Source organism: Helianthus annuus, chromosome 17, assembly GCF_002127325.2.
Source record: "Helianthus annuus cultivar XRQ/B chromosome 17, HanXRQr2.0-SUNRISE, whole genome shotgun sequence".
NCBI lineage: Eukaryota > Viridiplantae > Streptophyta > Magnoliopsida > Asterales > Asteraceae > Helianthus > Helianthus annuus.
Genome location: NC_035449.2, coordinates 137836053 through 137908141, shown reverse-complemented (window position 1 = coordinate 137908141; position 72089 = coordinate 137836053). Strand labels below are relative to the sequence as shown.

At 38.9% G+C, this 72089-nt stretch overlaps 3 protein-coding genes and 1 non-coding gene across 4 annotated transcripts in view; 2 read left to right on the top strand and 2 right to left on the bottom strand.

Annotated features, from left to right (window-relative positions):
• The first annotated feature begins 13957 nt into the window (after positions 1–13957).
• LOC110924609 (papilin-like) lies at positions 13958–14962 on the top strand. The gene has a single exon (XM_022168601.1). The coding sequence runs from the start codon at positions 13958–13960 to the stop codon at positions 14960–14962; it is 1005 nt and encodes a 334-aa protein (XP_022024293.1).
• A 20803-nt stretch (positions 14963–35765) lies between these two features.
• Positions 35766–43100, top strand: LOC110925918 (protein STICHEL-like 3). The gene is made up of 7 exons (XM_022169713.2): positions 35766–36081; positions 36795–38564; positions 39462–39681; positions 39761–40198; positions 40821–41235; positions 41376–41439; positions 42818–43100. The coding sequence occupies exons 2-7, from the start codon at positions 36804–36806 to the stop codon at positions 42908–42910; spliced, it is 2991 nt and encodes a 996-aa protein (XP_022025405.1). The 5' UTR covers positions 35766–36081; positions 36795–36803; the 3' UTR covers positions 42911–43100.
• A 27369-nt stretch (positions 43101–70469) lies between these two features.
• TRNAI-AAU lies at positions 70470–70543 on the bottom strand. Its single transcript has one exon. It is a non-coding gene; the product is annotated as a tRNA-Ile (tRNA).
• Positions 70544–71217: 674 nt separating this feature from the next.
• Positions 71218–72089, bottom strand: part of LOC110922943 (seipin-2) — a 2189-nt gene continuing 1317 nt past the window's right edge. Inside the window, exon 2 of the mRNA XM_022167133.2 lies at positions 71218–71842. Within this exon, the coding sequence (XP_022022825.1) occupies positions 71399–71842 (444 nt within the window). The 3' untranslated portion in view covers positions 71218–71398. The remainder of the gene's footprint in view (positions 71843–72089) is intronic.

Here is a 72089-nt window from a genome sequence, read left to right as displayed (position 1 = left end):
TAAGGCGGAAGAAGTCACAGACTCAAAGGAATCTGAGACAGGGTGTAAACTGGTGTCAGGGGAAATCTCGACGCCAGGGATCTCAAAAAGTGGGATAGTAACAGTGTCCTCATCTAGCCTTTCAGCACCATGGGCGTCATCAAAAGGACCATCAACAAGCAAATCAACGTCAACATCAATCAAATCGTCAAAAGGCAAATCCTCGAGAGGAATGGCCACCAAAGGAACGGGTGCGAGGATCGGTGCCACGTCATGCTCATCATTGGGACGATCGACGATAAGATGATCATGGACGGGAATGGAAATAGCAAATGGATCCTCGTCTGGAATGCCATCAGTAGTGGGTGTATCATCTCCTAAGTTGGGTAGCGCAAACGGCTGGAAATCGTCATTGTCGTCGGTCATCATCCCTGAGTCACTCTCTGTATCTGAAGTAAAGATCTCTGGCTCACTCATCCCTGAGCCGGTAGCCATAGGGTCGTCAGCGTCGGGCAATCCACTCTCGGATGATGACATAGTATCTGTTACAAACAATTACAATATATGCACATATATTAACCACTATCATTAAGTATGCAATCAAGGTTAATGTTAGGCCCTGTAGGTTTATGGATTAGTAGGAATTATAGGCTAATGGACCATGTTTCTAGAAGGTGGGTATTGGAGTGGGCTTAGGGATAATGGGCCTAGGGTTTTGGGGGAAACCCCTTACTATAAATAGGAAATGATAATTAGGGGCTTAAGGTTGGTTCATTTGTTTTAGAAACTTGTATTAGATAATTAGAGATTGTATGCAAGTTTAAGCATTGAATCTATAATCATTTGAATCTTCGAATCTTCATCATCGTGTTCTTGATTTCTTGATCATCATCATGTTTGGATTCTGCCCATCCTTGGTGATTGTTTGATATCGTTGTTTTATCCGGATTTTCGGGACTTACAATTGGTATCAGAGCCATTTAGATATCAAACTTTCAAGAAATTCTGCATTTTTGGTTGAAGATCTTCATCGTGTTCTTCGTGATCTTCATCGCGTTCTTCGTGTTATTCATAGTGTTCATCAGTTTTTACCAAAATTATTATATTTTGCTTTTTTGATTTTTTAAAAAGCTGTTAAAAGTTCAAAATTAAAATTTTTGTTTTGAATTCTGACAACTTTTTCATCTTTCATCTATTATCATCAGCAGCAGATAACAACATTCATACATCATACATCATCAACAGTCATCATCGTTTATATTCTTCATCATATCATACACCTTTTGATCCGACATCATCCGAAATACATTGTGTTGTCATCCAAGATCCTTAATACTCTTCATCATCAATTAGCATCATCTTACATCATTCCATCCGAAATCACCCGACATCTTCATCTTTCATCCGTAATCATCCGAAACACATTTCAGTTTTATCCGAGATCATCCACAATCAAACATTATCATCATTCGACATCGTTCACTTCATTTGATTGATCATCCGTGATAACATCTCTCATCCGAGATCATCAGCTGTAATCATTGGAGATTCGTCATCATTCATCATTCATCAGAACTTCATCGACCCCGTTGATCTTTGGTTTCCGTCATCCACCCAACACCACCGTGCACCTTCGACGACCTCCGACACCGACCCAACACCCATAACCATCGTTCCTTTGAAACCCAACTTCCGTTCATCTACGTTCACCTTCGTCTCCGTCATCTTCTTCTGCTCACCTTCTCCGATCACCACTCTAACACATCTCCGTCACCTCCGGCGTCCATCCTGTAACTCCGAAACATCACATCCGTTCTCACACCTCTGTTCATCACCGTCTGTCTCCGGTTGCAGACTGCCTCCGACACCCTCCGCCACCTAAGCTACATCATCTTCACAGTTATCATCGTCTCTCATCTCCGACGACTTCCGATCATCTTCTCTGACCCGGTCACTTGAACTTCATCTCTGTTCATCACCTCCTCCATCGTCACTATCATCGCATCCTTTACGTTCAATCATCTCCGGTCACCGCTGATAGCCAACTTATTCTCTGGTCATACTTGGCGGCGGCATTTAGCAATTAGGGTTTTGGGACTTGAAACGAAGAAGACAGAAACAACAAAACGACATTTCAGTTGTCGTTTAGTTTTTTAATTATATAATAATTATAATATGATAGTAATCATTAGGTAATCATTACATAATTATTACTATAATATAATTATAATATAAATTAGTTTTCTTTTAATATATATCTTAAAAATTTTTAAAAAGGGTTTATATATATTATATTAAAAATTTAAAAAAATATATATATAATATATAACATATTTTAGTAAAAAATAAATTAAAAAATCAGTTTAATAATAAAAAAAGGATTTGTTTGTTTTGGGGCGAAAAATTTTTACAGGTTTTTGACGAGCATTACGGGAAGCGGGTTCATAAGTTTTTGACGTGTTTGAGTTAGCAAGTTTACGGGTTATTGCTTGATTAAACGATGAACTCTCCAAGCAGTGTTTCTCAACGTGGGTTGGTCTAAAAACAACTCGATAGTTTCGGATATATCGAGGGTGAAACCGTAGAAGACGTAATCAGAAGATTTACGCAACTGCTTTCTGAAATCGAGAAGAGCGGATTAAAGGTGACACTTGGTAGGATTAACAGGGCTTTTCTGTATGGTTTGCCACGAAGCAAGACATGGGACTATCGTGTTGCAGTTATCATGGGGGCATACAATTATGCTACAACAGAAACAAAAGATGTGATCTCCTTGGTCAATAAATATGTCCAGGATGACAAGCAGAGGAATCAGAATCACGCAAACACATCGCCTTCTATGTCTAACTGTCAGAAGGCCATTGGTATTTCGCCACTTGCTACTAATCTCAACGCTGCTTAGAATCCCTCATCTTCACCCGTGGCTGCTACATCATTTGATGAGAAGGCCCCACAATCGACAGGATCTCATCCCGATGAAGTGGCTCAAACTGAAGAACCGAAATCACTTTCTGAAACGCTAAATTCTCGTTTATGTTCCGAGCACTGTAGAAAGAAAGTTGCATTTCTGAGATCACAAAACTCAGCATTCATCACTGATTACAACAATGTGATAGGAAAGTACATCGGTCTTCGAGAGCCTAATAAGATTCTCTATGAAAAGATTGAAGCACTTAAGAAGGACATAGCTCAACTTCACAAAGATGTGAATCAACAGCAATGTTGGGTTCACGACTACAAACATAGACTCACAGTTAAAACTCTTGAATGTGACTCTGTGAAGGGTGAGCTAGAGCTCCTCACTTGAAAGTATAAACAAAACGAGTTAAACATCAAAAAGTTTGAAACTTCCAGTGTTGGATCGTCGTGTGACCCTAACGAGTCAATATGAAGAGTTCAACATCAAAAACAAAGGCGGAATCAATGTAATTGACGTGACACATCTTGTTTTCCTTCTAATTAACTTCTTTTATTGATTTCCAGAGCTTTTACAATTCAGATAACAATCCGGCAACACCTCGGCTCTGAAACACAACTTCTAATTCCGTTTTAAATGACACATGCACATCAGTATTTATAGGCGTCTCAAACAGAATTAGTTAATTCCGTGTGGAATTACCTAATTTCGCATGAGACCTTAATTCCGTTTGAAATGATATATGCACATTTCAAGCGGAATTACCCTTTAACTCTATTTTCTCGATTTTCGTGCCCTGTACTTATCTAATACAATACAAGACTTGATAAAGACGAAGTTAACAGACATCAGTGCATCAACAGACTCCCCCTTGGATGTTGACGAAGTCTTTAGCATCCTGTCTTCAGTCTTTAGTCTTGATTTATCGCTCTCTATCCTAAATTGTCTTTGACATTGAAAAGCATCCTTCAATCTTCTATCTTCAAACTCCCCTTTGAATGTTGTTCCAGAATTCTGACTCCCCCTTTCGCAGACTCCCCCTCACAATAAGCTGGGACTTGAATTCTGGTTCAAACTTTGACATTTTCATTACCATGGAGATCTTGATTCCTGTTTCCTGTTTCTCAAACATATAACATTATAATCTATTCAATCTTTAAAAATTTATTAAATGTTCATCAGTTTTAGAAATCCACTTAAGTATTTAGGTCCAAGTTAATGACCCTGATTACTCAATTTATCTACCATGTCCAACTTAATGACCTTGGTTGATCTGTGACAAAAAACAAACTGATTTTTGTTCAACATTTTCAAATTTTCTGAAATTTACAAGTTTCAATTTAATGAACTTGTTTTGACTTTCCATTTTCTCATTTAACATTATTAAGCTCCCAACTCATCATCCAGCTTAGAATCTTTCTGCATCTGCTCCAACCTTCTGAATCTGAAGATCAACTCCCCACTTTGGTTTGTCGGAAAATAAAGTAGAAATGAAAAATCTTTTTGGATCTTTAATAAAGTTTCTAAACCAGAAAATGAATTACAGAAATTAAAATGCAGAATGTAAGTAAACTATTTACAAACATATTTTTGGTGAGCGTGTTAGGGAATCATATCAGCTGACGACAAGTTACTAGCACCGTTAAGCTTGATAACATACTAAGTCTTAAACAATTCACTTAGAATGTCGATATGCTGATCCTCTTAAATTTTCATACAAACTTCAATCTGTTCAGGATACGATTTAGGTGTATTAAAGACTTAAACTTATATCTGTGTCCCACCTCTTGAATATACTCCCGTATCCAGATCTCAATATTCAGTCTTACAGGTGAGTATACCACAGATGATATCTGTAAAGGGTTAAATGCGAAACCGTGAGAGCTCAGGTCAGAACTTCCGTTCAACAAAGAGATGACGGTTCGACTTAAGGTGTGTTCCCTTTTTGGGAATCTTTTCTTCAACAGCACATGATTAGCATTTTGCAATGTTTAATCATTTTTATGCTGGGGGTGATGCTATATGTCAAGCAATGCAGAAAGTATTATACGGGGACTAGGCCATTGCTTCCGCAAAATCAGAAGTCCCGGGATAATACCCCAGATATCACTGAGTATAAAGACCTAGTATCTCAGAAAAAGGGACCTTTCAAACAAGATTTCATGGGTTACCTATATATCCAAGATTTGTTCCCCACAAAATAAGCAAGTTTGAATTTTAAGTTTATATCCCAAACAAGATTTACTGAATGTATAAAAACCTATCGACACATCATCAGCGAGACTGTTTAAAAACTTCAAAAACTTTACATTTCTTTAGCGTATTGTAACTGTCAAGCCAATGTACTATCATTTTCCCTTTTTACACAAGCTCTTTCTCAGTTTTCTGTTGTTTTTGGATTTTTGAAATTTTCTCATGTTTTTGGATTTTTGAATTTTGTACTGTTTTTGTATTTTCTGAAAATATAATACTCCCCCTAAATACCAAAACAAGTAAAAAATCGACAAACCATTGCAGATTGTTTCTCAACATCATCATCTACAATGTTATCCTCATCAACGCCAATAAACCCATCCGACACTCATAAAAGCTTCATACCATTTAGTTTTAAAAGATATTTAAAATGATTTTTTGTCAAATGCTTTGGTATGTGAATCAGCTTTCTGTTCGTCAGTGTGGATTTTCTCAATTCGTATCAACTTCTTCTCGAAGCAATCTCGGATGAAGTGATGACGAATTTCGATATGTTTCGTTTTAGCGTGATGAACAGGATTTTTCGTGATATTTATTGCTGCCTCATTATCAACAAAGATAGGGGTGTTAAGAAATTGCAAACCGTAGTCGCGCATCTGTTGCTGGATCCACAAGATCTGAGAACAGCAACTGCTAGCAGATACATACTCAGCTTCACATGTGGATAGAGCCACAGAGGTTTGCTTCATACATTGCCAGGTGACCAGACGTGGTCCGAAAAACTGACAACCCGCTGTTGTTGATTTAGCATTAACTTTGCAGCTTCCGTAGTCGGAATCAGAATACCCTTCGAGCATGAAATCGCCTGTTTTTGGATACCACAACCCCAATGATGGAGTTCCTTTCAGGTAGCGTAATATCCATTTTACAATCACCATATGCGAAGCTCTGGGACTTGACTGAAACCGTGCTGCGAGGCACGTTGGATACATGGTATCGGGTCTTGAAGCAGTTAAGTACATCAGCGAACCGATCATGGAACGATACATCGTTTCATCTACCTTGTCTCCGGTGAGATCTGGGTTTATCCCATGGTTTGTCGCTAAAGGGGTTGAAGCTGGAGTAGATCCTGACATCCCAAATTTCTCTAAGATATCATGAACATACTTCGTCTGGTGTATGAAAATTCCCTCAGGTAGTTGATCAACTTGAAGTCCCAAGAAGAATTTCATTTCCCCCATCGATGACATTTCAAATTTTTGCTTCATAACTTTCTCAAAGTCTTTGCACAAATTTTCATTCGTTGACCCAAATATGATGTCATCCACGTATATCTGAACTATCAGAAGATGTCCGTCGACCTCTTTGGTGAAGAGATCCACTTTTCCACGGATGAAGCTGTTGGCTAGCAGATGTTGAGACAATGTCTCATACCAAGCTCTCAGGGCCTGGTGTAAACCATACAGCGCTTTATCCAGTAAGTAAACCTTGTCTTTGTGGATTGGGTCGGTGAAGCCCGGTGGCTGTCCGACATATACCTCCTCTTTTACCTTCCCGTAGAGAAACGCCGATTTAACATCTAACTGAAAAACTTTAAATCCCTTCCACGATGCAAATGCCAGAAAGATTCTAATCGCTTCTAGTCGAGCCACAGGAGCATATACTTCGGTGAAATCTATACCCTCCTGCTGACTAAAACCCTGGACTACGAGTCGAGCTTTGTTTCGAATAATAACCCCTCGATCATCCCTCTTGCATTTAAACACCCATTTTGTGTTAATTTTCCTGTGACCATCAGGCAAATCTACCAATTTCCACACTCCTAACTTCTCAAACTGACTCAACTCTTCTTGCATAGCAATGACCCAAGAATCTTCAGTGGCGCCTCCTTATAAGTCCTTGGTTCAATCTGCGAAATAAAACAACTAAGTGAAAACTCAGTTTGTAACGGAGCAACTGTAGTATAAAAACAAGTAAGCCATTGATCAATTTGTCGTCTAGTGCGGACGCTTGATTGCAATTCTCCAATAATCAACTCCTCTGGATGGTGTGAAAGAGTTCTTGGCATCGCCTCGCCTGGAACATCTACCTCGCCTTCCAAATTAGTGATATTCTGGTTTACATCTTGGATCTGCTCCCCCTCAGAATCTGAATCACCACGATCAAATACTGGCATGTTATCAGATTCTAAATTCTCATTGACTGCCATCTGATTATCAGGAGCATGTTCTTGTTCTGAATATTGTTCATTATCATCATGTTCACCAGCATTGCTTGGACCGGCTTCATCATCATTTGAAGTTTGCCGTGGTCTTCTAAAATACTCAGCTGGAAACCTTTCTCCTGGTGACTCATACTCTCTCAGAATATCTAACTCATCAAAGAACTCTGTTTCTTCCACTGTTTCTTCTTCCATGTCAGACGAATCCCACAAAGTATCGTAATTAAATCGCCATGAGTCTCCTGGATTCTGCGGTGGCATTGAGTAACCTTGACATTCAACATTCGATGCTTCGATGATCCGCTTTAAGCTTGGAACAAAGACACGTCTTAGTGGACTTGAATAACCTACAAATATCCCTTCAATGCTCTTTGGACTAAATTCACCAAAAGGCTCTAGAACTGTGTAGGGAGACCCAAACGGTTTTAAATACTTTAGGTTCGGTTTGCGGTTGTTGATCCGCTCGAAACACGTCTTGTTGAATTTCTTGACAGTGAGAACCCGGTTGAGTGTATAGCAAGCGGCTGACACTGCTTCTGCCCAAAAAATGATTGGTAGCTTTGAATCAGCAAGCATCGTCCAGGCCGTTTCGATTAGCGTGCTATTCTTTCTTTCAGCTACTCCATTCTGTTGTGGAGTGAAAGGAGCACTAAATTCTTGCAATATACCTCTTTCATCACAGTATTCTTCCATCTTGTTATTCTTGAACTCAGTACCATTGTCACTCTTGATTCTTCTGATTCGTGCTTGGTACAAGTTTTCAATCTTTCTGAACAATGCCATCAAACTTTCAAACGTCTCATCTTTAGACTTCAGAAATGATACCCACAAAAATCTAGAATAATCATCAGTTACTACAAGACAATAGAGATCACCAGTTATACTTTTGATGTTTACTGGACCAAAAAGATCCATATGAAGTCTCTCTAAAGGTCTTGAGACTGAATTGACTTTCTTTTGAGGATGTGATTTCTTCTTCTGGTTGCCTTTGACGCAGCTAATGCACTCCCCTTCCAGATGGAAACTTTTCAAATGAACACCAATTACTAAATCATTGTGCGCCAGGTGATTCATTTTGCGTAGGTGAATATGAGCCATCTTTCGGTGCCACAACTTCGATTCTTTTTCCGTTGCTCTTGACATGAAGCAATGAGCTTGACCCGTGGTAGTAGTAGCAACACTCATGTCCAACACGTACAGATCATTGACTCTAGGTGCTCTCATGATAACCCACTCTTCGGGAACAACAAATCCTGGTTTCAAGATCAAACATTCTTTGTCTGTGAAGTGCGTTGTATACATCCTATCACAGATCTGAGAAATACTCAGTAGATTATTCTCTAGCTCGGCGATGTAATTCACTCTTTCAAATGTAACAATTCCATTCGATAAAGTTCCTTCATCGATAATTCTACCTCCTTGATTTCCTGCAAAACCCACGTAACCTCCATTAAACCCTCTAACATCGTACAGCAGGGTCTTCTTCCCCGTCATGTGCCGAGAAGCTCCACTATCCATAATCCATCGTGAAACGGATCTTGGAAGCTCCTGCACAATTCACAAACGCTTAGTTAGATTTTGATGCCACCCAAGCCTCTTTTGACTCAGGTAGCTGGAAATTAAGAACAGTTCTTTTGGTGATCAATGGTGGAAAATTCTTGTCATTAATTTTTAAGCTCTCTTCAGATCCAACCTCAACCTCTTTGTATAAGAAAAACTCATCTTTAGGAGGTTGACCAGATGGTTGGTCTTTCTTTTGAACATTTTTCTTTTCAGAAATGAGCATTTGTTCTTCAAGTTTCTCATAATAATCCAAAGGAACATTCATCTTTACCGGTGTAGTAGAAGATGATTGTTTTTCTGACTCTGAAACCTTTGGTTTTGGAGAACTTGTTTTCTTTTCAACAACTTTTGGCTTCCATGTTTGTTGAGATGATGCAACCCGTTTGTAAAACTTATCATTTTTAGTTACCACATTTTTAACACGTTCAGTTTTGACTTTGGTGTTGTCATTTTTCAAAACCTTTTTCTCAACAACCAATGGAGCTTTTCCTTTCACATCAACTTTCTTCTTTTGATTCTTGACCACTTCAGTCTTAGGCTTCAAGTTGGTACACTTTCGTGCAATATGTCCAACTTGGTTGCATTTGAAACATATTCGGGTGTCAACTACCCGACTTGTGCCTTTAGACTGAGGCTGTGAGGCCTTCTTCTCAAAGAACTCTTTGTTTGATTTTGAAAAAATTTTGACTCTTCGTCAGAAAGTGAACTCGAACTTGAACTTTTCACAAACACCTTTTTCTCAGTAAACCTTCTGATTTTGGTTTCGGAATGTATTTGTCCAGGAAACATTCATCATCCTCAGTAGTGTCACTTTCAGACTTTAAAACATTTTCAGCCATGCTTTTAGCGATTTCAGATTGAACACTATCCTCATCGAACGATGAAGTGAATGTGACATCAATTGTGTCCGGAAGTTTCACCTCATTTTCTTCATCAATTACCAACCCTGATTGTTTCTTTGAAAAATTGTTTAGAACTGGTGGTGGAACTTGATGATAGCCCACCCCCGTTCCATCAGAATATACATCTTCGCCTGCTTTGTTCTTTCCAATTGGTTTGGGGACGATATGTTGGAGAACAAAGCTTGCGGAGTTGTAACTTCTCAGTTTCAACTGGATGCGTTCATTTTCAATTTTAGCTTCTTGAAACTGAAGCTTCAACTTAGCAATTTCATCTAGTTGCTGGTTGATTAACTCTTCTTTCACCCTAAGAACTCCTGACAGTTGAAGATTTTCTTTTGTTGTTTTACCATTTTTTTCATCAGAATCTTTAACCGTACGTTTTAGCTTCTCAAACTTTTCTGAAAAATCTGACGATTTTCAAGAATTAGTTTTTCATTTTCTTTCCTAATTCTTTCTTTGTCATTTTTATCATTTTCGATTTTGTCAGTTAACTCTTTTAATCTGTCATTCGAAGCTTTCAACAATTTATCACGGTTTAAGATTTGATCTTCAACACTTCTGACTCTACCATTCAGTTCTTCAACTTTCTTACCACTGAGGTAAGTGATTGTACTACAAATTTGCACTCTTTCATGCAATTTTTGCAGTCGTTCTCAGATTTAACTTTCTTACCTGACTCATGTGTATCATTTGAACTGACCTTGTCTTTGGACTCAGTTCCAGAACCAGAAACGACCTCTAGTTCTTTTGCTGCAAGAACTTTGTCAGCCATCTTTTTCAAGTTTTCAGCAGTGAACTCTTGTGATGTATCAATAATTCCATCATCAATCTTCTTTGTCTGCTGCTCTTCTTCATTCTCTTTTTCTTTCTCATCAGCTTCTCCTCCTCCCCACCATAATTTTTGCTAACCTTCTTCTTCTTCAGCAATTTGTTGAATCATAGTATCAAGACTAATGGACTTTGGATCAACAGCAATGTTTCCTATGGGATGAAGATAACATTCTCTATCAGCATCCCATCTCTTCGCCTTTTTAGCTTCATTGAATGTAGAAGACATTCTGATCATCCTGGTTTGAGCTTTCATCTTTCTGTTGACGAACTTCTCTTTTTCTGTTCTGCTGTCTTTGAATGGAACAGGCTTTGCCACAAACGCATATCCTACCGCATCCTCCTCTGGTAGCAATTCGCTCCAGTCAAAACCTTCATCGTCATGAATAACAGTAAGAGCTCTAGATTTTTCTTTGGGGGTATCTTCAAGCTGCTTCATTCTGGGTGGTTCTGATTTGTTCTGATGATAAATCGCTCTTTTGTAGTAATCTTCACGAAATGGATTTGCAGTATCATCAGCTGATGCGTTACGACATTCTCTTTTGAAATGTCCTTTTTGTTTACACCTGAAGCACGTGACTTTTGATTTGTCAAAGCCAAGTTTTGTGGACGGCCCTCCGATAGAATGTCTACCAGTAATCTCCATGAACCGTTGTGCTCGTCGGACTGCACTAGCCAAACACCACCTGATGTCGATCAACTCCATCTCTTCTGGGTCGATCTGATCGTAATCCTCCTTGGTGAGGTTAGCGTTTCCAATCTTTCCTGCCACAAGGCTCTCATATGACTCTAGCACAAAAGCTAAGAACACCATCTGCTGCTTTGCGGATTCTTCACTGAAATTTTGAGCATTCTTTAAATCCACAGCAATGTTACATTAAAACAACTTCTTTGAGGCTGATTGGCTTGAAGTTGATGAAGAACCACTATGAAAACCACTGCTTGAACTCTCTTTACTTGATGCGTTAGAATTTTCAGCAGAGAAAGCTGTCTTAGGAGACACATTCTTGGGAATCATACTTTTTGGATAGTACAGCTCCACATTCTGCTGATATGAGGAGTGATTGACTTTATTTGATTTCTTGATCTCTAGCTCATGAGTCTCCAGTTTTTCAATCAACAGATCAACCGTCAAATTCTCTGACTTGATTGTATTCTTCAACATCAAGGCAAAGTATTGCCAATCCATCTCATCCGGCAACGAGTCAAATAATTGTCAACTAATTCTTCTCGAGAATACACAACTCCGTGTCTTGCCAGCTCCAACTTCAAGTGCCCAAATCTCTCAATCATCTTAGAAACAGATTCGTGTTTCAAACAGCCAAATAAATCAAACTCTTTTCTTAACAGTTTCTTTTTGTTTTTTACTATCTCAGCACTACCCACACATTTCATTCTTAATTTTTCCCAAAGATCTTGAGCATTTTTGTACTCAATCAAAGATATTATATCGTCTCTGACAGACTGATGAAGCAATGCAATGCACTTTTGTTCAGCAACAAAATTTTCTATATCTTCAGTTTGTGTCAGATTTTCACCATCTTGTCCTCCATTATTGAATCCATTCTTTAAACTTTTCCAGCTTGGATACGCAAACGCTTTCAACCACTCTTCAAATCTTTTGGCCCACCTATTGTACTCTTCAATCGCCATCAACTTTGGAGGTTTGTTATACGTACCATATGCACTCTCCACACTTAAAGCATCGGACAAAGTTTTCTTCGCACTCGGAGTGTTCTCATTGGTGTTGTTTGAAGTATCATCTCCGGTGTTTCCCGCGAAAGCAAACATGTCACTGAAAGGATTCATAAACTTGTCCATCTTTACGTACCTGAAATAATCAACAAACACTTAGACAAATTTTTGAAATTTTGAAAAGTCGGTTTCAAACGGAATTAGTTCGAGCGGAATAGCTCAAACGAAATTCCCACTCAAACGGAATTAAGCTTCTCAAACGAAATAACCAAACAATATCTAATTCCGTGCGAAATTAGATCAATTTCAAACGAAATTAAGCTAATTGAAGCGGAATTAAGTACTTTGAAGCGGAATTAGTAATTCCGTTTGAATGATTCAAGCGAAATTAAATCCCGTGTGAAATTATCTGCACTTTTCAAGCGAAATTAGATACCAAGCATAATTCCGTGCGGAATTACAGTGAAATTCTCAAACGAAATTAGGATGACATCAGCATTTTCGAATCTGTTTTCAAGCGTAATTAACAATTTGACTAGTTTTAGATCGATTTTAAGTCCAATACTTTCAAGGATTAGTTAAAACTGTGTTCTACGTGATATATGTGAGTTTTAATCCATTTCAACCGTTAAATCTCGTTCAATTTAGAAAAGAAAGAGTAGAAGTGTGAGAATCCGATGAAATCAAGCTGAATTAGTGTGAACTCCTCGTCCTGAGCTCAGATACCACTTGTTGGATCGTCGTGTGACCCTAACGAGTCAATATGAAGAGTTCAACATCAAAAACAAAGGCGGAATCAATGTAATTGACGTGACACAGCTTGTTTTCCTTCTAATTAACTTCTTTTATTGATTTCCAGAGCTTTTACAATTCAGATAACAATCCGGCAGCACCTCGGCTCTGAAACACAACTTCTAATTCTGTTTTAAATGACACATGCACATCAGTATTTATAGGCATCTTAATTCCGCTTGAAACTGTCTCATGCGGAATTACGAGTTCAAACGGAATTAGTTAATTCCGTGCGGAATTAGCTAATTTCGCATGAGACCTTAATTCCGTTTGAAATGCTATATGCACATTTCAAGCGGAATTACCCTTTAACTCTGTTTTGTCGATTTCCGTGCCCTGAACTTATCTAATACAATACAAGACTTGATAAAGACGAAGTTAACAGACATCAGTGCATCAACATCCAGTAACACTGTTCGTAATTTGTGCGATGTGCAACTTGCGTATAAAGAAAATAAGGGTAAGGGTTTGGGCTACAAACAGGTTCCGCCACCATACAATCATAATTACTCCACACTGCCTATTACTGAGCAGGAGATGGAAAATTATGATAAAATGATGTATGGCAAACCTAGTGATTATGTCCCATACGAACCATCAAAATTTAAAAATAGCCAAACTGCTGATTTCAAGAAACCATTGAATTTTGTTAAAAATGAAAATGAAAATTTTTCAAATGAATCAGCTGGCGAATCCGAGCAGGTAAAAGAAATTGAAACCGAAATGAGAAAAGAAGCAGAACCAGTTGAAAGATCCGCATAGGAGATTGAAGAAAATTTGTTAGATTCTGATTCTGTTGATAACACTAATTGTTCTAATTGTTCTAACTCGTGAGTAGAATCAGAAACAGTTGAAGAACAGTTCACAATGGATGATGTACCACATTCTGATGTTGCTGAGAATTCGAATGTTGTCAATTATGATCTTGACGTTTGGAATTATGTTATGTCTTCGTTTGCTGAGGCTCATGGTGTTCCGACTAGAACTGATAAATCTGGTGCTGTGATTTTAGATCATAATGAAAATGTTTTCACAAGGAAAACTGATGTATCGACTGATAAACTTGAGACCTGTGTCTCAAGTGACTCAAAAAGTCATTCTGATGGTTCAGACAACTATTCTAGTGTGCCTGAAACATCAGATGATACATCAGAAACTCATGAAGAGGGATCATCTGATGAACCTGACAGTCAAGCTGCAGATTCTGGTACATCAGACAACAAGCGTAGTACTTCTGAGAATTCTGAATATAGCAAATACTTAGAATCGAGCAGTGCAATGTCCGAAGAGAGCAAAACTGTTTCAAACATAGACTGCTCTTCGCATAAGAAACCAGAATTAGCTGATGTCAAGGACTCAGAGGTTGATGAAGCTGAAGAAAAGATTTCCGTAGAATCCATTTCTGAAGAACGTGATGGGATCTCGAAGATTGAGGAAAAGAGATCCATGGAAATTAATTCTTCAGTTGATTCAAATGATGAAACTAAAGAAGAGATATTTGTAGAAACCTTTTCTATCAAAACTCCCGAGAACATAGTTTCTAAGGAAAAGGAATCTATGGAAATAAAGTCAACAGATAATTCAATTTGTGATACAAAGGAACCAGACTCTGAAGAAACTGTTTCAAATGAAGCAAAATCTTCTGAACCTGTTCCTTCAAAGAAGAAACGCTCACGTAAAAACAGAAGATCACGCAAAAAGAAAGTTCGAAAGGAAAACCCAAGCCTCGGGCAAATTGAACCAAAACTGAAGGGTAAAGTTGCGGATACTTACTCTCATGCTGACAACTGTGAGCAGGGTCCAAGATCAAACATGCACGAAAGCAATCAGCTCCAAATGAAAAGAAAAGACTTGCTCAGTTCTCGAGGATAACACAAGCAGAACTTAATGTCTTTTTCTCAAAAAGGCAAACATGTTTTAGTTGTGGAATTCCAGGACACATTGCAAGAAACTGTGATCATCGTCCCTACTACTCTGGGAACACATATCATCAGAAGGCTATGCATTCTCACTTTTCCAAAAATCGACCTCCCAAAGCCAAGCCTTCTGACAGAGACTGGAAAATGGCAAAACAGGAAAATAAAAAATTTTCAAATATAAACAGGTTTCAAAGAAAAACAAAAGTTTTTCCACCAAATGGAAGTGTTTCAAACACCATAAATTGGAAACCTAAAACTCCTGTTGGATGCCAGTCTCCGTGTTCACAACCATCGACATCCACTTCATTGCCAAAAACCATAAGCGATGTTATGAGCCAGATGATCTTTCGCGAAGTCTCATACACAGATAGTAATGGTCAACTTAGGTCCACTAAGGCCTGTGTTCCAGTGTCTAACTGATTCCACTGATTGTGCAGGAACAGCTATGGAGGGCTATCGTTAGACTTTGGTTTATTGATAGTGGTTGTTACAGGCACATGACGGGAGACATGTCCCAGTTGAATGACATAAAAATATTCGACGAAGGATGTGTCGACTTCGCAAAGGAGAATCCAGAAATTTCACCTGGAAGAGCACGGTCTATAATGGAGTTCTCCCTTTTTCAGACGTCAATTAATTCCCGGAGTTGAAGGACAGCTTGTTGAGTGCATCACAGATGCTCGACACAGTAATGGAGATTCTCTTCACCCAGAGTGACTCGCTATCTCGTTCTTCGACCAATTCAGAAGCCGGTTTCTGAACCAGCGATAGCTATCCCTGATGGTGTAGTCCATAACACTGAAGTCTCCTCAGGACCCTCAAATGCTCAAGGAACTTCTCTATTTCTGGAAGCAATTCCCTTAATTTGCATTGTAGATCCACCAGTGATCAACATCGCTACTGCATCAAATGAGGGGGAGCAATCTGTTATAATATCTAGAAGTTTCTCAATCTCAAGCTGCTGGTGTGCGATTCCACAGCAAATCAGGGGGCATCAACTCATGACTATTCAGAAACAAACAAGACGACCCCGACGTGATAGTGAGAAACAATGCACGATTGGTTGTTCAAAGTTTGAACAAGTTGAAGGTCCGGATCTTGGAGAGATACACGCATTGATGGAACATCTAAAGGCCATTCGTATTTTCGTATTGTAACACCCCGAATTCCGTACGTCGCAATATAATATTAAAATTTTATTAATAAGACGTGGTAAATATAGAATTACTTTACCATTCCCTAAGTTTTACAAGTTATGGAAATTCTATAACTTATGTGCACATGAGATTAACTAAGTTAGTATGTAAAAAGGAAACAAATGACATGTTTTGAAAGATGGAGGGGTTAAAAGGGAAAAGTGTTTTAAATAAAACACTTGACAAAAAAAAATAAGTCAGTATTTTGTGTGTTTGGGGCGTGCGATCGAGAACAGGGGCCAAGGAAGAGCCAAACCCCTAACATCCTAAAATCAGCAAATTGAGAAGGAAATCAAAGGCTAATCGATTGCATGTGATCAATTCTTCGTTCATCTAAGGGTTTTCCAACATGGGGTAAGTTGAATTATGCGATTTGTTGATAGTTAATGAAAAAGGGTTTTGATTAATGTATGAAAAAGTATGAAATTGAGCTTGTCTATGGTTTAGAATCATTAAATAGAAGATGTTTTATGCATGATACTGATTAGATTGAAAGTTTGGGTAGAAACCCATTTGAATTGGTTGTATGGTGAAATTGTAGTGAATAAACCAAGAGATTTGGATGGGTGAATGTTATGTGCAAAAATACCAATAGATTAGTATGTTGTAGAATGAATGAGCTATGTGAATTTAGTTGATTTAGTGAGTTATGAGATTACTAGTGAAATTGTGCATTGAATAGTTGTACATTGTGCTTAGAAGGTAGTATGCCCACCAAGTGTTTGATGAAATGTCTAAGTGAAGTTAGGATATGAGATTTAGGAAGTAGCTTGACATATATGAATGACGTATGGTAATGATATAACTAGTAGTATACTAACTTAATGAATGTGCTTTAGATGGAACTAGTACAAGAATTCGGATTGAATGTATGTGTTGGTCAAAAATTATGCATTAAAAGCTTGCACATTGTGCTTGAACGGACGATGCTCGCCATATGTTTTTATTAAGCACTTAATTGCGATTAAGAATTGAATGGGTACTAATGTATAACATATGACCATACTAGTAAAGGATGATGTTATGAATTACGTTAAGTTGGCTAACTTAGCGATATGGTTGTCAAATGTAGAATCATGAAAGCATAAGTATGTGTAAATTGATTATGTGTATATTGTGTATGTGACTAGGCGATCATGTAGTTGTATGTGTCATACAACATTATGTATGAAATGAATATCATGTCATTAATATGGTCTACTATATCAACATGAATGCGTGTTCAAAAGTTAGAAGTTATATGCTAGAAGGTTGACTTTCTGAAAGTCAACCGAGAAGTTATAACATGGTTAGCCTTTCGGACACAATTATAACAGTAGAGAAGTAATGTGTTATGTACTAGATGATCTACATGTCGTGTACGATGATAATTGAGTTGCGTGAATGTGGAACAAGGTGACTTTTAGTCTATGTCTTATGTATGTGGTATATGGTTAATAAAAATGCAAGTAATATATGAATGGAAGGAAATGAATGTTAGTATGAATGAGCATTTGTGCTAACCATAATGTGATTGTAATGACATGAAAGGATAGGGATCACATTAGCATGGACTCAAGAACGGAATGCTAACGGGTCAAGAGGAGGCGAGGAAGCAAGCTTTAACACAAACGCTTAAGGTAAGTGATTTCTGCAATCACTTCTTAGTTGTTTACGTAGAGTTATGTGCTAGTTAATTAAGCATGAAAATTGAGACAAATAATGGATGGGTTGTGTGAAACCAATGATTTTCTCTAAGTAGATGTAACGGGTCAAAAATGAGGTCTTGATGTTATAATGGAATGAAGAATAAGAAATGTCTACGGTATGATAACCGGGTAACGGGAAGGATTGCGCATAAGCACGTTAATGGGTAAGTGGAAGTACGGATAATGTAAAAGCACGCTAAATCGAATGTGTTGTTTGATAAAAACCATGAGCGGGTCGAATAATTCGTAGATGAATAATAAGTCGAAGACGTATAAGTTAAGAATTTCCTTAACCCAGATGTTGGATTTCAAGTTCACATGATAGAATGTTAATTTACAATCATGTAGGAAGAAACGTGACGCAAAACGGATGAAAAATGAGAGGGTTATGTCCGTTTCGGTAAGAATTAATGGCTAGGAAAAGTGCAGAGCTGACACGGCCGGGTGATGAGCTGTCACACCCCAACCGCGTGTAACATGCAACCGCGGCGGAAAACGTCGGGGAGTGTTGTGGACAGAATTAATTGTTTCATAACCATGGTATACAAAGTTGTATTTTATTTATAAACAAGAGTGCTACATCGTTCCAAAACAAGAAATACAAAGTTCATAACATATTTAAACTAGCCTATCTTCATTTTTAGGCCCTAAGGCACAGGTCCGCCCTAGTATCGTGATCAACATCTTATGGAACACCTCCTGAAAACACATGTGAAAGTAGGTACGTCAGCATAAAAATGCCTGTGAGATACATAGTTTTTGTGAAAATGGGATTCATGACTTGAGTTTAAAGAAATGTTTAATAACAGTCAGTCATGAACCTTGTAGTTAGTCTCGCTTTGTAAACCGTTTGAAAAACGATAATATCAGATGATATGTATAGATAAAAGTAAGGTTAAATGAATAACCTAGTAAAATGAGTTGAATAAGATAAGTTGTTTTGTAAGACAATGTTTTATGAAAAGTATGTTATTTGTATAAAATGTTATACGTCTAAACTAAAATGATTTAGATAATGCTAAGATATGTAATATTATACAAACATTTATATATAGGAAGTACCAGCGGCGTATCCACCATGTTTGCATCATATTAAATACTCCACGTTACTCAAACCATTTACCCAAACCAATCCACCATGTAAATTGTTCATGTATAAACCAAATGTCAAGTGTTATTGTGTAAACCATGTCAAATGTTTATGTTCAATGTAAACCACCAAATGTGTATGTCACTGTCAACGTGTTTATGTTCAATGTAAATCATGTAATGTGTATCCCAAAATGTATCATGTATGGTAAGCGAAATGTATCAACTTAAACCATATGTAAAATGCACAAAACAAGTCGTTGAAGTAACACGTGGTTTAAATCAACGTTATGTTCTGTGAAAAAATGCATGCTCTATTGATATTAACATTTATGCGGTATTGTAAACTATGCATACATCCAAGCCTTGAGACTGTGGCGATAAACCCTTAAACAAATTAAAGGTTTATCTAAGTTATGTATATCGAATTCAGTCATTCCTTCCAATCCTATCAAACCCAGGATTTCAGAAACGGGAGTTGTCAATTCCTATGGTACCACTACCTACTAACGAACGGCGTGATCAATGTTAATGAATGTATTGTCCCATGTTAAACAAACCAAATGTCATAACAAAATGAAGGCATGTGATGTAAACAATTGTACTAAGTATGCTAAGTAAACATACGAAGCAGAAATGTTCATGTAAATCAATGTGCCCATATGCTGAGTAAACATATGCAGCAGAAATGTTCATGTAAATCAATGTGTCCATATGCTGAGTAAACATATGCAACAGAAATGTAATGTAAATCAATGTACTAAGTACGCACACAATGGGCATACATAGCATGAAATGTAATGAAATCGTGTACTATAATGTACTAACAACATAGCAGGCATATGATGTGAAAACATGGAAAGCATGAATGTAACAGATAGGCACATGTGTTTCACCCCAAAACAGTTTAGAAAACAGTAAAAGAGGGGTTCAATGTACTCACCTGAGATTGCTTTGGAGTTCTTGTATAATAACCAGATAATGCTAAAGATCACGGGATATCAAACGGCACCTAATAGGTAGCTATGTTAATATACCGGACCAAATCGGAAGGATCGGATAGTACGCGGGTTCGTAAACCAAACGAGTATGGAGACTCATGTAATATGGTTTAACAAATCCTACATACTAAAATGAAACTTAACTTAAGTGCTTACGGTCCATCACGACCCGTTTAGGTAGCTTATGCTACCCTAACGCGTCGTTCGCGTAGAACGCGTTCGGAACGCCTAACATCGCGACCACAAGGTATAACCTCGGAAGGTTATAGCTATGGTCACCTAATGTGTTTGGTTGGATCCTAATGATCGACCAAATGGGTCGGGTTCGAAAGTATAAGCGATGGTTTAGATCGCTTACCTTACGACCCTATATAAGCATTAAACTAAAAGTGACGAGCTAAGCATGTTAGAACATGCTTAACTAAGTTTAGAAAACAGGTTTGGCATCAAAACAAACGGCTTTGATGCTCACGAGTAGTTTGGTTACAAAATATGCGAGAATGCACATTTTGGCCGAAACTACGACTCGTCACTGAGCCTAGATAACGTGGTAATCAGTAGGTATAGTCACTACGGACTATAACCATCGTGATCACGCTCACGTTATGAAGTTCCAAGAACTTCGTGTTGACCATAGGCTGGTCAATGCAGAAAGTCAACAAAACGTTGACTTTCGGACTCGAAAAGCGAATAAAAGAGCGAAAGAAGACTTACGGAGGGTTCCCGAATGCTAATCTAGATCAAAATAGCTCAGGTATGAAACAAAGGTTCCAACTTAGAGCTTAGATCAGATTCTTGTGGGTTTTTGGAACAAAGGGGGGGTATTTATAGGAAAAGCATAACCGTTAGGATCGTTTATCGAATATCGTGCCACGATCTCGCCCGTACACTTGTCAAAAATGTGGTGGTTACTGAAAATGGCCTTTGGCCTTTGATTGGGTGAAAGGGCATTGCCCCTTGATCGAACGAAAGGCCAACTGCATTAAATGCAAACATTGAATCTGGTCTGACAGTCCCACGCGGCCCGCCTCAATATGCAGGCCAAACTCACGCGGGCCGCCTGGCCCCGTCTGATCTGCACATATTTTCAGAATTGGCAGTTTTGGTCCCTGTTGCGTATTTAAGCCATTTCCGACACTTCTAAGGCCCGTAAAGCCAACTTTAAGGCCCTAAAATGATGCCTAAACATTGTGGACATGAAACATGCTCAAAAATGTTCCGGATGTCGGTTCGTTTGGCCGTACGATCGCGATGTTCGCTTAATTACGACGGAGTGCGCATAAGCGCGAAAGACGATCCAAATGACGCGACGAATGGATTTTTCTCATGCCAAACACTAAGGCATAATATTAGGATGCTTACATAAATTTTTGGATGTCCGGATGTATTCAGAACGTAAGTTATGCGCGAAAGTGCAAACTTGTGCACTTTTTGACACTTTTAGCCCCTGAATGATCCAAAAGTTTGTTTTAGCATACCAAACCCCTCAAAGCCTATTTCTAAGCTATGTAAAGGATATTTATCGTATGTTTATCTTATGGACATGTTCCGGAATGTTCGTTACAGTTCGAATTGGCATACTTTTGCAGTTTGTCAATTTTAGTCCCTGTAAGCGAATTAACTTGTTTTTGCCATACCAAAGCCTTCAAAACTTATTTCTAAGTTATGTAAAGGTTATTTAAGGTATGTTGAGTATATGTTGATGTTCCGGAGTATTTGTCGCATTAAACTGAGTATGTTTTAGCACCAGTTAGCGTATAACTCTCCAGAAAGCGATGTAGAGTTTGAAATTGAACAAAAGTCAAAACATGAAAAATGTAAAACACAACCAAACAAACATTGGGATAAAATAACATTGTTTTATTGATAACTGAACTGTTCACAACGATTACAAGCACAAATGTTACATGAGCTGACACGGCCGGGTGAAGGTTCTGTGAAAAATATTATTTATGTGATTTATGCATCGTAGGCTTCGGTATATTATCTGTGGACTACGGTGGGCCTCCCAAACATGATTTCGAGTGTTCCCTTGACGATTATAAGTTGTAAACCCAAGTCTAAGCCTCGTGTAATTTATATAAGAGTATGATACATGTATGTAATGAAGTTGGACATGTATTACATGTAAATGGTATACAAGAATGCGTACGGAACACATAGGTATGAATACATGATTGTAGGTATAATTGAATGTATATAGGTATGTAGATGTGTATGATTCTAAGTATGTATGCGTGCAAGCATGTGCGAATGCATGATTTGGATGCATTTGAGAATTAACGTTACTAACAATGCCCTTGAGTTTGGGATGTAATGCAGGAATGAGAATGTCGGAATCTTATGAAGTTGAAGCCGAACTCGGAACAAGAGACTTAGAGAGAATAGTCAAATGAATCGAAGCTATATTGTCGAATAATATACGAAAGTTAATTGTGTGAGAATAGTGTTGTATGAGGTTGACAATGACTAATGATTAAGTTGTATGTGATGTTCACAGATACCACACGGATTTCCTCTTCTACTAACGAAGATGAGCGGACGAAGATCGAGTCAAGAGCAAGGATTGTACGGGAAGGATCGGTCACATAGTTTAACAAATGTAGGTCCGAAGTATTAATATAATGGAACGCGGTAAATCCTTTTTAATGAGTGTATGACATTTTGTATTCGAACTTTCCTGTAAGTACTATGTCTATTAAAGAACGGAATTTTGGGTTCATATTTTCCGTTGTGTTGTATTTTTAAGTTATTACAAGTTAGTCTTACAGGGAATTGTTCATAATACGAACGGGTCATGCCCGATTTTTATTATAATAATAGCATGATAATATTACTTTCGGATTAGGAATTTTGGTCGTTACACGTATGATGAGAAAGAAATTCGAAATGCGCTCGTTGGGAGAAGTGAAAATGTTTCTGGGCTTACAAGTTCGTCAAAACAGGGATATGAAGTGTACATCAGTTGGATGCCAATTCTTGGGGGATAGTCTCATCTCATGGCAGTGTAAGAAGCAACAGCTCACTTTTGCAGCGGAAGCAAAGTGCGTTATAGCATCTGCTGCCTACTGCTCTCAGGTTCTTTGGATACAGCAGCAGCTCAAGGATTACGGTTTGACTTATCTAAACTCTACTACTTATTTTGATAATGATGCTGTCATCCAGATTATCAAAAACCCTGTCTTTAAGTATAAAACCAAGCACATTGACATCAAGGTGCACTTTATTTGAGATTGCTATGACAGAGGATTGTTTAAACTTGAACAGATCCACACTGATGCTATTACAGCGGATCTTTTTACAAAACCAGTTAGCATCTCGAGATTCAATGTGCTTGTGGATCTTTTAAAAATGATGCGTTTTCACGACTGAGCGACTACAAAAAAAAACCGGGTTTCTATACTAATGTAAATAAATAAGTAAATTTGCGCATAAAGTGTGATGCACAAATTTAGGGGAGGAGAGGGAAATATATGTACATACGCATCGTTTGAGGGGGAGAAAAGCAAAAAAAACAAAAAAAACATATATGTACATACGCATCGTCTGAGGGGGAGAAAAGGTTGCTGGGAAATGAAATGAATTTTCGTGATAAAGAGCTTGATTAACACATGTAAGGTTTCAATGCTGAACAGATTTGGATCCACTGCGATGTGTTGATAGGTCTAACGCTCAAAAAGCAATAAGAGGCAAAAGTGATACAAACATAATGGACTGGACATCTCGTGGGTAACAGACCAATGGTGTATGATTTCATGGTCTTAAATCCTGCGTTGATAGATAGCCAACACTGAAGTTTTGGGTCTTTATGCTGATGAATCATCCGGGATATCAGGGTTGTCCCTCTGTTGCCTCCAGATTATATGCAGACCTGGGCACAGTCAGGATATCTTGCAAAAAGAGCCACAAAAGGGCCAAAACCTGAAAACGGAAGAAAATCTCACTAAAAAGAGAATTTCATGTGCTATTAAAGCCAAATCCATACCGTTAAAGGTATCTGTCTCGCCCTCGTCAGAACTTCTCTGGTCTCTCAGCTGTACGGAAGTACTGACCTGTTCACCAGGAAGTCTGGCGTTGAAAAATTTAAGGATGATCTTAGTATACTCACCTGCTTTGATGAACTGTTGTGCTTACCTTGATCGTGGGGGTATGCCTTGGAATGGGACACATGGATGTTTCGGTATAATTCTACCTTAAGCATATCACAAAGCTAAAAGTTGAAGATTGAGCGTTAGATTTAAGAGGACAAACATATTAACAATCGCATGGACCAGTCCAAGTAAGCAAAGAGCTGAAAAATGTTCCTTAATCGATTCGAAAACGATTTTGATCCCATGACAGGTTCTCCCTATATTATCCCTCCATTACTATTACTTTATTATGATTATTTTGTTATTATTATTTTTCTTTTGTCTATATTAAAAAAGGTTGCTCGGTTGGTTGGATCATTGATTTTGAGAAAGATATTTTCTGTCCTGAAAATGCAAAACATTAAAGTAATAATCTGGCCCACTGTTTCGGATTGGGGCCCACTGTTTCGGATAAAACGAATCAGATCCGGCCCATTGCTCTCGAATGTAATTCGGACCATTGTTCCGAGTTGGGGCTTGGCTGTTTGATCTCAGGCCCAATCCGAAACTCTATAAATTGTCAAACATTTCTCATACGAGTCGCATATTCGGATTAATCTCATCTCCTAATCATTTCGGAACCTCTCATCATCTTCTCGGATCACTTATTCGAATTACGAGGTTTGCAGGTTCCTATACTTTTCAAACCAATGCCTTTGAATGCCACAATTGCCGAAGAGCATGACGTGCAACAGACACTTGCTGATGAGAAAGTTAAGATAGAAAAAGAAATTCTAGATTCATACGAAGAATAATCTGACGAAGACAGTGATGTGGAAGTATTTGTCTCTGAGAATGTTGAGGAACCCGTTCAAGAATCAACGTAAATGACGACTGAAGATCTTCAAGCCCTGATTGAATCCTTGAAGGATAGTATCGGAAACCCTCCTTTCATATCTATTCCTGAGATTGAAGATGATTCGACAGATGATGCTGAAGAAGCATCCAACAAAAAACGAAGAGCCGAAACAGCTCCTTATATTCATTCTCTGGCCCAAGCTCAGATCCATAGCCTACTATGCCCACCGATCAACAAGTCACTACTGCTACTCAAGAAACAAGCACGCAAGATCTCGATTTTGATTTAAAATTCAACTTCGATCTCGATCTGCCTAAAACAACTCATTTGCAACCAGAAAGCTCAAGCGGCATCAGGTTCAATGTAGGAAGTTCCAGTGGTGCTAATTTCTCTGAGCATGATGAAGCAGCCATGCACTTTGCAGCCAACAAAATGAAATCTATTGAAGAAAGAGATAGTGATAATGATACGGCTGTTGATGTAGCGAAGTTGCAGCGAAGAGTGATTGTGTTGGAACAAGATGTTGCCATGAAAGAAGCTCAGATCTCATCTTTGCAAGCTCAAAAATCAAGGAAAGATCAGACGATCAAGCAACTACAAAGCGATGCGGGTATGCTGATGTCTGTTGAAAGTTAAGCTGGAAAAGAAGTTCAAGAACGTGGATCAAGAATCACTTGTTTGCTGATCCGGATCCGTTGCTTGATGGTCCTCCTAACGGATTCAGCAACTAATCCAGCAACTAATCACTTGTTAGGCCCTATAGGTTTATGGATTAGTAGGAATTATAGGCTAATGGACCATGTTTCTAGAAGGTGGGTATTGGAGTGGGCTTAGGGATAATGGGCCTAGGGTTTTGGGGGAAACCCATTACTATAAATAGGAAATGATAATTAGGGGCTTAAGGTTGGTTCATTTGTTTTAGAAACTTGTATTAGACAATTAGAGATTGTATGCAAGTTTAAGCATTGAATCAATAATCATTTGGATCTTCGAATCTTCATTATCGTGTTCTTGATTTCTTGATCATCATCAAGTTTGGATTCCCCCCATCCTTGGTGATTGTTTAATATCGTTGTTTGATCCGGATTTTCGGGACTTACAGTTATCACTGAATCAGGTATCCTTCCTAGTTTCTCGGATTAAATCACCTAGTCTCCCAGACTAACCCAACTAGTCTTCCAGACTAAACCACCAAGTCTCCCAGACTAAACCACCTAATCTCTCATACAAAACCACCTAGTCTCTCAGACTGAACCACCCAGTCTCTCAGACTAAACCAACCAGTCTCCCAGACTAACCACCCAGTCTCCCAGACTAAACCAACAAAGTGACTGTGCATTGTGTTTCTTGTCTTTTTATTTTGTAAAAATGTTTGCTTCCCTGGATCTGGGAGTTTCGTGTATGCAATGAAAACATGTTACATAAATATTTTCGTGAGAGCCCTAATGATTGTAGTCTAGACTCGAGAAGGAATCCTAATTCGCTACAATCGAAGCTCTAATACCAAGTTGTCACACTGTGACTTTTGCGGAAGCGTGATTATGGTGTGACTTTCTTAATATCATTGCATTCAATCATAACAACAACTATATGATAAAACCATAGATCTTCATCCATTAAATAGATTTGAAAAGATCACAAACATCATTGTTTAACAAGACTCCAAATTCAAGTTTTACAAACCATACGAATTGTTTTAAGAGTTCACGAGGACTCACCAAAAGACTCTAAATAAAACCAAGATTTGGAACAGGTGTCTGGTCCAGGATAGGACACCCTAACCAAACCCTAGACCATGGATGACATCTTTTATTTTTAACAACACTTGAAAACCTTCGAATGCCCGCCAGATCCACCTTTAATTTCCTGAAATACATGTAATTTGAAAACATCAACAAAAGTTGAGCGAGTTCATGTGTGTGTTTGTGAATAAGCCTTTGAAATCATTGAAAAATCTGTATATTCGTAGGTGAAAATGAACAGATCAATTAATGGTTTGCAAGGCCATCAATATATGTGCAGGAAGGCTCAATCCTTTGGTATTTCGCACCGGGACTCCCGGCTGGAACGACATAGTCACCACATGAGCCAACTCGCGGACTCATGGGTGGGGCTCGCAACACCCAAATAGATCTACCACTCATGCCCCTCGGTCCTTCTAAAGGATTAATGGTCTCAAGCTAACGCCTACCCTTTCACATGATCTAGAAGTTCATTTCATTTGTAAATCATTTGTAGACATAATTATTTGTAACATGTACTTTACCCCCGAAGTTCTAAAACGAAAACAGTTAAAAGAAAAGGGGGGGACATGAACTCACTGGTTTGCGTCTTCAATCGCCGTAACTCAAGCTTCCTCCACGACTACCTACAACGTACTAATGTCTATTAGAAAAACGGGTCGTGCCTTGACTTAGTATTAATGTTCTTGAGTTACGTTTCTCTTGTGTCTTCGGCATTATTCCAAGTTACATAATTATTTGTTAAAATAATTAATATTTTAACTTAAATTATATTTATAAATTTTGGAATAATTGTTATACAATATTATTGTAATAATACTTCCCAAGTATTTAAACTTGTATTTCCTTCCCAAGGATGGGGGTATCTTACACATGTATTTGTATATTTTTGCCATGTATTGGGGTCGTATTCCGGTGTGTATTTATACGTACGAGAATACGTACTTTTATTGTATTCATTAAGTATTCTTTATACTTAATTTCATATTAATTATCCTGGAATATTATCTTTAATAAAGATTCGATATATATTTCCAAAATATATATTTTAAGGAATATTACTTAGAAAAATTATTTATAATTTTTCTTTGGCAAAAATATTTTTAATTTCTCATAAGTTCAAAAATAATATACTTTCAAGTCTATCTCGAAAAATATGTTTACAAACTCATTTTTCTCCAAAAATGATATATCTCATATTTATTTGAGAAAATATATTTTTCACCTCAAAATATTGTATTTCATGTTTGTTTAAGATGATATATATTAAAATAATATATCTTCTAAAAATTCAAGAAAATATATTTCATACTTGCCAAATATAATATAGTTTTCTCTTGTCAAAAATATGATATATTCTTGTAGTAATTTGTAAAGATCATATTTTTACTTCCTTAATGTCCAATATATTATTTACCAAAATACTCTTTGTGAATAAATTTCCGGAATATTTTGTAAGTTACACTTCATAGTTCGGTTCTCCAATATTTTTGTATTAGCTTGTATATTTATTCTTTGGAATTTTGGTATTATTTTGGATTGTAATTTCTTGGTATTTTAATGTGTTGTATTATTTTAAGTCCTAAAATAATATAACTAATACACAAAATATACAAATAATCACACACATGGTGTCTTCTAAATATATATTTCCTAAATACATATTTAGTCACTTTTATTTATAAAATCAACCTCGAATATTTGTATTTTTTTGTAATAAAAATTATGGCAAACTTTTTGTAGGAAACTCTTGGTTTAAAATACATTTGTAAATATTTGTTTAAAAATATTTTTTTCTTAGTGTTTATATTTTTAGAAAATTTTGTCATAGTTTCCCCTAAAAATGGAGGTTTCCAGTCTTTCAAGCATATCATTTTCTTTTTGTCGAAATCATCACAATCAATTTACAATCATAAACAAACAACCTTTACTTACCAATCTTGCCAAAATCATCCATATTCTACTACTTTATGAACTTGAATATTTGTAGAAAATTGTAGTAACTTACTAGTATTCTTAGTAAGTCTTGTTACCCTTTAGAATGTGTTTACTTCTTTAAAAACTTCATTTTTAAGGAAGTTGGTTGTTTACAACTTCAAAACATATTTTCTGAAAATATTTCTTTATGAAATCTTCTTGTTACACAAGTGTTATTACACTTATTTAACCACTAAAAACAAGACTTGTTTATGCAAGAACCAAGTTTTAATGAAACTTATATTTTTAACATGGTTTCTTTGAAAAACCATTCATAAATATTTAGATCTACATGTTTAACAACTTACTTTGTTCATTACTTTTCAAGAAAACAAAGTGTTCTTTCAAGTTCATGATCTTTATGTGGATGATCTATCATCCTACAACAATTTCCTTTCTTACATCTTGCTAGATTATGTTTTTAATCATGATCTAGCAAGACCTTATGATGATCAACATCATTTCTACAAACAATCAGAGATCAACAAGCAAAACAACTTATATTCATCAAGATATCTTTACTAAACAAGCTTATGTTCATGTTCTCTTCATATGATTCTTTAGTGTTCTTGATGTTTTTGATCATGATTCATCATTATCCACTTAAAATAGAAGTAATATAGATAGGTCAAGGTTCTTACCACTAGCTCAAGGCTAGGGATGATTCAAGTGAAGAAAATGAGTGGATAAAAGCAAACAAGAGAGGTTCTTCAACTTCCGAAAGCTCCTAGCTTCATCGTACGTCTTCTAGTACCTTTGTGTGTATGTAAAATGTATGAAGAAGATTGAATGATAGTGGTGATACTTGTGCTTGATCTCGACCGAAGGTAGGCAAGGGGGAAGAGAGAAAAGTGTGTGTTTTTGAGTGTGTGTACGAATGAGTTTATGTCTTGCATGTTATACTTGTATTCATATCTTCCTTCTAACTCTTGGTTTTTATGTTTCAAAAAGTATAAACAAGATCTATAAAAAAAATCAATCAAATCTTCTTATGGGGCCCTTGTTGGCCGATTTCATAGGTGGGGGGGGGGGGTCTTAGGCTAGGGTTTAACTAATTTAGTTACAATCTAGTTCATTTTGAAGTGTTAGTTACATGTCTTGGTTATTAGATATTTTTAGGAGATGTTATGGTATTCGGGGATCATAACTAGCTTGGAAATGTTAAAACAGTGCTTCTAGTGTAATTTTGATGTTTCGGGTAGTGTCTGGTTGTTCGGTTAGATACTGGTTCGTTAAAGTGCTAAATTATACAGTTTAGTGTTCTTTATGTACCCTTTTGTGACACTTTTAATTCTCGACACTTAGGAAAGCATTCAGGATCATTTAAGCATATTTTTGCATGAAATTAGATTGTTTAAATGCTGATTTATGCTGAATTTTGCTGAATTCAACACTTTGGGTGAGTTTTAGGCACTTTCCGGCACTTAAACTATCACTAAGAAAGGCAGTTTTATGATCCTTACTTCCCTACACACTACCCCAGTGTAGTACTTAGTTTCTGGCTCATTTTGTACCTCAATGCACTGTCTATCTATGTGCTGAATTCTGTCAGCACTTTCCTGATTTATCAGATAACTGCGCTAACTACGCTTAATGCATCATTTAAGGCAATACAGCTTTCATGCAGTAATGATATGACATTAAACAATATGTGGTGCACATACAGGTATTAAGCAGAAATCAGAAAGCAGTTGATTGCAATTTAGCACAGTCATTAAGCACTAATCATGATTAATTAATTGTACGGATACCTGGATTTTTGACAGTTGTCACACACAAATGTCACAAAACCTGTTGAAATCATGGATCGAGGAGTCAAGAGATTGAGGCGCAGTCAAATTCCTATCGTTAAGGTTCGATGTGAAGGAAAACGTGGCGCTGAATTTACTTGGGAATTCGAGAGTGATATGAAGACGAAGTACCCGCAACTCTTCGTTACTTCTTCCTAATTTCGGGACGAATTTCCTAAAGGATGGGAGACTGTAATGCCCTACTTCTTCGTACTTTCCACAATTAGAAAGTCTTGTTTATATTTCTACTTTTGGAAGTCTTGTGTTCTTGTAATCATTCTTTTGTTGTAATTATTGTAAAATCCGAGACTTGAATCATAAATAAAACTCGTATTTCTTTAAATTTGTGTTATACATACTTCATACATGTTCGTACATTTGAATTCATGAAACAATTAATGCTTTATTCGAAATTCTTGGAAACTACGTGTTAAACATGCAAATTCGTGAAATACATGAATAATACGTCTTTTGAATGCATATGATACTTAATTGCGACATGAATATGCTTAAACATACTTCATTATACTTGGTTTATGCTCCTCATACTTGTTTTACCCTCATACTATGCCTTTATATCATAAACAACCCTTGAAACACTTAAAACTTGCAAATATAAACTTAAGGGGCCTAAAATGACAAATTTCAAAACACTAAAACCATCAGACCAGGCCTAGCGGCCCGCGACCCGTCTAGGTGTGGGCTCCGCGGCCCGCGAGCCATCCGAATCCGAGACCAGCTCAATCAGCACGCTGGTTGGTCACTTTTGGTTGGTTTTGTTGCATCTTAAGTGTGTTTCTTGCATTAAATAAGCCACCAACCCAACCCTAATCCATCCCCTATAAAACCCAAGCCTCCTCCAAGCATTTTCCACTTTCCTAACACTCTCTAGTCACTCTCAAACACATTAAAAATGCAGTTGTGAACAGAAGTAAATCATATCATCTCACAAAAGTGAGCATAACTCACTCATTTCTTAACCTTCTTCCTTGATTCTTTTTCCTACTTGCTGGGAACAACCTTAGGTATGTTTCCAATAGGTTTTCCATGGAAAACCAAGGCTGGAACATCACCATATAAGGCTCCAAACTTTTTGTTTTGATTAAACTTTACTAAACTAGCTTGAACTTGAGTTATCTCATACACATTCCTATGTCCTTATACTCATAATCACTTCTATGGTTAGTTGGGCTTAAAAACAAGGTTGTGACACTTAAAATCAGATGTTAAAACCTCATAAACTTTCTGTTTTTGTTAGGGTTTAACCCACAAGTAATGAACAAGCATAAAGCTTGATGTTTGTGTGATTATAGGACTAGCTTGGGCTATCCTACTTGAAAAATCCACACATTACTTGATGATTTATTAGATTAGTTGTAGTTAACTTATTCTTTATTGTATGTTCATGACCCTCCTTGATTGTTTATAACAACAAGTGTAGTGGTGAACACCAAAGAGGTACCTAAATGGAAGACTTGTTCTTCCTACCTCCACATGACTTATATGATATACAAAGAGGTTCCTAAATGGGGGATTCATCCTCTTACCTCATGCTTGACCTATATGACATAATGTACAACTATATAATGCCTATATATTATCCAAACAATCGAACTTTTGATGATGAACTAGTGGTCATTTGTCAAGATAGTAGGTTATATCATCTAAGGACCATAATGCTTGTCACGATTCTAATTTGACCCATGAAAACATCTAAACTCTTTTGAGTTTCATAGTGTCAAGAACGAGTATTATGTGTGCTAGGTGGTTATTTTCTTCATATGTTTACTTTCATGTATTTTAAAAATCCGAATCTTAATCTTCCGATGAACTCTCCATACTCACCCACCTATGTTTCTTCGTGTAGAAGGACAAGGTGCTCCAAACTAATCAACCAAACACTCGCGGAATATCAAGTGGAAAGCTTGCAAAACCGTGAGTATACTCGAACCCTTTCTTTACGTTTACCGCTATTTGGAGTGTAACATGTTTACTTATGAAACTTACACATGAACTTTATTCATAAATGCACAAACATTCCTTTAACATGCTTGCATACTTAATTACTTGATACATTGAACTTGGGGTTATTCGTTTTATGTTAGACTTATCATTAGCTTCGATCGAGCCTATCCTTGCCATATATAGCGCTGTAGGATTAACGCACCACCCGTAGACTTGAGGTTATGTCATGAGCTTATTGCGTTTCATCATTGGTTTGATTTGTTAAACACATGTCGATTTTAATGTTTATCTTGTATCATTAGCTTGCCATGAGGAATCGTTTAAACATAATTTGTATGCTATGTATGTATCAAACTTCTATACTCGTTTTTGCTTTTACATTGAACTTTATTTTAAACATGTTACAGGTTGAGGATGACGATGCTATGAAATGAAGTAGCGATGATGCTTAGATACACATATAGACGTATTAGGTTTAAAATGTTGTACCAATTTTGTTCTTGTTGTTATGTATTCCCATTGAACTTGTTGTTATTTGAAATTTTATGTAATGTTTGACAATTTGAGTTATGGAATGAAACGGTTTTTATTTAATTATTATCACAAAATAGTGTTATGTGTGATGAGCAATCTTTCTTCGTCTCACTCCGATGATTCCGCCATTGGTTGGGGTGTGACAAGTTGTATCAATTGAATCAAACAAGTTTTGGAATGACGATGGGATTTTTTTGGTGGTGGTGGAGTGGAAAGAGAAGTAGCCCTGAGAGGGGGTTGAGAAGAGATATTCAAGTGAATCATCTCCCTCTTGATTTGGTTCCCTGTGCTTACGACACTCTCCTTTTGTGAGGATGAGTGAGGAGTTTGGATAGGTGTAGATGATTGCATCTGTTGTGAGGAAGTAACAATAGATATTTGTTGCATTTGTGTTACAGCAAGTACCTCTATCATCTCAACCCCCAGAGATATCGTTTTTTTGGGTTTTCATTTGGATTTGGGGATGGGAATGGAAGTGGTTTTTGTGTAAATTTATGATGTGTGTTCCACAGTGATGGGATGTGCATTGTGGTCACCAAGAGCAGTGGGCTCAACAACAGATGTTGCAACATCTGTTGCTTGGTTTTGCAAAACATTTTCTTCTCCCATATTTTCTTGACTTTTAGTCATCATGCAGGTAAAATTTTCATTTGAAAGACTGTTAGTTTCAAGGGCTTCATCCTGTTCAAAACTTTCTTGTCTTAAAACATTTTTCAGGTAAAAGCTTAACAATCTTGGATATAATAGAAAAAGATTGTCATTTCCTCTCTTGATTGCTTTTATGTTTGCTACCAAATCCATAAACAATGTCTAGGATAGCTTGTAATATGAATTTCTCAAGATAACATACCCGGATACTGAGTTTTTATGGGAATTTCATTAAAATTTGTGGTATTTGCAGACAAACAAACCAAGAGTGTATGGAAAAAGAATTTCATTTATGGTGGGAATTTTGGTTTAAACAGTGTTGCTCCCACCAGTTAAGCTTCGTATCCCCTTTCTATAAACTCATGATGAAGATCATTTTTAGGGATAGTGTCTATACCTGCAAAATCCTGTAGATTTAACATGTTGGAAATGGATTCTGGAGTTATTACAACATGTTCTTTATTGATGGTAGATGTGATGATGTAGGGCTTTTTGTTTTGGAGTGAAAATTTTGCATTTTCCCAAAATTCTCTTGGGGTGGATAGATGAATGGGGGCGTTTGCAGTACAGATGTTAAGGTATTTGGAGGAAGTGATGGTGTCAATGATGGAGTGAAAAACCGTGTTATTGTTGTGTTTTACAAGATACGACAAGCAATTGTGCGAAGATTTTAGTTCGAGAGCCATGGTGAAATTATGTCAAATCTTTTGATTGAGAGCAAAGTTTGTTGAATGCAAATTCAGAGTTTTTCTCTTTCGAAATGTTGTTTGATAAGTATGGATGATAGATGTAAACTCTGTTTGTCAAGGGTTTTTATAGGGTTTCAGGAACAACGATGTTAGCGTGCCCAATGATTACCTTTTTGGTATACGTGGCCAGTTGTTATTTGTTGTGGCAAACCACTGTTCAGGAAGTGGGTCCTTTTGTGGAAACCCTTTGAAGAAGGAAGATAAGGTTTGTTGTTAAAATATATGTTTGAGACCTCTGTTGGGCCTCAACAGACGTTAGAATGATCAAATCAGTGGTTGGTACATCTATTTGACTTTTGCTCAACAGATGGACGGAAACCCATGTTTGAAACCTCTGTTGGGTTAAACAGAGTTTCAAGTGAAAACAGTGGTAGGTTTTTGACAAATAGTGGATCTGTTTGACTTTTTGTAGTCAAACAATGGATGTTTAATACGTGGTTCTTTGTCTCAAACAGTGGTTAACCAAGGTTAATCAGAGTTTTGAACCACTAAAATAGATGTTTACTCCTTTTCAACCAAGTTTTGTTTTTGGTGATTTTTCACAATCTTTTCTTGGTTTTAAAAACTACAGTTTTTAATTTTCTTGTTTTAAAGACAACATATTAATGTTGTAAGAACCTTTTTGGTGCATTTTTGAAACGTTTTCTTTCTTTTATTAAGATAGAGATATGTGCTAAGGTAATCTCTGTTTGCACTTTCAAATTGCCAATAGATGTTCCCTGCAGACAATGGGAAATGAGTCAGTTTTGCAGATGATCCAAAGCGTTGTCTGCTTTGGATTTGGTATTTTTCTTCCACTGCATCAGCTTTTTGGGATTGGTCATTTGTAACAAGAAGTTTTGATACCATCTCAAACAGTTGTTTCTGACCCTCTGCAAGTATTTTCACACTTGGGTCAACTATTGGTTGACCATTCCTAATGAGGTGATTGTACCCATGAGTGTGTCTATTGACTCTTGGATTTTGGGGCATGTACGCAGGTTCTTCATACCTATAAGGTACCCTGGTGCATGGTGGTTGCCCATAGCCTCTTGGATGTGTGTTGTGTGGTGCAACAAATACTTGACCATCCCTATGTGCTATGTGCAAGGTATTGGTTCAAGCCTTGTGTGACAGATTGGTGACAAGACTCAACTCGTTTAAGAAATTTAAAAATTGAAACGCTTGACGCTAAAAGTGTTAAAAGTTTGAACGTGAACACATATTTGATTTTTGGACCAGATCACAATGATAAAAATTGAAGTTAACTCTAATAAAGATTGTCGATAAATATAACACATCTCTTAGTTACAACCGTGTATTCCAATAAGAAGCAACAAACTAATTAAAATGAGTTGAACTTAGTTCAATCTACAACATACAAACGCTGCCAGTACACCCATTGAAAACACATAGTCGACAAACTTCCTCGTCCACATCTTTGCTGGCTAAAAAACGGACAACCGTGCAGACCTCCATTACGGATAGTCAAACTTCATTACACCATCTGTCAAATCTACATATTATTACAACAACATATTTACATCACCCATGCTCCCCTGCACTCTCAACATTGGAAAAAGAATCTCACTTTCTCTCTCTATCTCTATCTGCATCCTCCTCTGTTCCTAATGAACACCACACCCATTTTAGCTCTCGTGTCTTCTAACCCTTTAACTGCCCCCACATTAAGGGTGTTCAACGAAACCCCTCGTGAACTCCATGTAAAAAGATCTCAGATTTAATGAACCTAACGGGTCGCTTGCAACTTTGCCTCTAATTCAGGTCAGTTTCAGTTTCGCCTCTTTTAATAATCAATCTTTAAGCAAAACCCACCTCAATTTTGTTCACAGATTTACTAAATTGCCATCTGGTTGATTCTTGTGAAGTGGGTGTGTGTTTGGAGGTTTAAAGATTGAATCTTGGACCTTTCTTGAAATGGGGTTTTGTTAATTTTGCTGTATAATTTGTGGGTTATGATTAAAAGTTTGTTTTTTAACGTTTGTTTATCATGGGTTGTAGCCAATTTAAGCCAATCTTGGGTTGTTAGTTGTTACTAGAATTGCCTTTTTTTCTAGTGTATGTATGTGTGTTAAACAGTTTTATTTGATTTGAATGATTTGTTAACAAGGGTTTGGGAGCTTTTAAGATTGCATCTTAAACCTTTCTTGAAATGGGATTTTGTTAATTTAATCTTATAGTTTTGGTTAACCTTAAAAATTGGTCTTTTAAGGTTTCTTTATCATGGTTTATAGCTAATTTAAGTGAATCTTGGGTTGTTGGTTGTTACAAGAAATGCATTTTTAAAAGTGTGTGTGTGGGTGAACTAGTTTATTGTATTCAATTCAAGAAAGTTCAATGATTCTATCAAAAGGGGTTAGATTTGGGGGCAATAATTTGTGTTTTAAAATTTTAATTTCATTGAAAAGATTTGTTTGTATGAGGGATTGAGAATCATAAACGAGAAACAAAATGCCATATTTTGTGATATTTTGCAGAACCAGATCATGACCGGAGTTGTTCGTGATCGGATACTTAAAGATGCGAATGGTAATATTCGTGATCATCTACGCAACCATATCCATTTAACAAACTGTATTCACGTGAAAAATCATATGCACAAAACTAGCCCCATGATGACCGATCGGTCCCTTATTAGGGACCTTGTCGTTCTTCAAAGGTCGCGATCTTTAAGGGATCCATCCATGAGCCCACCCCCATTTCCGTCATCTCCTGCCCTTGACCCGTTACCAAAACGTGCGGAGAAAGATGGCGGTGCTGGTGGTGGTAGAAGGCGGTCTGTTGGTTTATCCGCCAACTTGTCGTCAAATGTGGGCACGGGTGACGAGGTTCATAGAAGAATTAAAAAAGAAGAATCGAGCAGGAGGAGTTTTAAAGACGATTCTCGATTAGATGCCGCCACTTTGGCTAGTGATATTTATCCGGGAAGTTCCGATGATAAACATAAACAAGAGGATCATGTCAATGCCATTTCTCAGCAAGTAATCCCGATCGGTAGTGACAATGTAGCTTCATCACACAATCGTTTACATAGTCGGGTCAAAAGGCGAAAATTTAGAAGTGGAAGGCGAGTTTCGCGGGTACCGATAACCGAGACGTCCATGGCATCTAATTTTGTGTCACAAGTTGATTACGGTGGTCAACAAAATGTCACCGAGGGTTCAAAAAACAGTCGTGGGATTCCGTTTAATTGGTCAAGAATGCATGATCGGGGGAAGTCGTTTCTCGATATTGCAGGAAGAAGTCTGTCATGTGGTTTATCTGATTCAAGGTCTAAAAGAGGCGGTCAAACTCAACGGGACTCTAGTCAAATGCCCGTTATGTCTGATCACGATTCTTCATCTACAAACAGTGAATCGCTTCCTTTATTAATGGACGGTTCTCAAGAAAGTCGAGAAAATCCCGCAGCATGGGTGCATGATTATTCTGGTGAATTGGGTCTTTACGCAGATAAGTTGTTAAATAGTGAAATTGACTCGGATCTTGCGTCAGAAGCCCGATCGGGTCACCATAGACGATCGCGTGGCGATACTCCGCACCAAAACCTCACTCAAAAGTACACGCCGAAAACATTTCGGGATCTAGTGGGACAGAATTTGGCAGTACAAGCTCTCTCAAACGCAATTGCAAAAAAGAAAGTCGGGCTGCTTTATGTATTTTACGGGCCTCATGGCACCGGGAAGACCTCGTGTGCGCGTATATTCGCCCGGGCCTTAACTTGTCAGTCTTTGGATCATCCAAAACCGTGCGGGTATTGCAATTCTTGTGTAGCACATGACATGGGAAAGAATCGGAGCGTTCGCGAAGTGGGTCCCATGAATAATCTTGGATATAAAAGTATTATAAAACTTATAGAAAACATGATTGTTTCTCCGCTACTGTCACAGTACCAAGTGTTCATAATCGATGATTGCGATACGTTGCCTCCTGAATGCTGGAGTGCTATATCTAAGGTTATCGATCGCGCTCCAAGGCGTATGGTTTTCGTTTTAGTCAATTCGAGTCTTGACGTTTTGCCGCATATAATCATTTCCAGGTGTCAGAAGTTCTTCTTTCCGAAGTTGAAAGATGCGGATATTATCTATACGTTACAATGGGTTGCAACCAAAGAAGATCTTGAAATCGATAAAGATGCATTAAAGCTAATAGCTTCGAGATCTAACGGTTCGTTAAGGGACGCGGAAATGACACTCGAGCAGCTGAGTCTACTCGGGCAAAGAATATCTGTTCCGCTTGTTCAAGAACTGGTTTGTATCCATCTTTTATTCTTTTATAAGTATAATCATAAATTGAAATAAATAATTAAATATCATCCAACTTTCAGAAACCATATAGAAACTACATACGGCACTTTAGGCCTGTTTATACTTAATCTGGTCGGTTTGGGCTATGTTTTATCTCTTATAGTGGGTCATACCAAAGCATTTGACTAAATAGGAATCGGGTCAAAACGGGTCGAAAATCATCTGCATCGTGTTCAGTAGATATCAACCTCCCCTGAATCAATTTTTACAAAAAGTAAGATTATTTTTGTAATAATATTGTTTTAATAAGAGTAAAATGCCATTTTCGTCCCTGAGGTTTGCCTAGTTTCGTGAATTTCGTCCAAAGGTTTGTTTTTCCGCCTCTGGATCCAAAAGGTTTGAAATCTTGCCATTTTCATCTGGCTCGTTAACTCCATCAATTTTTCTCCGTTAAGCAGGGGTATTTTCGTCTTTTTTTTCCTTAAGGGTATTTTGAAATTTGAATACTTGTACCCTATGCTAAATGCTTGTGCATAAAGTGAAAACGACCGAATTGCCCTTTAAGTTAACAAAAAAGACGAAAATACTCCAGACTAAACGGAGAAAAATGGATGGAGTTAACGAGCTAGATGAAAATGGCAAGATTTCAAACCTTTTGGATCCAGATGCGGAAAAACAAACCTTTGAACAAAAGTCGCAAAACTGGCCAAACCTCAGCGACAAAAATGGCATTTTACTCTTTTAATAATTTATAAAGGCCAAAAATATAACTTGACTCGTTTTGACGGTTTACCCGACCCACATAGTCAACTCATTTTGCCACATCTAACAAAAACCATTCATCCATGTTAGCATTTTACACATCACCCCTCATAATAATGTATGCACCTCACTAAACAGGTTGGACTTATATCGGATGACAAATTAGTTGACCTACTCGATTTCGCATTATCAGCAGATACAGTAAATACCGTGAAACATTTAAGAGAAATTATGGAGTTGGGTGTTGAGCCGTTAGCTTTAATGTCACAACTTGCAACCGTAGTAACCGATATTCTTGCGGGTAGTTATAATTTCATGAAACAAAGGACCAAAAGGAAGTTCTTTAGACAACGAGAGCGTAAGTTTGACTTTTCTTTCTCTTCCAAGATTTCAAAAAGCCACTCTTTTTTGCCTTTTAACATATTTAGTCCTTCCAGTATCTAAAGAAGATATGGAGAAGCTGCGGTTAGCATTGAAGACGTTATCCGAAGCAGAAAAGCAGCTCAGAATGTCAAACGACAAGTTGACTTGGTTGACCGCCGCTTTGTTGCAGCTTGCTCCTGATCAGCAGTATGTGTTACCAACGTCGTCTGTGGATGCTAGCACTTATCGCAGTCAGTTGGGGTTTGACAATGGCGGTACGAGAGATGGGTCTCACAAAAGTAACTTTGCGCATGGTGAGACAAGCGAGATTCAAAGGGGTTTGTTAAAAACGGGTGAAAGTTCTAGTGGAATTCAAACGAAAATGAAAGAAGGCTTGTATCAGCAAGAAGTCGAAGAAATATGGTTTGAGGTGCTTGAGAATATACAGATAAATAGCGTAAAAGAGTTCTTGTATCATGAAGCAAAGCTGACATCAGTTAGTTTCGGTGCAGGTACTTATTTTATACACTTTTTTTTGTATTTTATTAACCGTAAATCTCATCTCGTTTGACACGTTTTTATTTTTGATCAAGGAGTAAATGCCATTTTCGTCCCTAAGGTTTGGCCAGTTTTGCGACTTTCGTCCAAAAGTTTGTTTTTCCGAATCTAGGTCCAAAAGGTTTGAAATCTTGCCATTTTCATCTGGCTCGTTAACCCCTTCCAGTTTTCTTCGTTAAGTCAGGGGTTTTTTCGTTTTTTTTTTTTTTTTGTTAACTTTAAGGGCAATTCAGTCTTTTTCACTTTATGTAAAAGGACCGAATACCTCTGAAAAAGACTGAATTCCCTTTAAGTTAACTAAAGAGGAGGAAATACCCTGACTTAACGGGAAAAATGGATGGAGTTAACGAGCCGAATGAAAATGGCAAGATTTCAAACCTTTTGGTTCCAGATGGGGAAAAAACAAACCTTTGGATGAAAGTCGCAAAACTGCCAAACCTTAGGGATGAAAATGGCATTTTACTCCTTATCAAGTGTTACGAAGAATATTATTAAAAGTAATCGAAAATAAAATATATTTTTAATAAATTTATATCCTTCATAATGTTGAAAATGAGTATTAATTCGTTTTCGCAGATCCAACCGTTCAGCTTATGTTCACATCGCATGTGACAAAATCGAAGGCCGAAAAGTTCAAAACCTACATTCTAAAAGCATTTGAGAACGTTCTTGGATCACCCGTCACAATCGAAATCAGAAGTGAATTGAGGAAAGAAACACGCGATTCCTATCAAGACGCGTACGCAAAACGGAGAAGTGAGATCGTTGAAGTAGACGCTTCTCCTAGAGAACCAAAAGCTAAAATGCATAATGATACTAAGAATTCAAGTGTCGGTTTACAAAGAAGATTAGGGGAACAAAGTCAATCTCGGAGTCTAGTTAGAGGTAAAGTGTCTCTTGCAGACGTAATTCAGCATGCAGAATCGAAAAGAAATGGTTGGTCAACACGCAAAGCCGTTTCCATTGCGGAAAAACTTGAACAAGAGAATCTGTAAGTACCCTTGACTCCGAATATCAAAATTGAATGAAGTTTTGAAATTAAAAAATAATGTTTGAGTTTCAAAGGTCAAAATGTCACCTCAAGTATAGAACACAATATCCTTAAAGTGACTTGCTTGCTTTATATTGCAGGAGAATGGAACCAAGATCGAGAAGCTTGTTGTGCTGGAAGGCATCTAGAGTTGCTCGTCGGAAGGTAATGAGCAAACTTTTCAATTATGGTTCAATCAATCAATCATACCCAGTAAAATCCCACAAATAGCAAAGCTATTTGTAGGGTCTGGGGAGGGTGGGATGTAGGCACACCTTACCTCTACCCCTAGGGATAGAGAGGCTGCTTCCAGAGAGACCCTCGGCTCCAAAACACCCAGGAAAGAAATAAATAGAACATGAGGGGTGTGTGTGTGTGTGTATGAAGTTACCAATGTAGCATGAGTTGTGAAAGAGTGCATGGTAAAACAGAACAAGTGTGACAACACAAAACAGCCTATACACATAGTTACATATCTACGACCATACACTACACCTAAAAACACAATTGTACAAAACATCGTATACACATAGTTACATATGTACGACCATACACTACACCTAGAAACACAATTGTACCTCTCCTAGAAATCCTTAACCTTAATCCTACGTCTCCACGAGTTCCTATCATGGACCATGTTCTCAGAGAGGTGCAGTCTTTGCAAATCCTGCTTAATCCGCTCATCCCAAGTAATTTTGGGTCTACCTCTACTCCTCCTCCCCTCCACCTCGAGGGTTTCAATCACTCTAACTGGTTCTATCGTCTGCCTCCTCTTCACATGCCCAAACCATCTCAATCTTCCCTCCTTTATCTTATCTGATATACTAGCTACTTCTAATCGCTCCCTAAAAACATTTTTCAATTATGGTTATTGTTACTTAACGATATGTATCGAACCGCGCGTTGCCACGGGGATGCGAGGGGAATTCGATCAGTATTGGTTCGGTTCATCACGATACTGGGTGGAAAGTACAATGAAAAACTTAAAAGTTAAACATTAAAAAACGACAAATATAACAAAACAGAGACGTGAAAAGTCTAAAATAGTGAAAAACGAATACAGAAAACTGCAATTGTAACAAAATAGAGAAGCCAAAACAAAAATACTACAACAAAAAAAAAAACTAAAAGCCAAAAAAACGGCAACTTTTCGCAGCTTAAAAAAAACCCGGTCTCATTTTAGTGTAGATAAGGCGGCGCGTTTTAGCAAATTGGAGATGGTGCATTTTAGCACAATTCACTATTCACAATCATGGATTTCGTCATATATACAATATTAGAGGCGACAATTTTGATCCATTTACTTATTATTTTATCTCAAACGGTTTAAATAACGCCTTTTAGCTATAATGTGGTCACGCGGTTCGTAAATCCCCCAAAGTGTGTTTTACGAGACGCACATCTTAGATCTTATTCAAAGCTTAATATAAATTTTGTAACCATAATTAAGGTATTAATGATATGTAAAAATTTCCACGACCTACTGATCTTGTCGCCTCTAGTCAAGTCATGGAAACTCACTGCTGAAGTTTTGAGCATGCAGGTTTCTCGATCAAAGGTTAGACGACAAAAGTCCCGGGCTTTGCTGAGATTTGTGTTGTGTAGCAGGTGCATATCTACTAGATCACCGCGGTAATACAAAGCATGTAGAGTCTAATCGGTATATCAGTCAGTTAGTTTACATTAAATAATGTCAACTCCAAGAACAATGGTAATGCAAATGTGTATTCCTTGTATTTTTCTAGCTTTCAATTTTCTTTATAGGCCTTTTGCAGTTGTAAAGCGTAAACAGTTTTATTAGTTGATGAATTTATAAGTTATAACCCTTTTCTTTACTAACCCAGTTGGATAAAATCATAAGGTGATAAAACTGTGGAAAGATGAAAGTGGGCCCTTGTATTGATAGTCAATGGGGAGTCAGATTGACTTTGTTCAAGAACACAAATTATAAAGGGAAAATAGCCAAAATATCCTTTTGACCAAACAAATTTTCAAAAATAGCCATCTGAAAAGGCTCCAGGAGCCGTTTACCAATCCATGCATGCCACGTGTCCGACAAACTCATGAAACGACTCAGAGACGTTTCATACGCCGTCATTCGTTTGAAAGTTCTCAGCCGAGCCGTTTCAATTGGCTTGTCCATTGAGCCGGTTCACTGGATGGCGAGCCTGTTGAAAGTTCTCAGCCGAGTACTTTTCACACGGCTGAAGCCGTTTTAGCATCTCAAGCCGGCTTGAAAGGTCAAGCCGGTTCCACTGAAGTTGAACCGTTTCACTAAATTTCTAAGACGTTTCCATACAAAACTAAGCCTAAGCTGTTTCAAGAAAATTCTAAGCCGTTTCCGTTCACTTTTAAGCCGTTTCAGAGTGCTCGATTTTTGTGGGTCATGTTTTAAATATTTCTTTGAATTACCTCATAGTGCAAAGTGATGATGTCTAAATTTAAAAGTTTGTCACAATCAGTAAAATCACGTTTTGTGGTAGTTAATTTAAAATATGAGGGCTAAGTTTGTTGTGTATAGGAGGGGAAAGTGGCAGGTTGTTAATGGGAACATCGAGTATGTTGCTGATGCCGGTGCAAGTAGACGTAGTTTAGAAATTGAAAGCAATCATTCATACATCAGTTTTTTAAGTTATGTTTCTAAGATGTGTTATATTCCAAACATTACACGGTTGTCCTACCGGATATCTACGTTTACTGATCTGATCGATATAATTATGATCGTGATCTTATATTTTTATTTAATTTGGCGATGCAGAATCTTTTTGAATTATATAAATTATGCGTTATTGAAGAGTCTGGTGTTGGTTCATCTAGTTTTGCATCTTTAAATCATTTCAAAGAACGTGATTTAAATATTTCTGTTAAAAGAGTTGTACCCACTTGGAGCTACCTTAGAAATCGACATCAGACCTTTTCTTCATTCGCCTATCGGGATTCGGTTTCTCTTCTCCGTGCTCTGTTTTTCGGTGGTTTCCTTCTGTTCGGCGGCTCGACGTACGGTTGGGGTCCGGTATAGGTGGTGAGGACATCTGGACACTCGCTGCAGCTGTAGTTCCTTTGTCTTATCCTGGTTTCTGACTTCTTCCATTCGCTGGTTGGAATTAGGATCCACATTGGCTTCTTTTGTCTTCTGCCATGGAGCCCGACGATGAACCTTGGGAGGTGCAAAACAGAAAGAAAAGAGGCAGTGGTTCTTATGCTGGCTATAACTCTGGGGTCACCAAATTTTTTGTCACTAACATCCCTATCGGATGCCCGCCATGGGATTTGGCCAACGCATTCAAAGGGTTTGGGGATTTATCGGGAGCTTTTATTGCCAAAAAGAAAGACAAGGAGGGTAGAATCTTCGGTAGCTTCAGGAGTGCGGTAGGGATCTGGACGAGTTTAAGCGAAGCATATCTAATGTGAAATTAGGAGGCAACAAGTTATTGGTTAATGTGGCCTTGTTTGCGAAGGAAAACGCCAATGTTAAGTCGGTGGTTGCTAATGGAGGTGGGGCCAAGTCGATGGGGTCTGGGTCGGGCAGGACTCGGGGGGGGTGCTCATCAGGTTAGGGGTTCTCAAGCTGTTAGAAATGGGGCTTCGTTTCTAGACATTCTGATAAGAACTAGAAATTAGAAACTTCGATTACTGAAAGAACGATTACAATTAGCCACTTTCGAGATAGGCTCGATCTCCAGTTTTAGAGTAAAAAAACCCCTAATTTAGATAAACAAAACAACCACCCCAATTAACCCTAAAACTCTGATACTTATCTAAGAGAAATAGCGGGAACGGTTACACCCACTACTCCTGAATACGTGGGTTAACAGCCCACTTCTAAACTACAACTAATTGGGCCTAAGTTCGTATCAATACTACCCGCCCGGAGAAACGACTTGACCTCAAGTCGAAGATAAGGAAACTGGTTCTTGAATAAGTCGTAATCGTCCCAAGTGGCTTTGTCGTTTTCATTGATCTCCACCCATTTAAAATCTGCAGAGTTTAATCCAGCTTGAATATAACGCCTAGAACCAAATGTTGTAGCTTTTTGAAGAGGATTGTTGTAGTCTCTAAGCTTGTTCCCATTGAGCACATTACCGCAGGTACAGGGACTACCAAACAACCCAATTGACCTGCAAATTGCTTGTGAGAGAAACTGGGAACTGTCATTTGTATGAGCACATTCACCTTTTGTAGGTTTTCTCCAGGTAGGACCACCTAGAATTTCTTTTCCTGGGTCCCACACAATGATAAAAAATACAACCACCGTCCCGGGTCGTTGAGGGGTTTTCCTCAACACAGAAAGCTGCCTTGATATGGTTGTGGTCATGAACAACAAGGGCGAAGATACTCGTAACACCACATAACAATCATGGTAATTCAACTTACAGCCCTCGTTTATGAATTGGACCAATTCCTCATAAACCACTCGGCTCAAACTCCTGGGCAGGAACACCCACCTCTCAATGAAAGCACCAATTTCTCCTCTCCCCTTCTGCTCATGATTGTCATTTTCCGTTAAATTTTCCGCCGCCCCCCAAGCTTCAATTCTGGTTCCATCAATTTTGTCAGTTTCGTTGGTGCCCATTTCGTCATCCATGTCATCGGCGCCCTCGATCCCATCACCAGTTACGTCGTTTCTAACGGTAATTCCGCCACCAGATCCGGATCCAAGTTGCTGAAGAGGGTCATGCTCAGACCCATGCGGTGCCTCCGCCGCTGTGTTCTTCAAACTAATGTCTGATTCTTCACTGTTAAAATCATCTCGGATTACCTGAGCCTTGATCTCTGCGATATCCTTCCGCATAGAGTCTATGCTGGCTGCAATTGATGCTAATTGAGAAGCAATCACAACCTGATCGCAGGAACTGTACCGGGTCTGCACCAGCTTCGAATTTCCCGGCAATGGAACCATTGATAAGAACTAGAAATTAGAAACTTCGATTACTGAAAGAACGATTACAATTAGCCACTTTCGAGATAGGCTCGATCTCCAGTTTTAGAGTAAAAAAACCCCTAATTTAGATAAACAAAACAACCACCCCAATTAACCCTAAAACTCTGATACTTATCTAAGAGAAATAGCGGGAACGGTTACACCCACTACTCCTGAATACGTGGGTTAACAGCCCACTTCTAAACTACAACTAATTGGGCCTAAGTTCGTATCACATTCTCACCAACAGGTCTCGGGTGAGTAGTGATGATGACGTTCTGGTGGTGGATCTCGCTATCTCCTCTCTATCTGGTTTCTCTGGGAGAGCCGTTGTCGGTCGATTTTTGGTGAATAGTATTATCGATTCTAATGAAGGTTTTTGGATTATTTCGGGGGACTTTAATGTGGTCCGATTCAGAGAGGAAAAATTGCTCATTCAAACTGAGGTGTGCTAATAATTTTAACAGCTTTATCTTCGAATCAGGCTTGATCGAATATAATATGAGTAGCAGAAGGTTCACTTTTTGCTCCGATAATGGCAATAAGCTTAGTAAGCTCGACCGCTTCTTAGTCAATGCTGAGTTTTTTAACTCTTGGCCAGTCGCTTGTTGTCGGGTCCTGCCTAGACTCTGGTCCGATCATAACCCCATTTTTTTGGCGTGTCGTCCCAAGAATATTGGGCCTCGCCCCTTACGTATCTTCAACTCTTGGTTTGGTAAACCAGGATTCGATGAGGTTGTGATTCGTGCTTCTGGTGAGTTTGTTTCATTAAAAAATTGAGTTTTATCAGGGATCGCCTGAAAGTTTGGAAAGACGATATGATTCGTAAATCTGGTGAGGAGGTGGAGGCCGTTAGAACTGAGTATGAGGCCCTAGAAGCTAGTTTAGAGAGCTAACCGAGGAAGAGGAATGGATTTTACATGAAAATAAAAAGGTGATTCGAGTTGCTGAGGAGTCCAAAATTATGGATCTTAGGCAAAGATCCTTTATCAGGTGGGCGAAAGAAGGCGACGAAAACTCGAATTTTTTTCATGCCATGATTAATAGCAGAAAAGCGAGTAATTCGATTCACGGTCTCGAGGTCAATGGGGTTTGGATCTCCAAACCGTCTCTTGTGAAAAAGGAGGTGTTCCGTTTTTTCAGAGACAAATTTGTGGAGGAGTGTGCCGTTCGGCCGCGCCTGATTTGTCCTCAGCTTAAGCAGATTTCTTCGTATGATGCCGCTAGGTTAGAAATGCGTTTTTCTAAGGAGGAGATCAAAGCGGCGGTCTTCGAGTGCGGTAGAGATCGGGCTCCTTGTATTGATAGTCAATAGGGAGTCAGATTGACTTTGTTCAAGAACACAAATTATAAAAGGGAAAATAGCCAAAATATCCTTTTGACCAAACAAATTTTCAAAAATAGCCATCTGAAAAGGCTCCAGGAGCCGTTTCATGCTGCTGAAACGGATTAAGGTCCCACCAATCCATGCATGCCACGTGTCCGACAAACTCATGAAACGACTCAGAGACGTTTCATACGCCGTCATTCGTTTGAAAGTTCTCAGCCGAGCCGTTTCAATTGGCTTGTCCATTGAGCCGGTTCACTGGATGGCGAGCCTGTTGAAAGTTCTCAGCCGAGTACTTTTCACACGGCTGAAGCCGTTTTAGCATCTCAAGCCGGCTTGAAAGGTCAAGCCGGTTCCACTGAAGTTGAACCGTTTCACTAAATTTCTAAGACGTTTCCATACAAAACTAAGCCTAAGCCGTTTCAAGAAAATTCTAAGCCGTTTCCGTTCACTTTTAAGCCGTTTCAGAGTGCTCGATTTTTGTGGGTCATGTTTTAAATATTTCTTTGAATTACCTCATAGTGCAAAGTGATGATGTCTAAATTTAAAAGTTTGTCACAATCAGTAAAATCACATTTTGTGGTAGTTAATTTAAATTATGAGGGCTAAGTTTGTTGTGTATGGGGGGGGGAAAGTGGCAGGTTGTTAATGGTAACATCGAGTATGTTGCTGATGCCGATGCAAGTAGACGTAGTTTAGAAATTGAAACCAATCATTCATACATCAGTTTTTTAAGTTATGTTTCTAAGATATGTTATATTCCAAACATTACACGGTTGTCCTACCGGATATCTACGTTTACTGATCTGATCGATATAATTATGATCGTGATCTTATATTTTTATTTAATTTGGCGATGCAGAATCTTTTTGAATTATATAAATTATGCGTTATTGAAGAGTCTGGTGTTGGTTCATCTAGTTTTGCATCTTTAAATCATTTCAAAGAACGTGATTAAAATATTTCTGTTAAAAGAGTTGTACCCACTTGGAGCTACCTTAGAAATCGACATCAGACCTTTTCTTCATTCGCCTATCGGGATTCGGTTTCTCTTCTCCGTGCTCTGTTTTTCGGTGGTTTCCTTCTGTTCGGCGGCTCGACGTACGGTTGGGGTCCGGTATAGGTGGTGAGGACATCTGGACACTCGTTGCGGCTGTAGTTCCTTTGTCTTATCCTGGTTTCTGACTTCTTCCATTCGCTGGCTGGAATTAGGATCCACATTGGCTTCTTTTGTCTTCTGCCATGGAGCCCGACGATGAACCTTGGGAGGTGCAAAACAGAAAGAAAAGAGGCAGTGGTTCTTATGCTGGCTATAACTCTGGGGTCACCAAATTTTTTGTCACTAACATCCCTATCGGATGCCGGCCATGGGATTTGGCCAACGCATTCAAAGGGTTTGGGGATTTATCGGGAGCTTTTATTGCCAAAAAGAAAGACAAGGAGGGTAGAATCTTCGGTAGCTTCAGGGGTGTCAGGGATCTGGACGAGTTTAAGCGAAGCATATCTAATGTGAAATTAGGAGGCAACAAGTTATTGGTTAATGTGGCCTTGTTTGCGAAGGAAAACGCCAATGTTAAGTCGGTGGTTGCTAATGGAGGTGGGGCCAAGTCGATGGGGTCTGGGTCGGGCAGGATTCGAGGGGGTGCTCATCAGGTTAGGGGTTCTCAAGCTGTTAGAAATGGGGCTTCGTTTCTGGACATTCTCACCAACAGGTCTCGGGTGAGTAGTGATGATGACGTTCTGGTGGTGGATCCCGCTATCTTCTCTCTATCTGGTTTCTCCGGGAGAGCCGTTGTCGGTCGATTTTTGGTGAATAGTATTATCGATTCTAATGAAGGTTTTTGGATTATTTCGGGGGACTTTAATGTGGTCCGATTCAGAGAGGAAAAATTGCTCATTCAAACTGAGGTGTGTTTATCTTCGAATCGGGCTTGATCGAATATAATATGAGTGGCAGAAGGTTCACTTTTTGCTCCCATAATGGCAATAAGCTTAGTAAGCTCGACCGCTTCTTAGTCAATGCTGAGTTTTTTAACTCTTGGCCAGCCGCTTGTTGTCGGGTCCTGCCTAGACTCTGGTCCGATCATAACCCCATTTTTTTGGCGTGTCGTCCCAAGAATTTTGGGCCTCGCCCCTTACGTATCTTCAACTCTTGGTTTGGTAAACCAGGATTCGATGAGGTTGTGATTCGTGGTTCTGGTGAGTTTGTTTCATTAAAAAATTGAGTTTTATCAGGGATCGCCTGAAAGTTTGGAAAGACGATATGATTCGTAAATCTGGTGAGGAGGTGGAGGCCGTTAGAACTGAGTATGAGGCCCTAGAAGCTAGTTTAGAGAGCTAACCGAGGAAGAGGAATGGATTTTACATGAAAATAAAAAGGTGATTCGAGTTGCTGAGGAGTCCAAAATTATGGATCTTAGGCAAAGATCCTTTATCAGGTGGGCGAAAGAAGGCGACGAAAACTCGAATTTTTTTCATGCCATGATTAATAGCAGAAAAGCGAGTAATTCGATTCACGGTCTCGAGGTGAATGGGGTTTGGATCTCCAAACCGTCTCTTGTGAAAAAGGAGGTGTTCCGTTTTTTCAGAGACAAATTTGTGGAGGAGTGTGCCGTTCGGCTGCGCCTGATTTGTCCTCAGCTTAAGCAGATTTCTTCGCATGATGCCGCTAGGTTAGAAATGTGTTTTTCTAAGGAGGAGATCAAAGCGGCGGTCTTCGAGTGCGGTAGAGATCGGGCTCCTGGCCCCGACGGTTTTAATTTCAGATTTTTTACTCACTTTTGGGATCTCTTCGAGGTCGATTTTGTTAATTTTATGGATTATTTTTATCTAACGAGGAAGTTAAGCAAGGGATGTGGGTCGGCTGTTATCACCTTAATCCCTAAGTTTAGAGATCCTTTGGGATTGAGCGATTATCGTCCTATTAGCCTCGTGGGAGTTGTAAACAAAGTGGTTTCCAAAGTTCTTGCGAATAGGTTGAAACCGGTGCTTAACGGGGTGGTCTCCAACTCTTAATCGGCCTTCCTTGGGGGGAGGTTCATTTTGGATGGCCCGTTGATCATCAATGAGTTGCTTTCTTGGGCGAAAAAATCCAAGAAACAGGTGTTTTTTCTTAAAGTAGATTTCGAGAAAGCTTATGATAATGTGAACTGGGGTTTTGTTTTGGATATTCTTCATCAAATGGGTTTTGGAGAGAAGTGGTGTGGCTGGATTTCGGGCATTCTAGCATCGGCTCGGGCTTCTGTTTTGGTGAATGGATCGCCCGCATTCGAGTTTGGTTGCAGCAAAGGTATGAGACAAGGAGATCCGATATCCCCGTTTCTTTTTGTTGTGGTTATGGAGGTGCTGTCGTGTTTATTCAAGAAGGCTTGTGAGACTAACGTCGTTAACGGTATTAGTATTCCCAATCTTGACTCATGTGTGTCTCATTTATTTTTCGCTGATGATGCTATGATCATGGGGGAGTGGAGCAAAGAGAATATTGCTGTTGTTATTATGATCCTCCGGTGTTTTCATGTGTGCTCGGGCCTTAAGATCAGTCTTTCTAAGTCTAGTATTTTCGGCATTGGTGTCTCGAATGAGGATATCGAGGAGATGGCTAACTGGATCGGGTGCAAGGTGGATCGTATTAACAACTGGAGACCGGTCTATGATATTTTCGAGAAACGTCTCTCTCTTTGGAAAGCGACTTTGCTTTCTATTGGAGGTAGGGTTACTCTTATTCGTTCGGTTCTCGAAAGTTTGCCCACGTACTTCATGTCCCTTTACAAGGCGCCTGTTAAAGTTATTAAAGATTTGGAAAGTATCATAAAAAAATTCTTATGGGGTGGCTCTAATAATGTTCGGAAAACCCATTGGGTGGCTTGGGATAGAGTTTCATTACCTAAGAAAGCTGGTGGTTTGGGGCTTTGTAAGTTAGCGGACGCCAATTTGGCGTTGCTAAGCAAATGGGGGTGGAGGTTTAAGAACGATCCCGAGAGTCTTCGGGTCAAAATCATTAATGCAATCCATTCGGGTGGTTCGAAGTGGTCGTTTTTGCCGTGTAACAAATCGGTTAGGGGTGTTTGGGTCAACATTTGTTTCGTTTTGAATAAGCCTCTGGTGGACAACAAGCCTATTCGCTGTTTTTTCAAAGGAGAGGTCGGGTCGGGGTCCGACATCCTCTTTTGGTTTGATCCATGGCTCTCCGATATGCCTCTCAAAGATTTATTTCCATGTCTTTTTCGCCTGGAAATTGTTAAGGACTGTTCTGTTTTGGATCGCTTGGCGGATGGTGGCACGTGGCTGTGGAGGTTCGATCCTGACTCTACCTCGGAGATGCAGGAGCTGTCTTCACTTTCCGCTATGTTATCTTCCTTTTCTCTTGCCAGCGGTAGAGATAAGTGGAAGTGGTTGGGCGACTCTTCGGGTTTATTCTCGGTCAAATCAGCAAAGGATTTACTGGTTCGGAGTAGATGTGCTCCGAATGTTCGAGTGATCGACTGGTGTAAATGGGTTCCTATTAAGTGTAATATTTTCGTTTGGAGGCTTGAGCTGAATCGTATCCCTACGTTTAACGCCTTAGCTTCTAGAGGTATTGCTATTCGTTCCAGGGCCTGTCCTCTTTGCGGCTGTGAGGATGAATCGGTCATTCACCTGTTCATATCATGCCAGTTTGCGGAGTCGATTTGGCATAAAATCAGTATATGGTGATATTTGCCGGCGGTTTTTGCGTTCTCGATTAAAGATCTCTTGGATTTGCATTTGTTCAGCAGACTGGGGTCGACGGAGAAGTTGGTCGTCCAAGGTATCGTGATTTCTACTTGTTGGTGCATTTGGTTGGCTAGGAATAAAGCGGTTTTTTTGAACATTAAGCCTAGTGTGGAAGGTGTTTTTAGTGAGGTGAGAGCCTTGGGCTTCTTTTGGTTTAGAAATAGATCGCGGTTTCAATCGATTGAATGGAATGATTGGTGTAAATTTGTAATTATGTAACTTTTTGTTTTGTTGTTTTTTGGGTTGGCCCGGTTTTCGGGTTCGGTTGTTTGTTAATGAAAGTTTATTGTCAAAAAAAAGACCTTTTCTTCAGATCTCACATCCCACACCGTTGTAATCAGCAACCCTCGAAATGCCAACCAATAAATTTTCGCTTTCAGAAAACCACCCACGCGTCGCCGTCCAAAGCCCACGTGTCGCCTCTGCTGTCCCACGCGCCCTCGCGTGATGGCGCGTCTGGCCACCTTCTGCCGTCATTCTTGTTTTACGGCCACCTCTTCGCCTTCCGCACAACCTTATGTAGTTTGTTTTCTAATACGAGTACTTTGATTCTGCATCAGATTTCGGTTCTGCTTATCAGATTCGTATCAGACTTGCATTAGATTTTTTGCATCAGATTTCTGTACCAGATTTTTCGTATCAGATTTTCGCATCAGATTTCGCGTCAAAATTCCGCGTCGGATTTTCTGATCAGTTTTTAAGACCAGATTTTTCAGATCAAATTTGCTGGTCTGTCTTTCTAACCCTTTCCAAATATGATTATCATCAAATTTCTAGGTTCTTTACACTTTAATTTCTAAACATCAAATTTCTGGTTGGTATCTCCGATTTCTGGTTAAACATTGACTTCTGACTTTGACTTTAATTATGGTTAAACCTCCAGATTTCTGACTTTGACTTCCGCTTTCGGGTCAAACTTTCCAGATTTCGTGTTTCGGTTTCTTGTTCTGATCTTTGGTTTATCAAATTGCTCTTCATTTGTTTTCTTTTAGTTAAGTTCAAAGGTTAGAATGGCTGACAAGAAAGAAACCAATGGTGAGTCACGTATTGCTAACAACTCTATTGGTATTCTTCATGGTCGACTCACCGACAACAAACTTGACGGGTCGAATTTCTTTAAATGGAGCGAAATTGTTCATATTTATTTACGAAGTGTTGGGAAGGTTTCTCATCTCACTTCCGATCCTCGTACACAGTGGCGAAGCCTGAGATTTCCGACCGGGGGGTCGAAAATGTATATACCAAAAATTTCTATAAAACTTGGGGGGGGGGGGGGGGGGTCAAAAACGTATATAACTAAAAATTTCTATACGAATAACTATATACTCTCCATACTGAGCGAAAAGTTCGGGGGGTCGGCCGCCCCTTCCCGCCCCCACAAAGCTATGCCCTTGCTTGTACAGATGATACTAAAGATCAGTGGTTAGAAATTGATGCTCGGTTATTCCTATATATCAGAAACTCTATCAACACTTCTGTCACTTCGCTTATCGGTCACTGTGACTATGATAAAGAGTTAATGGACTACCTGGAATTTCTATATTCTGGGCAAAGTAACATGTCTAGAATCTACAATGTTTGTAAGTCTTTTCATCAAGGGAGCAACTTGATCAATCACTAATCACTTATGTTATGGAATTCAAGAAGACGTACGAAGAGTTCAACTCTCTTATCCCTCTAAGCACTAATGTGTGGGTTATGCAAACTCAACGGGAACAGATAGCTGTGTTGAGTTTCTTGACCGGCCTACGACCAGAATTTGATGTTATTCGATCCCAGTTGTTGAATGAATCTACTATTCCCTCTCTTGAGGAGACATTTGCCCGCATTCTTTGTCATGAAGAAATTCCATCTTGCGCACCTTCAACTCATAATAGTGCCTTAATCGGCCGAGGAGAATTCTGAGGTAGTAATCTAATCTAAGTTTGTAGATATAAAAAAAACGAAAAATGAAAAAAGGGATTTGTAACGTTTTTTTTTTTTTATAAATAGGCTTTCCATTTCATATAAAAACTTCAAGGACAATTACACCAAAATAGCCGGTAAGCGGGCAACAAGCTGCGTCACTACCCCTTTTTGAATAGCGAAACCTAACCTAGTAAAAACGAAACCCCGATCTCTAGGAGACGAAATGTTGCTGTGAACAGCCCGTTGGACCCGTTCAAGAAATCTGATGGCTTCTGGGGCTAGCGAGCCAAAGGTATCAAAGGCAAAAGGGATAAAGGAATGTTGATTATCCTTTGTTGCTGTTTGAGTAACCGCTTGTTTATGTTCTATTAGAGTAATCAAGTAAGTGTCTTTTTGAGTTTGATCAGTTTGGGTTTCTGCCTCCGGGTTTCATTCTGGCTCCGAAAATTTTTCAAGTTTTCAGTTCTAATCTTTATACAAGAATTCGGGTAAATATCATGGCGTTGACACAGCCATTCGGTTCGATCTTAAGATCGACTTTGGTATCCTTCTGGTTTGATCTTTTCCCCATGAGATTGACTAAATATTTTTTTGGTGAAGGATTTTTGCATCATAAGTTGATGGTTAGTTATGAGCAACCGTTCATTTTTCTTTCTAGTTCAAGCCCCCTTCAAGTTCGTGTTTAGTATTGAGCAACCATTTGGTTTATCTCTGGTTCGATCGGCGTTAGAGTTGGTGTTTAGTTCTGCGCAACCATTTGGGTTGGGTGTCAGGTTGCATTTTGATTGGTGATCACTTTGTAAAGTTTCAAGGGGAGTAAGGTTGCATTTGAGTTGGTGATCATTTATATAAGTTTCACGGGGTCAGGTTGCATTGGGTTGGTGCTCGCTTTGAGTTTGGGAGTCAGTTTGCTTCTGTCAGTTTTCGTGTTTTGAGCAACCATCATGTTGTTGCTCAGGGGGAGTCAGGCTCCTATTTGTGCTTCTGTTCGTGTTTGTTATGAGCAGCCATTTGTGTTCATCTTGGTAACCTGGGAAGTCGGGTCTGTTCATGTTCGTGTTCGGATTTGAGCAACCATGTCGTTGCTCAGGGGAAATTTTATATCCAAACCACAAATGATCCGATCACTTCTGTGATCATTGTATTGAGCAACCACATGATGTTGCTCAGGGGGAGTTGTAGCACTTTGTGTGAGATCATTTCTTTATATGATCATTTTGGGATTCGAGTTGGGTTAGACTTTTACTTTAATAAGTGATGAGTGTAATCTATGTATGGTGGGTTGCTTGGGGCTACTGGATTCCTTTCGACTTCCGCTTTCAGTCAGCAGACTCACAAATCCATATTCAGATATATCAATGATCTGGTAATCAGTACGATTAACATGTGACATCAGAAATGTGGGAAGAAGGAACAATATCTTCAAGTTTCTTTCCATTGAAAATATCGATTGCAACAAAGTGACATTTAGCATGACTGTGTTTTCCGGTCTTCGAAGTTGACACTTTATTGGTCGAAATTTGTGTGGTTCCATTTATCCCCGAAGTTGTTATCCATAGTTCCACCTTCACTGATTCATATGATCTGTTCCAGTTGGGTAGTTCTCTACATCATGTTCGATCTTTTGATTATTGTTGTCACCTTTAGGGTAGGAGGAGCTCATGTTCTAGTTAACTTGGTGTTGATTTTGTTTCCATTTGTTGATGCCCCTCTCATGATTGGTTCACGGTTACTATTTCAATTCTGCTGCTGGTCAGAGATGTTCAAACAAACAAGCTGATACTGCTATAGTTGTTGCTTTTTTACTTTGCTTATGTTGAAGAGAAGATAAGTTAGCAGGCGTATTCACTAAAATCTTCCCTGAAGAAGAGTTTGCCATATTTATTACAAACTGGGCATGATTGAAAGCTTGAGGGGGAGTGTAAGATAATATAAAGTATTAAATAAGATATGGGCTTACAAGTTGGCTGAAAAGATAAGATTATAATTTCTAGAATTCAGGTTGTTGGTCAAGAAGTACTAGTGTATTTCCTTTTCTATCTATAATAGGTATATTGTAAGTTGTAAAGTGAGATAATTGAGCTAATATGAAATATTTTTAGTATCTCCTGTATTCAAGCCTTTCATTCTTTTGTGTCTGTTTCAGTTTGTTTCAATAACTTATATTAAACATAAACTTATATCCAATTTTAATCTATCAATCTCAAAATTTATAACTTAATCCCATTAGATATTAGCACGTTTTTCCGGGTTGTTCGTATTTTATGGATCCATGGCAAAATTTATAAAAAAAAAAAAAAAAGTGAAGAATTTTATAAAGTTGAGAGAGAGTTTGGGTGAAAGTGGTTTAAAAAATAGGGTGAAAGATGTGTACTTAAATGTAAAATAATTAATTTTTTTTACAAAACTAGCCGTTTGAATTTAATAAGGAATTGAATTTAAAAAAAAAAATAGCGGTTGAACGGCATTATTGGGTGAGGTGGAGGGTCGGCACAAACGGCCTGGCCAAGCCGCTGAAGACGACAATGGACCACAAGAAATGGTGTTGGAGACCAGCGTCGAGACTGGACGGACAAGGCCGTCCCCCACACCGACTAGCCTTATGATCAGTCATAATGGTTTTAAAAACTGTTGCTGCTTAATCGGAAAATCAACACCCAACCAAATTTATGATTTTTTTTAAAGTTGTTTCAAGCCATATCCATTTTTGTCAAATCATGTTCTGTCCTGAGCTAAAATGAACATTTTTGAAGCAATTTGTCCCGACCTGAATTCGTTCTAACCCATTACCCTACCTAACCAGTGGCGGATCTTGATCTAAAACTCAGCATGGGCCGATGTTTTTGGAGATAAAATCAGTCTGGGCCGAACAAATACACATTTAAAAAAATTCTCGAAAACCTGAAATTTAACACTACTGGGCAAAAAAACCGCACGGGCCGAGGCCCGGTCCGGCCTCCTCTAAGTTGCGCCACTGCACCTAACCTGACGTGCCCATTTTGTCAGGTATAGCCATAACCAATACTATACCCGTTTGCAAGCATCAAAACAAATGCCGAACCGTTAAAAATAAAAACTGAACACTTGCTAACAATTCAGTTCCGATTTGATTACACGGTTTGGGCTTCTCGAGCTTTTATATAAAATGTTGTTTTTGTGTCATGTAAATTAGAGCATTCAAGCTCATGGTCCATACTTCAATGGCGTGTTTGTGTGTCATTTTCTTTTTGTTTTGGATTTAACAATGTTTTGGTATTTTTTCCATCAACCTCATGGTGATTCAGAATCCCAGTTCATCGTTCAACATATTACATGATTCGAAAAATTAGAATAGTGATGCACATAGAAAACTACATATGGTTATGGAGACTCAATGGGATGCAAACTAAAAGTAAGGGTAGAAGCAAATAATAATATGAGTTAAATGCTTGGTTGGTCCCTGTGGTTTGCGAAAATTGCAGACTTGGTCCCAGTGGTTCACTAATTACACGCGTGGTCCTAGTGGTTGCAATTTTTGCACTCGGGTGGTCCTTATCACTAACCTCTGTTAAGTTATCCAGTTAAGTGTGTGTTATTCGGTTTGTGCCAGGTGAGAGAGAAGAACAGGGTTTTATTGTTGGCATCACTAGACCCGGTGTTGAAAACGTTGATACCTCGTCGGAAGAGTTGGGTGTAGATATTGCTTTGCTTGACCGTGTTTTCTCTCTCCCCATCAAGACTGTTAAGAGTATCCCCCTTAGTTGTCGTATGGCTTTTGCCCAAGCCTTAACTGCAGCTTTGGACAAGGTGGTTGCTATGCCTGATTCTGTTGAGGCATGGGTTCGACTTTTGATATTACCACGTTGCACCTTGCGGGTGTTCAAGCCTGCTGGTCGTCAGGACAAGAGGTCGGGCAATAGGAAGACGGGCCAATGCCTTAGCATCCAGCGGTCTTTGGCTCAGTGGGGTGATCGTGAGGGTTTTGCCACTCTTGTCTAGTCGTTGTTTGATCAACCCACGAGGGGGGTTACAGATGGAATCAAAAAGGGCACTGAGATTGATAATGAGTGTGGGGGGACCAATGTTAAACAATGTTTACGTAAGGTTGCTGATGGTCATTTCACTGCAGCGGTTAAGGTTTTATGCTCCTCGGGGGTCGCCCCTCTCAATAAGAATACTCTGGAGGCTTTAGTGGCTAAGCACCCATGTATGCCCCCTCCTTCCACGCCTGCCTCCTTGCCTTCTGAGTCTCCTCTTGTGGTGGAGCCCGATTGTGTGCTCGGGTGTATTAAATCTTTCCCCAAAGGTACGTCGTGCGGGAGAGACGGCTTAAGGGCCCAACATCTTTTAGATGCTTTTGTGGGGAGGGGTCTGTGATTGCTGATAGCCTGCTTAGGGCTACTTCAGCTATGGTTAATTTGTGCTTGGGGGGGAGGTGCCCGAGGAGTCTGGCGGAGTTTGTTGCTTCTGCTCCTCTTACACCTCTTCTCAAACCGGATAATGGGATTAGGCCTGTTGCTGTTGGGTCGATTTGGAGGAGGGTGATCTCCAAGGTGGCCATGAAAGGTGTTGGGAAGGAGATGGCCAAATACCTTGGCGATTTCTAGTTTGGGGTAGGGATTCCGTGTGGGGCAGAGGCCGTTCTTCATAGTGCGAACAGGTTCCTTAATGAGTACCACCAAGATGGGTCTCTTGCTATGCTTACTGTTGATTTTTCGAACGCTTTTAATTTGGTTGATAGGACGGCCCTACTGTGCGAGGTAAGGAAAAGGTGTCCTTCTATTTCTACGTGGGTCGATTTTTTATATGGTTAACCAGCTAGATTATATGTGGGGGATGAGTTTATTTGGTCTACTACTGGCGTTCAGCAGGGGGACCCCTTGGGTCCCATCCTTTTTGCCCTTGTTCTACACCCCCTTGTTCACCGAATAAGGGATCGCTGCAAACTTCTATTTCACGCCTGGTACTTAGATGACGGAACGCTTATTGGAGATGCCACCCAAGTGGCTAATGCTTTAGATATCATCAGAGCTGAGGGTCCTTCCTTAGGGCTTCAACTTAATATAAAAAAAAACTGAAGTTTTCTGGCCAACCTGCAATGGTGTAAAGGTTCAGGAGGGCTTATTCCCTCGGGGGATTGGGAGGCCGGTGCTGGGTGTGAAAGTCCTGGGGGGGTGCCGTTAGTTGTGATGCAGAGTTTATTAGTAGTGTGGCTCTTAAAAGAGCAAACTATGCAGTCGAGCCTTAAACGCCTACGGGACCCTCAGAGCGAGCTCCTCTTGCTTCGTTCATGTATGGGTGTTGCTAAATTACTGTTTGGTCTTCGAACGTGTCAACCTTCTTTGGTTGGGGGAGCTGTCTCTGTTTTTGATAAAGGCCTCCGGGGAGCATTAGAGGATATTATTGTTTGTGGGGGTGCCTTTTTTGGAGATCTCCAGTGGAGGTTGGCTTCTCTCCCGACCCAGTTCGGAGGCTTAGGGATTTGTACGGCCGAGGATGCCTCTTCATATGCTTTTGTGGCTTCAAGGGCCCAATCTTGGGGTTTACAAGACCACATACTCCGAGAATGTGGTGGGGATGTTTTAGACTCCGATTACAGAAGCGCGTTGGACCTTTTGCATAGTTCTCTTCCCGACCTTGATATTGGCGGTTTCTACATTAAAGACACCGCCCCTCCTAAATCCCAGAAAATTCTGGCGAATGCCTTATATGGCGAAATTGTCAAGAGGTTTGAAGAGAAGTTTGTTTTATCCCCTCGGCAAAGAGCTGTGTTTGAATGTCTACGTGCCCCACATGCTCAGGATTTTCTGTCTGTCGCACCTATTGAAGGCTTGGGGCAACACATGTCGGCTGTGGAATACCGTGCTATCCTTAGATACCGACTGATGATCCCTTTGCTCCAATTTGACGAGCCATGTCCGGTATGCCGCAAAGCGTGTTTGGATTCTTTCGGTGAGCACGCGATCCATTGTAAAGAGCTAACAGGGTTTAAATATCGGCATGATTGGGTGAGAGATGTGTTGTGTGATGTTCTTAAGCGGGCCGGGAACTCTGCCAAAAAGGAGGCTCCAGTAAATTTCCTGACTGACCCTGTAACACCTCGAAATTTTGTGTCCAATAATGTGTTAACACGTGTCATGAGTTTACACGTGGCATTAAATATTAAATAAAGGACTAAAGTTGACAAACCTTGAAAGTATGTAAATTCGAGGGTTATGAATGTCAACAAAGGGTAAATATACTGTATAGTAACCCTAAATGATGCTCGTGCCTTCAAACGAATAAATCATGGATCGTACGGAGCGAAACGCGGGAGAAAATGAGAGATTACAAGCTACAGGGGTTAATTGTGTCAACATGTTTAAATTATACCTCTGAGTGACCCTTTGACAAACCCGAGGCCTTGTAACAGTAAAATACACTCACTAGAATATACTGTATGAATTTCGCGAAGTTCTGTTTTAAAACGAGAAAGTTATGATCAAATTCGTATGAGAGGGGTTAAAAGCGTCAACAATAAAAGTTAAAGCTTTTCGGATAGTAATTAAACTAACCGGGGACTTAATAATGCGAGTAAAGGTCACGAGGCCCTTAACGGTAAATAATCGAGGGCCAAATCGCAAAGTTACCCCTTCGAAACCGAAAGGTCAGGTTAATGATTACAAAAGATTTGAAAATCTTTGAAAACAGACCTCATGCGGGCCGCGTTGAAGATATGCTTGAGCTAATGCGGGCCGCGCGCCAGAGGAAGATACGTTTTCTGACATTAGGATCCATGCGGCCCGCGTGTGACTTGCTTGATCCTAATGCGGGCCGCGTACAAGTCCCAGATGCAGAATTCTTGGACAGACTTGCTGTTTGAAGTTGTGAGCGATCATTTGAGCAATAAATGAAGCATGGGCGCCCTCTACATGACCCCTAGCACCCAGGGCCACCTGCTGAACATCCATGATGCCTTGTAGGTTGATGTGTAATGATCTTATGCATGAAATGTTACTATAAAAGGCCATACATTGTGCACAAGTAAATCACACCTCAAACCTGCATTCTAAACCATCTCTGGAGCTCTCAAGCACTCTTCTAACATTCTAAGTCGTGCACCAAGCTTCTGTAAGTATGCCAACCCTTTTATGGCTTAGTTTTTGCTTAGTTTAGCTTAAAAGTCAATCCGTCGTAACTAACGGTTGACTTTGCGATAAATCACGAATGGTCCAGTGGTTTGTCGAATCAAAGATAGTTTTATGATGGTAATCATGTGGGCATTAAACCCCTAAAAGGGCACCCTCTGATTCCCACTCTAACTAGTCCGAATGTCGAGTCAAACATGCTTAGAAAAAGTCAACAGAAATGTCATTTTGTGATTTCTTGCATAATCTGTAATGTAGATCATATGTAACCTGTTTGAACACTCATAAAACATGATAATAAGTATATAAACTAGTCTAAGCTTGTTTGATCCGACCATTTTCTGTTTAGACCCGGTACGGAGCCGAAAGTCGCAAAAGTTTGACTTTTGCATTGACTTCAGTTTTGACCCGTTAAAATTTGATTTAGATATGACTTAGGACTCTCTTAGGACCAGGTTACATGATGGTATAGCCCTCTGTGACCGGTTCGTTGTTTGTCCGAGTCTTTTACACATTTCCGTTAAATGCTTAAAAGTTGACCGTAACGCCCTTTTTAATTTAAAACGAGAATTTCGGACATGTGAAAGGATCATAACCTTGGTTACTGATTTCTAAGTATGTCCCTAAAATTTCATGTCAATCCAAGGTCCAGAATAGGAATTATGCTAAATAGCGCAAGTTGCGAAACTTTAGTAATTAAATAGCGCAATTAGCATAACGCCTATCTAAACCTGGATTTCGACACCAAACCTTTTACTCACTGATGTAAAATAATATTTTGGGATTTTTAAAGATTTTTAATTATTTTTAACCTGCTCATAACCTGCGCTTATGGCAACGGTTTGGTAAATACCGAATATACCCTTTTCGGCCATAACTTGAGTTCTACAAGGTCTTTTGACCCGATTCCAGTTGCTCTGATTTTAATTAGTAAATAAAGTATTTTAGACTTTATAAACTGTTCGGGAAACTCAGATTTCCTGTAGAACTCATAAACCTCTTTCATAATCTTTAAAAAGACCGAAATACCCCTACGGGGCATAATATGAACTTAAACTCGTTACGGGCATTATGGAAGGTATCCTACTGATACCACAACCTATTTAAAGCATGTTGACTTAGGAAAACAGTGTAGGACTCTTACGGTTACCCGGTGCGCCTTTTGCGCGCACGGTTCGGCTTATGTAACTAGTTACATAAATTAGCCGAAACGGGTCAAACCATATTGTTTTGACCCCAAAATCCAGAGTATGATTATCATACCCATATAAAACAAGTCTTCAAACTTGTTGGGTCAAAATCACACTCCATTCACGGTTTTCGCCTTCCACGCGATTAAACCGTAACTATACTTTGAAACTGACCGGTCTAAGCTACGGCTAAATTAAAGACCCGTTAGGATTCTAATAGGTTAATTTAAACCTTCGTTCCAGATTAGGGGACCAGTAAAAGCTATCTGCAATTTATTTCAATTTAAGGAATTATACTTGCAAAGGTAAATACTTTTAACTTATTTTCCGTTATACGGGCTTGGGTTACGGTATTTAAAATACCGCTTGGTCGGGCAATTGACCCCAACTCATTAGTAGTTGGGTATTATCAATGTGAGCCATTTAAAAACTTGTTTTGTTGGCTTTACGCCTTTGGGGGCTTAATGACCATGTCCCGGATATCCTTGGCAGCATTTACGAATGGCCACGACCTCGACATCCGGGTGTAGGCGTACACCCGGCATTATGTCCATGACTATAAAAGTGTAGCCGTTGGTTACCCGCCATGGTTTTATGCTAGGTGGCGTGTCTATTAAACTTTAACCCGGCACGACCCGGGCGACCGAACGCATAGTAACATGTAATTCTTTACAAGATTTGATTATAAATTATCCCAAGTTATAAAGAGTTTGTGCCTTGAGCATTTAAACCAATTTTATTAAACATTTTACAAAAGTGTCGGTTGAATGTATTTACCAGTGTAAACTGACGTATTTTCCCCAAAAAGACTAAATGCAGGTACTATGCGTAATTGGCTGGGATTTCTCCTTAGCATCATTAGAAGTCTCGCAAGCTTAAGATGCCTGAAGTCTGTTGAACAATACTTTTGTTATTTTTATTGATCCCCTGTGGATTATTATTTCAACAATGGTGATACATTGATATTACACTTAATGTTGGAATATATTTATCTTTATGCTTCCGTTGTGCATTCATATATATTGTGTGGTTTGACTATAATGTTGCCAACTACGTCACGGTAATCCCCCACCGGGCCCACCGGTGAGACACGTGGAAATCGGGGTGTGACAGACCCCTTAGAGGGGAGGTCCACTTTACGCCCGGCGGACATCCTTGTGTTTGGATGGGAAGGGGGGAAACACGCTTGTGTAGATCTAACTGGAGTCTCCCCCCTTGTCGGGCTCAAGGACAAGGGCTTTGTCGTAGGGCAAGCGGTGCTCAAGGCAGAGGCGAGCAAAGTGGCAAAACATGAGAAAGCCTGCCTGGAGAATCAACATGTGTTTGTCCCGTTTGCGTTTGATACCTTTGGTGGTCTCGCTCCTGACGCTGTGCGACTTTTGAATCGGGTTCAAAAAATCGTTAATAGTAATTCTTCGTCGCTAAAGGTTTCAAACTTTGTATTTAGTAGAATTGGTTTTTCTATTCAAAAGGGGGTGGAGGTGCAACTTGTTGCCCGACTACCCGCCATTGCTTTGTAATTGCCCTTTTTCGTGTGGAATGATATAGTGTTTAAAAAAAAATTAAAAGAGATTACCTACACTCATCTTCACCACCACCATGTAACCCACACTCACCACCAACACCCTCAACCTTTAAACCCTAACCCACCACCACTCTGATCCACCATCATCATTCTGCCATCGACAACCATACAATGACGAACCAGGGCTGCTCCAAAATCACGTTTATCACCGGTACCCACGCTTCAAATTCTGAGTAAACAGGGCTGCTCTATAATCACGTTTAACACTGCTCACATTGAAAGGAATGGAGGCCGACAGTGATACATTTGTTTCGGTTTGCGGGTTGTTAATCGTGGTGGCCAATGGTTACGAAGAAGTCACCGTAAAATCTCGGTAAATAGGGCTCGATGCAAAATAGAGAGAAACAGAGGAAACGGAAATATGTAAGACCCAGTTGAAAAACACTAGATTTAATAGCATAAAACCTTGCCTTTCATAGCAAATTTAAAGTTTACAAAAAAACTTTCAAGATTTGAAAACCATAACTACACATAACATTCGCGATAATATCCTACGAAACATATTCAACATAGAATCTACAACTGTTACATAGTTTTAAAACAAAAGATCAAGTGCAGAAGCCTTCGCTTGAGTGTTCGATTCAAATACAAATGCTTGATCATCACCCTTCTACTAGAAAACCTGAAAAACTGAACATTTTTAGACCAACGTTAGTATTAAGGTCTTGGGATAATAGTATAATCAAAACGGTGTTTGAAAACTAATTAACGCAACCAAGAACAATGAAATTCAGTTTTTGGATCTGGGTGCTACCGTAACTTACGGTAGTCACCGTAAGTTACGGTGGCTCCTGTAAGTTTGTGGCATGCCGTAAGGCAGTAGCATCCCACCGTAGCACTTTGTTTGCTACCGTAAGTTACGGTATCACCGTAACTTACGGTGGTCACTGTACATGTTTTCTAGCTTTGTTGTTGTTGTCATTCTATTCCCAATTTGCAGTAAATTAATCTTGTACATGATTATCACCAAACCAAAGTTAGGATACTCATGTTCTGATTATTACCCACCATCATCTTTTGCTTTCCCCATGAGGGGTTGCTTACGCAATAATCTACATGTTTAAATTCAAGGCTTCGTGTTTGTCAATCGACACTACTTGACATGTTTACCAATCAGAACCTTAACTCCTGTATTAGGAGTTAAGTTTCTCTACTAGCTTAGCGTGTCCGCTACACGGCTTACGCTTGGTTTGAAACCATTCGTCTCGTTTACTCGCAAGCTTGTTTTGACCCGTTAGGCACCAATCAAGGTATTTCAAGAACCCTTTGTCTATCGCATGTTTTGACCCATTTTACTTGTTTGAGACGCAAAGTCACTTTCGTGACATATCGGTCTATCTTGTTTACCATGCTTTATACTACGACGTAAAAACAATAAATAATCTTAATGTAACGAAGCGGAATTTTGTACCTTTAGAGCACGCCTTTCTCCCGTGAATTCCCTCCGGCTTGTCCGCTTGATGATCCGGACTCTTTGCCTAGGAAATTCAGTTTACAACTTGTTTAGAACTCTTTACATGAGTATTAACGCATTATTATAAACATTCATCAAATCTGCATTTTCATCCAAAATTTAACATTCAAATCCCCTCTTAGGCATTTCAACAAACACCTAGCGGGTCAGATTTTTTACATAGTCATTACCAAGTTCATGACTTGTTATTTACATCTAATTTCACTTCAATTAAGCAAATTGTACACACTTAAACATTCAAATTACTGAATTTCATCATACAATTCAGCTTTTCACTAGATTAAAAATTCATAATCCTAGTGTTTGTCTAGTCTTTACAATATCATAAATCACCTATAATAGTGATTGTAATTTCTTCAAGTATCATGCAATGATTTTCACAAATAATCATCTAGGGTTTAACCCTAAACATCATATTACTTCAAGATTCATTCATACATAACATATCTAGGCTCAATTTCAGTTTTCTCACCATTAACCTAAAATTCATGGTGAATCAAAACATCAAAATTATACATACCTTTTGATCCCTATGATGAGGTGATCACTAATTTGTGTTTAGAATTCGATTTGAACTTGATTTAGGCTTCCAATTTGAGCTTTTTGTGACAAACTAGGGTTTGAAGTGAATTCCCTTGGTCGACTTGATCGACCAGACACCAAATTTTTGGGGTGTTTGGTTTTGTTTTGGTTACTATTAGTAACCTAAGTTTCAGTTTTGACAAGTTTAAACCCTCAACTTTGATTTATCCCTAAGTTTAAGTGTTTTAACCATATTATGAATTATTTCAAGACTTGAATTTAACTAGGTTAAGTTCCTAGTTGGTAAATTCTTGTTTGTTATTTCTTTAAAATTTTAATATAAGGATTTATATTTTCGGGGTGTTACAAAATCGCCATTGATTTGTGTCTGAAAATAGGGTCGGGTATTTATTTATTTATTTCCTAATTGTGAATTTGTGATCAGTGCACAGACGTTTTAAATACCCAATTTGAGTTCTGTGATTTCACATTTTGAGTTCTGTGATCAATGCACATAAAAGACCATCAAGTTTTGAATGCCATAGTTACGTGAAAGGTCCATGGAGAAATGCAACAGGCTGGTCTTATGATTATTATTGGTAATGTTTGAAATCGCTTAATACCCAATCGGAGATGTTGGTGGTGAGGCGGTGGTGGTTTGAGGTAGAAGAAGAAGTGGAGATTAAACATTTTTTATTTCTATTTTTATTAATAAGTAAGGGTACTTTGGTCATTTAACAAAATTTAACTGAAAAATTTAACAGAGGTTAGTGACAAGGACCATCCGAATGCAAAAATTACAACCACTGGGACCACGCATGTAATTAGTGAACCACTGGGACCAAGTTTGCAATTTTCGCAAACCACAGGGACCAACCAAGCATTTAACTCTAATAATATATAAATAATCAAGTAGATGTAAAATAACATATATAAAAAAACTGTATTTTATATTTTCGGTTCCGGAGACTACTCGTCTGCACCTGGTTAAAAGGGGCATTCAGCAGCTTCCGGAGACTACCTGTCCGTTATGCAGCACATATTAGGAATCGGCTAACCATTTGTTTGTGTCTTGCGGGTTCGCTTATGGAGTTTGGAGCAAGATATGGAGGTGGTGCAAACTGAATCCTGCTTATTTTGGTTCCATTGACGACTTGCTGCAGTGGCACAACTCGGGTTCGTTATCCTCGTGGGGTAAGAAGATTGTTCGGGGTATCATCATGGTGACGTTTTGGGCGTTATGGAAGGAGCGAAATAAGAAGGTTTTTCATAAATCGGTCCCTAAGTTGGAAGAGGTCGTTGCGGTTGTTAAGTCTATGTCTTTTATGTGGTTGAAATACCGTTCGGTTAGGAGTAACATAGAGTGGAAAGATTGGGCTTTATATCCGTTGTATATAGTGTAACCGGTTTGTGTGCGGCCCTTAATTTGGGGGCGTGCTCGTTTGTGTTTTTAATGAAGTTAATGTTCAAAAAAAAAAAATATATTTTCGGTTTGGTCCAGTCAGGTTTTATACGGTTTGAACTTTTTGAAACCATAAACCAAATCACTCGTTATGGACCGAAAGTTAATAAAAAAACGACTGTGAAACAAAACTGATGACCGATGTGAGTGGTTTCACAGTTTCAAACCGAACCGTAAAAACCCCCTAGTTTTGGGAAGGAGTTTGAGATCCCCTTTTCGGAGATGGAATTTTTAACCGTCAACTTTTAGCCACTTGAGACTTATGAGCTGATACCTCCATTTTCCAATACACATGGGAAACACAACATGGGCGGACCTAGAGTGATAGGAGGGGTAACCTCCGTTGCCTCTTGAAACTCCGACGATAATGTAAATTTTGGAAAAAATTGACGTTTTTTTGATTTCATTACCCCTTTTTATAGAAACGTTACCCTAAATCCGCCACTGTAACACACGAACCCGACGGGCAATGAGTAACTGTAGGGGCGAAGCTATTAAGGGGCCGGAGGGGGCGTCTGACCCCCGAACTTTTCGCTCAGTAGTGTTATGTATGTACATTTCGTATAGAATTTTTCCAGGTATATACGTTTTCGACCCCCGGTTTTATTAAAAAAAATAGGTATATACGTTTGGGTCTGTTGACTTCGGACTCCCCGATAGAAATTTTCAAGCTTCGCCAACTGGTAGCTGATGGCTTCCTAAAGAGATATGGGATTAGAATGATTAAATGAACAACGGGTATACGACACAATGTTACATCGCTTAAGATACAAAAACCCGTCGTTGTGGGTCTAAAACCTCCTTCCATTTTAACATATAATAAAAATTCCCTCTTGGATCTCCATAAGAAGTTGATACAAAAACTATATAATTTATCATATTATTATGTGCATCTAACATATAAAAATACCCTCAGTAAATTATTGATCAGGTATCAAAATTAAACAATAAAATTATGGACTTCAAAGATCAAAAGACTACCAACAAATAACTAAACAACAAAAGTCATAGCAACATCACGAACAAACACAAATCAGGAATTCAAAAACTCACCTAACTGAACATAAATCGAATCCTTTAATTTTAACCACAACATGATTATCCAATCTGACGAAGAGATAACATAATCAGCAAACGAATATGTGTGAAGGCAACCGCAAGGATTCAGATTTGGAGAAGCAAGTGTCGTCAAGAACATCACTCTGGCACCATCGGCAATCGATGTTTCTGGAACACTGCGATCTCGACACCATGTCACTGCACTCTTGGATCTGCTTCTTCTTCGGAGTAACTGCTCCGTACGTTTGCATTACAAGGAAGAAGATGATGAGGAGGACGGGGATCAGATGTGTATTTCGATTTCGAATCGCCATTTTTGGTTTTGCATAATTTAGGGGTTTATTTATATATGGAATTACAAGGGTGATATGTGCCTACTACTCCATGTTCATGCAAGCCACGATTTCCATTATAGTTCATGTTTTGTTTGTTTACTTTTGCATGTGTCTAAGTAATAGGGTTAGTGGGGTTTAACCATTTAGTCCATGTTTTATTAATTCAGTTTGTAATTAAGCCTATAAAAAGGCATATGTGTTAGTTTTTTATTATGAATGAAAAATTTAAAGAATTATCTCAAATCTTGCTTCTTGCTAATTTCTTTTGAGTTTGATCTACTCAACAGATTATCTATCAACCGATTAGTTCGTATCAATTGGTATCAGAGCGGTCTTGATCCCCTCATGGACGCTCACGAATGGAATGAGTCGTTGGATCGAATCATATCAACGATTGCTGAGATGATTGATCTTCTAAAAAACGAGTCCCGGAGATGGGCAACTTCACCCATTTTTTCTTTACCGCTGCCGTCACCCGCTGCCGCATCATCACCACCAACTTCCGCTCTCGTACCTACACTTCCACAGCCCGTTTCCGCCACCGCACCAACAACTACAACACCATCACCAGTTCCCTCTCTCGCGCCACCATCGGTTTCCGCCCCCGAACCACCACCAGCTCTTGTGGCTTTACCGACATCAGCCCTTTCTTCTCTTGATTTTGTCTGGAGCCCATTGCCCTTAATCTCACCTTCTACACGTATTTCAGTTCCTATAAAAATTCAACCTCTCATACTACCCCTATCAATTCAAACCAATAGTGACATCAGTTCTCATAACCCCTACAAACCCATTTTTTTACCAACTTTGCAACAAAAATCGCCCAGGTCACGGCCAACCTCCCTCACTCTCAGCCACAAATTCTTCAATATGGATTCAATTGCAAAATGCCACTTGATTTCAATTTCATGGTGGTATCCAAGTCCAGGCACCAGTCCCTCACCTTCACCCTCACATGGGAAATGCATACACAACAATCTTGTCACCACATCCAATTGCTTTGGTCTTGTAAGCAAGGAAGAAGTTGACAAAGGTGAAGCCGAGAAACGCGAGTGGCGCCCACCATGGCGCTTGATATTGGAAACGACTCCGAGTGCTACGGTACGAGTCGAGTGGCGTCCGTCGTGGTTTACACCAAGTCGTATCCTGATTTTCGACTTGCGGACAAGTCGAGTTCGAGTGGGGTGGATTGATATGTGCCTACTACTCCATGTTCATGCAAGCCACGATTTCCATTATAGTTCATGTTTTGTTTGTTTACTTTTGCATGTGTCTAAGTAATAGGGTTAGTGGGGTTTAACCATTTAGTCCATGTTTTATTAATTCAGTTTGTAATTAAGCCTATAAAAAGGCATATGTGTTAGTTTTTTATTATGAATGAAAAATTTAAAGAATTATCTCAAATCTTGCTTCTTGCTAATTTCTTTTGAGTTTGATCTACTCAACAGATTATCTATCAACCGATTAGTTCGTATCAAAGGGTTAAATAGGACTTGGTATAAACATGAAGGGCTAAAGTGAAATTTGACGTTAAAAAATGAGAAAAAGTTAAAATGGCCCATGCAGGTCTCGAACCTGCGACCTTCGCGTTATTAGCACGACGCTCTAACCAGCTGAGCTAATAGGCCAGTTTGCTAGATTATTTATTTTATTTTTTTCATACTAGAGTGGCAAAAGTTACTATTATGTGGTTTAAAGAGACCGTAACGTATATATGTAAAATATTTTAAATTTCAAACATATCAGATGTAGAGATGGCATAAGACTCGTAAATTCATTGTGTCAAAGACAGTGGCGGACTCAGAAATTATTTGCTGGGGGTGCGAATGAGGTGTTCAACCATATTTTCAAATTTCAAGGGGTGTGGTCGGGTTTTTTGCCTAAAATATACGCTAATTTGTTTTTTTCAAGGGGTGCGGCCGCCCACCCTGGCCAAAAGCTAAGTTCGCCCATGGTCAAAGACATCAACATCAACTCGGATACACTTAAAATCGCTTAACGAGATTAACACTTAAAAGCAAGTAAGATGATTGATAGGTTGTAAATGATTGTTAGACGAATTGATGCGTTGTCACAAATGGGTTAAGGGGGTTAAGTTTATCCTACTACAAATATTTAATCGGTCTAAGTAGGAGCGTAGGACAACTCAAAACACAAGTACACAATTATGTAGCACTTCGAATCGTGTAAAAAATTGCCATCTCAAATTATTCACAAAGTTTACAAAATAACGAAAATTGATATTTATTTGAAAATCAAAGATTACATGTGAAATTTTTACATACAGATGAATCTATGAATCTTAGAATAAAAGAATGTTACGTATGAAATTTGATTATTAAAAACTTACACTATGTTACAAGAAAGAAATTTTGTGAAGAGTCCGGTTGTGTGCAAAAAAAACTCCGATCCAGTTACAACTCAGGCACCAAGTTTACCCATTGCAAGATCACCAGCCGCTAGCAACTTTGGAGCCACAGGCATTAGACCCGCCTTGGCTGCAGCCGTGGAACGATAACTGGCGTGCAGCAGCATACAACGGTGAACAATAACTCGACCACAAAAATCATAACCGCAACCCATATGTATATGGTCCATTTCCAAGACCACAAAATCCTTTTCAAAAACGGTGGTTCAGACTCGAGCTTTAAAGATGCTGCGTATATGACAGGAACACCGGCTCCTCGTGTGAATTCGGCTCGTTGTTCCAGAATTACCCTCAAGCAGGACGTGGGAACGGTTCCTTCTGTATATCCGCTAAACTTCATGTTGAGCGTTTGGGCTTCTGATGAGTAGCCGGTGATTAAAGGTGCTAACTTTAGAAAAGTCAACAGAAGGCGGATGGGTTGACTTTTGTATCGAAGCATACACGGCTGTCTAGTGCTAAAGAGGCATTTACCGTCACCATTAAGAAAGTCGACCCGGACCTTCAACAAAATAAATAAAAATCAGTTATAAACAACATATTGTATTACAAAGCTGGATTAGCAAGAGGCTAATATAGATTCAAAGAACTTCATTTCAAAACTATAGCTATTTGGTCATTTATCTGTTCTTTTCTTAATTTCTTTGCTTGTATATGTTAATTATATAAATATAATGGGTCGTATTTAGGTTGATTTGTTTAATCCATTTAATTTAACAGGTCTACCTGTCAACCCATTGAAAATTAGA

Coding starts and splice junctions, on each gene's coding strand:
- LOC110925918 (XM_022169713.2), top strand. CDS start 36,804: ATGACCGGAGTTGTTCGTGATCGGATACTTAAAGATGCGAATGGTAAT. Junction 38,565..39,461: donor TTCCGCTTGTTCAAGAACTG/GTTTGTATCCAT, acceptor CTCACTAAACAG/GTTGGACTTATATCGGATGA. Junction 41,236..41,375: donor AAACTTGAACAAGAGAATCT/GTAAGTACCCTT, acceptor TTTATATTGCAG/GAGAATGGAACCAAGATCGA.
- LOC110924609 (XM_022168601.1), top strand. CDS start 13,958: ATGGATGATGTACCACATTCTGATGTTGCTGAGAATTCGAATGTTGTC.